This window comes from Strix aluco, chromosome 1, assembly GCF_031877795.1.
Source record: "Strix aluco isolate bStrAlu1 chromosome 1, bStrAlu1.hap1, whole genome shotgun sequence".
Classification (NCBI taxonomy): Eukaryota; Metazoa; Chordata; class Aves; order Strigiformes; family Strigidae; genus Strix; species Strix aluco.
In genome coordinates, this window is record NC_133931.1 from 139,411,218 (window position 1) to 139,482,333 (window position 71,116).

The 71,116-nt window shown below is 40.9% G+C and overlaps 2 protein-coding genes across 2 annotated transcripts; both read left to right on the plus strand.

The window, feature by feature from the left end:
- Nucleotides 1–3,805: 3,805 nt before the first annotated feature.
- Nucleotides 3,806–13,921, plus strand: FAM221A (family with sequence similarity 221 member A). Its single transcript, XM_074849384.1, has 7 exons — nt 3,806–3,948; nt 5,716–5,889; nt 6,361–6,551; nt 8,687–8,893; nt 9,720–9,830; nt 10,492–10,580; nt 12,244–13,921. The coding sequence occupies exons 1-7, from the start codon at nt 3,893–3,895 to the stop codon at nt 12,304–12,306; spliced, it is 891 nt and encodes a 296-aa protein (XP_074705485.1). The 5' UTR covers nt 3,806–3,892; the 3' UTR covers nt 12,307–13,921.
- A 2,150-nt stretch (nt 13,922–16,071) lies between these two features.
- Nucleotides 16,072–58,995, plus strand: STK31 (serine/threonine kinase 31). The gene is made up of 24 exons (XM_074815301.1): nt 16,072–16,144; nt 16,918–16,956; nt 17,035–17,087; nt 18,521–18,619; nt 19,613–19,684; nt 20,441–20,599; nt 22,318–22,673; nt 24,558–24,726; nt 26,705–26,820; nt 27,648–27,807; nt 33,662–33,784; nt 40,654–40,833; nt 43,334–43,450; nt 44,531–44,650; nt 45,147–45,278; nt 46,285–46,386; nt 47,365–47,445; nt 47,792–47,917; nt 48,592–48,717; nt 48,953–49,039; nt 49,869–50,018; nt 51,758–51,883; nt 53,859–53,927; nt 58,434–58,995. The coding sequence occupies exons 1-24, from the start codon at nt 16,072–16,074 to the stop codon at nt 58,617–58,619; spliced, it is 3,021 nt and encodes a 1,006-aa protein (XP_074671402.1). The 3' UTR covers nt 58,620–58,995.
- Nucleotides 58,996–71,116: the final 12,121 nt, after the last annotated feature.

The window sequence follows — 71,116 nt, forward strand, 5'->3', positions numbered from 1 at the left end:
TCTAAATTCTAATTGAAAATATTTGCTATATGCAGAGGTTTTGAAACTGCATTATGTCTGTCATGTCTAAGTTGCCTAAGTGACCAAGTGCCTCCTGTGCAGGTACGTATTCTGGGGGTAATCGCTGCTGTTGCGGCCTTTGTTTGTGGGAATGCAGAAGCAGAGTAGTTGGGAACCTCTACAAGAAGTTTATTTAGAAAAATGACTACATAAAATTTAAGTTCCCAGTTTATTATGTTTTCTTAGAAGCCTTTTGGAAAATACTTCCTGAAAATACTCTAAGGAATGAACTAAATCTCTGAAACATTTTTACTTAATTGTGGTTTTTTTAAATGTCATGTAGAGTGTCTATTGAAATTCTTAACAATTAATCCAAATATAACCTCCTTACCTGAGATTGTGTCCTTTTGTTAGTTTGTGCTTCACAAAACAACGCTGTCTGCTATCTGTGGGGTTTGATTAAATGTATTAGTATGTAAAATACTTTTTCAAAGGCAAGAGTGAAATGGAGACTTTTTATAGCAGCTAAGAAGGTGAATTAGACTTCTGCCATGTTTCTCATGTGGAATAGACTGTTACTGAATTGATATTTCACTGAATCTCAGTTTGTTTGGGGTGATGCACATGTGTATTTGTCTCTATTTAAAAATAGCATTTAGGCTATTAAAATGAGGCCCAAGAAAACTCCCCATTACATACACATATGAAATCACATCACTTAATCACCAGTGGCATCACATGCTACTGAATTATCTTATCTGTAAGTGATCTTAATTACTACAAATTTCCCAACTGTGTTTGTCAGTACCTCCAGCAAAAAACCTTTCATTATTAATTGACCCTTGCTTGCATACGAGCTTGCATATTCCCTGCGGCGTTCATGAACTTACTCTGTTCAGTAGATGTCTAATCATGTTCTCTGATAGCAAAACTGAAGAGAAACATGTTGACATTTTTAAATGCCTGTAAACTAGGTTTAGTAATACGCAAACTAATTTTTTATTGTAACATAACGTATAGCCATGGTTAGAAGTTTGTAAGTGAGTACTGCTTGGGTTTGCTTTTAAGTGTATGAGAATATTGATAACAAATGTGGAGAGAGGAAACAATTTAATGGAAACTGTTTCCGTTATTCTTTATGCTACTTCAATTCTTTTTGGTTTTGGAATAGCTAATTAGAGATAGTCATTGACCAAATGCGTAGAAATAGAATGACTAACTACTACTTCAAAATGATGACTTGAGGTTTAAAATATTAAACCTGTTTTTTCTAAATTATTTATTCTTGCATTCATAAAGTGGCTATCTTAAATTTACATAGGTATTTCACTGAGATGAATTTTAAAGCACTTGTCAAGCTTGTAAGGATTTTAAGAAATGTAAAGGGTCACACATTTTATTGTTAACAGAGGGTGTTGAGAGAGACTGTCAACACCCTACGCAGCATTAAGCTGTTGCCTTTGATGTGTAGGCAGCACCTTAGGTCTCTCAGAGCTGTACTGTGAGTGAGTGTCCATATGTTCAACCCACTTTGATGTGTTCAGAGATCTTGGGCCAGCAGCGTCCGTATGCTACATCACAGCCATAGAAGGTAAAACATGCCATCTGGATTTCTGTTCCTTTTACCTACCTTGCGGCATGGCCTCTTTACAGTAGCAGAAAGCTTTTTTTTTTTTTCCTTGCTATTCAAAATTATTCGATAGTTTATCATGGAAAATCTGGTTTGACTCAGTCTTTAATGAATTTCATTTCAGATGTCCATTAACAATCTCTTAGAAGGGATGGGAGACAGGAGAGGGTTTTCTGAAACCAAAATATATTCCACTGCTAATACCCACAGTAAAACAGTGGGTGCTTGAAATATCTTTATTAGCTAAGAACTCAATTTCTTAATTACGAACTATTTCACTTTTTATAACTGTTCCCAAGTAAGTCTATGAGCACAGATTTGGATCTAAGCAGATGCTGGGGTGCTAGTAAGCTGAGCACTGTCTATTGCAGAGAACACTTGCTGTGATCAAATCTGGGAATAAATCCTCAATTTTTAAGATGGGAGGTAGTTCATAGGACAGATGCCCCACAAAAAATTACTTTTGATTTCCTACTCCCAATGCCTTCACACTGATGGTTTCACAGGTAATCTGACACTAAAGTACAATACAGACTAACATTTGTGGCTCTCACCAAAAGCTGCCTAATTCAGAAACCTGGCTCTGCTCTCCAAACCCAAACTATATTTCAGAGCACTGTTTTTAACAGAGATCATGCACAGATGAGGTACATCAACTCATGACATAGGAGCTCTGCTCATTCTGTGTGAAGGAGGCTTGCCAGAGCTCTCCCCCGATTTTATTGGCAGTGCTGGGATCCCTGGCACCAGTGAAATGTGCATACAGATAAGGTATCTCAAATGGCTTCAGTTTTGTGCAGCTCCTGCGCAGCAGTGTGTTCCTCAGTACGTTTGAGTACATTCCTCAGTATGTTGGCCCTGTATACAGATCTTCTTGTCCTGCTTTCAAGGTCCCTTTTCCCATCTGTTTCTTTTTTGAAGTTCTGGTCACAGGAGGAATTTTGTTTTCCCTGAGGAAACAATCTGGACTTCTTTGTATGGTTTTATTTTCCTCTGCTAGCTTACTTGAAGGTGTATTGACTGCAGTGATGACTTGCTCCCATATATTTACTGCCTCTAAGAGGGACCTGTTTGTGTTCAGATCTCAGTGTGACAGAACATGCGTGTTGTACTGCAGTGCTGGCTGCTCTGCTGAAATTCCTTATACATGTGGCATAGCCACAGGACAAACGCCCAGACCATCTGCCCTATCACCTTATTTAGATACTGCTGGAAACTTGAGAGTCTCCCTGTTGTTTCATCTCTCTCTGGGGGATGTTTTGGCAAAACACTACCTTGGTCCTTGTGACATGTCTCTTCACCTTCTGCTTCATTGCTGGTGGCTTGCCCAGTGCAGAACAATCTGGAGATTTCCTTGAATTGCTGTACATTTTTTTGACAGACATCTGTCATTCTATTGTATGGAAAAAGCCTACCCTCTGGGGTCTCATTTTGACAGTCTGAGGGCTTGTAGCTTATGCAGAGCACAATTTAAATATCACTTTCCTAAAGCTCGGTTAAGAAAAACATACTGCATCTTTTGCTCATGTATTCAGTCACGATGTGACCACGATGTTTTTATCAAGAGGAAGCAGTCAATTTACACAGCTAGTGCAGCATCAGAAACAGCAGCCTGTGGTCTATTGACTACAGCTTTCAAACACATCAGAAGAGTTGTTTCAACATGGTGGCATTGTTTGGGGCACGGGGAGAGGAATTGGGGATTGCTGGTTGCCAGTCGAAGAACCATCTTCCGTTAGGAGCGTTTGCCAAAGTTGGCCTCCTTTTGTCTTGAACTATGAACAAAACATGTATTTAATAAGCGAAGAGTGCCAGGGAATCAGTGACCAACCGAAACTACCCCTCACCTACCTGCCAGAAACGTCGTGGTCTGAGGTGAAAGCCTAAGTAGCAGAAGCAGCTGAGGACGGTGTGCCAGGAGGGCTCGGGGTGGGCATTTGTTGTGCGATCGGTTGTACCGGTGACTGCGTCGGTCCCTTCCCTGAGGCACCGCACCGGTGTGTCGGTGTCCGTGCCCCGGCCCTGCCTTCAGCGAAGGTGCATTCTCCGAGAGGGGCGGCCAACGCCCCCGCGAGGGGTGTGTGAGCACCCCCGCGTGTGCTCTGGCGTGGGGCGGGCCGTCCTCGCGTACCTCGTCCCCACAGACCTGGCGGTTACACGCCCGTTTCCCGCCCGCCCGCCTGCGGTACCGGTGCGGTACGTCCTGCTGTGGACGCGCAGCCGCCCCCCCCCGCGGGCGGCCCAACGGCGGCGGGGCCGAGCATGGAGCGGCTGCAGGTGGAGGCGGCGGCCCTGCAGGAGTACGCGGAGTACCGGCGGTGAGGGGAGGGCCGCGCCGCCGTCGCTGGGGAGCAGAGAGGGGCGGCGCGGTGGGGTAGGGGCCGCCGGGTGCCTTTCAGCCTCAGCCCGGCCGTGGGGGCCAGCGGCGGTTGGGGACCGGCGGCGGTCGGGGACCTGCTCCGCCCGGCGCTGCCGCCGGGCCCGGGCCGCCTTCCCTTCCCCTGCTCCCCGCCCGCGGCCCGGCGTTTCCCCTGAGGAGATTCCCGCGGCCCGGCCGCCGCGCCGCTCGCCTCCCGCTGTCCGGAAGCCCCGCTCCGGGGTCTGCGGCGGCTTCATTGTGTCACATCACCGCACACCCCCCGCTCCGCCGCCATTTATGGGCGAAATCGGAGGTGCCCGGTCAGGCCCCGTGGAGTGGGTCTCGGCGGGCAGGACTCTCCCCTCCGGCCCGAGGCAGCGGCGGTGCACTGGCAGCCTCGGGGGCGCCGGCCCCCCGCGCCTCGCCGGCGCGAAGGCATGTTGTAAATGGTGGTTTGTGTGAGGCAACGCGTCGTTTCTCACTTGCAGGCCTGCGTGTCCGCCTGCCTGGCAGTGTGTCTGTCTGTCTGAGGCGGTGTGAGAGGGTGAGCTGCCAGCGGTACTACTCCTTGAGGAAACACAGCCTTCCATGCGCCTTGAATTAAGTTTTGGAGTGTATAAACGTGTGCCCTTACACTCCTACGTGTCTTTGCCGATCTCGTCATAGCTCCTCTTGAAGAGTTGGTCTTGAGCAAAAATAAACACGAGCTCAGTCATTGTACTGAAATGTGGTCTGAATTTAGCTTAGGAAAACCTTGAGTAAAGCTTCAGAGGTAGTAGGCACAGTGGTATTTCTTACGTAAGTAGTTGTGCACTGATTCTGTGGGTGTCAGCTGGATTGACAGGCAAATGACAGTGATGTGTTGACACGTTATTCTGGTGCTGTACAGTACTGGCAATGTACAAATGCACAGAACATTTGACAAAGGATCACTCAGTATGTTTTAGCATACTCAACAAATAACTGAAATATTTATAGACAGTAATAAACTAACCTTCAGCATAGTTAAGTGCTGCAATTAAGTCTGAATTGTGTTTTACCGATTTTACTTACTGTCTTCAATTGTCACCATAAGTGTAGAATTTGGATGCAGCTCCAGAGTTCCAGCTGTTATGTGACTTTGAATTTGAACACAGTGATAGCTTAAACAAAGGGGTCTGTCTGAGGTGCGGGATACTGCTACTATTAACTTCATGTACAGAAGCTAGCATAGTCTTCTTGCACATTAGAAGACAGCTTGGATGTTTTGTTACTCTGATAGCAGTGTGGTTACCTACTTGCAGTTGAATAATCTTACTCGGACTAGACTAAGATTAGATAACCTGACACAAGTCTGCAGTACAGTTAGGTGTAGATGGGTGAAGTGACTTGCCAGAGGTCATTCAAGAAGTCTGAGGCAGAGCTGGCTGGTTACACTGATGCTCATTGCTTTTTCTGCTGTGTGAAAAGGAGCTTGGTAGTTTGCTTTATTAATTTTTTCCTCTCTTATAACACTGGTTTTCAGTCCATCAGAGCGTATTTTTTAAAAGAGCATTCATAAAATTTCTCTAAAGATCAGCTATGGTTCTGTTAAATGTGCATCGCTAGAACACTATTATGAAAGATAAGATTTTTTTTTTTTGCATTTACAGCAAAAGTATTGGTATATATTATTTGAAAAAATATCTTGAGAAAGCTACTTTTATTGTCTTCATTTTCTTACTTTTTTTTTATGACATGCTTACAGAATTGTAGGTGATGATGATGGAGGAAAGCTTTTTACCCCGGAGGAATATGAGGAGTACAAAAGAAAAGTATTACCAATTCGGTTACAGAACAGGTTGTACGTGAGCTGGAGATCACCAACTGGCATGGACTGTAAGCTTGTGGGACCAGAGACGTTGTGCTTTTGTACTCACCGGTAGGTATCTTTTCTTTTTTTGCACTGTTGTATTTTTCAAAATCAGGAAAACGTAAAATGTTTCTAGGTACGTTAAAGTACCGTGTAGGCAAGTTAATTTAAGGTCTAAGGGTTGAGAAAATTAGTTTTTACATCATAAGAACCCTTCTTAAATCTAAATCTCAGTACATTTTTTTTGAGACCAAAATGATTCTGCAGTCTTCAATAAATTCAGCTTTAAGGCACGAGTTATTGTAGATCAGATTGATTCTGACAGTGCTGTCAGAATGAAACATAAGGATCTGTGTTATTTATGTAACAAGCAGATGTAAAAGCTCCTGATACTGTGCATTTAATTGAAAATTAACAACAGTAATTAATGTAATTAAAGATACCTCAAAACAGAACTTGTAAGATAATTACAAGCCTTTCAGTTAGTTTCCTGATAAATACTAACAAAGTTATAAAAGTTATTGGTTTTGCTTCTTGTAGGTATAAACAACACAAAACAGACCATGAAGTGATTCCCAAAGACCGTCCAATTTGTGTGCCTTGTAGAGTGAGCCGTTGTCCGTGCCAGTCCTATCACTACATCCCTCTAAATGGCACACAGCCAGTCCGTTGCAGATGTAAACACTTTGCTGATCAGCACAGTGCAGCACCTGGATTTTCATGTAACTCTTGTAAGTTACTGATGGGCTTGCAGCATTCTTTGCTGGGAAACTTAACAGGAGCAGCATGTTAGGGATCTGCATTCTGCCCAGAGTATTAGGTATGTGCTGCAGTTGTCAGCAATGTGTACTTTGGTCCTTGCAGAAGGATGGAAAATGGGAAGGAAGACGTCGCCTTTTGCACACGAGGGTTTAGAACAACATCCTTAGCTTCCCCAGTCCTCTGAAGGAGCGTAAGTGTCTGAATGATTCGGTTAGGTACATATGGAGACAGCCGCCTAAAGTCAGGTGGCATGAAAGTGCCCCATTTGCAGTTTGTCACTTCCACTGCTGCATGTATGTGACTCTCCTACTTGAACTTGGTAGTTTGAGAGAGGGAAGTGTTGATCTCCATTCCTCTATTGCCTGGTTGAATATAATGTAATGTATTTTTATATCTTTTCTCAACTCAATAGGAAGTAGCGCTCTGTTCCAAAATAGTACTATTGTTAGCACTCTTAACAAAGCAGTTCCTGAGCATACAGATTGTGGGTCCAGAAATGCAAATGAGAATGGAGTTTCAAGCAGAAGGTTTGAGAAAGCATTAAGAGGAAGCTTTTTGCTTCAGTTGTTCGAGGTTATTGTAATGAAACAACAGTAATTATTAACCACAGACAATAAATAATGCATAAAGATATTTTAGTTGGAAACCTCAAATTATGTAAGCTGAAGATTTTTTTGCTAGAGTTCCATACTGTTAGTAAATGTCTTTCATGAAGTCTGTCTGATTTGTACAGGAGGAATCATAAACAGCTTTTGCTGGATGAGAATCATATCCCACAGAATAAATCATACAATATTTATATGACAGCCTTTCAAGAATTTTCTCTAAGTAATATGAAAGTCTTAAATGTGCAACGGGATGATTCAGACTGAATCCTTAGAACACAGTGTTTTTCATAATCATTTACATTATGCACTTTTTCTAGCATTTCTCGGAAATACCTGACACTTCTGAGGGCTTTACAGATTACACAGAAAAGTGCCAAGACTTGCTGCTATTTTGGACTTGTGTTGTTTTAATGTACTGGTATTAGTCTAACCCAGTGTTGTATAAATCTACTGTGATAAATCATAACTGAAAAATACTGCTGTTGCATATCGTATATTGTATATGCATTATTCTGTACCCAAACATGGAGTAAGAGCTCCATTACTGAGGAGTGCCCAAAATTATATGAAAAAGCCTTTAACATTTCCAAGAATGTGATCCTTGAACATGCTACACAAGACTTAAAAAATCTTTCTTGGTGCTCTGCAACATGAACTGTAGCTGGGAGTTGGAAGCAGAGTAGTTTGTATAATGAAACATTTACAAAATCAGTTCCTCAGTTTCTTGTTCACATCATTGCTCCAGCACAGGGCTCTGATGACAGTCTTAGCTGTAGCTAGGGCACACTTCGCTCTGTGTTTCTGAATGACACATGCCATTTGTATAACTATTCCAGTTATATTCTGTGGCTATGTAAGCTTAAAAACCCCCTGAGAATCAGTCTAATGGTACTCTTAGTAAAACCTATTTTGCTGTTACCAGAGCCTCTGTTTACTAGATAACTTCGCTAGTTGTAAAAGACATTTACATTGTGATATCATAAGTTGTAATTTGAAGTTTTCTGGCCATGCAGCATTGACACGTGCTGTACACCTTTGGAGAGAATACTGCCAAAATGCTGTCAGGTTGTCTTCTTTACCCAGTGACAGATTTTTTTTTTGGATTTTTTGTTGGGGGAGGTATAGAGAAGGGTGTTGCTAATGGCAATGGACACAAGTTGCAACATAGGAAATCCAATCAGAGATTAAGAAAAGAAACATCTGCTCCAAGGGAACACCAGGGTTGGTCCAGGCTGCTCAGAGAGGTACAATCTTTATCCTCGGCAGGACTCAAAACTTGACTGAGTGAGACCCTGAGACTGGATGACCCCTATGATCTAATCCCCACATTCATCCTTTCCCTTGTTTTCTAAAGCATTTTCATATAGCTGGATGCTTTTGCAGTGAAGAAACTCTAGTTTTTGAGAAGATCAGTTTAGGGAAACATTGTTTTGTCTACAATAAAGTATAAATTCCATTATAATCTCGCTCATTGCACTTATTTATTTGTTAATTAGGTTCCAAGTGTTCGGGCTTTCATAGTTGCTTTACCTGTGCATGTGGTCAGCCAACATACGCTCATGAAACTGTTGTGGAAACTAAAGAAGAGCGCTTAGCCCAAGGAAAGCCTGTGGGGCAGGATGTGCCTTATGCTGCTATGGGAGGACTGACTGGTTTTAGTTCTCTAGCAGAAGGCTACATGAGACTCGATAACAGTGGAAGAGGTAAGTGCAGCTGACCTGACATGAAATTTTAATTCTCCAACTAAGTAGTTTTGAAAAGTAGTAATTCAGCATAGCCTTTCAAACTTCGAAGGCAAACTAGGTCAATAGGAGTAGGACTTAAGACAGGTTGTTTTTATTTTTTCCAGCAGTCCTTAGGTATGAAGAGACCACTATGACCATCTTGTACAACTTTCTATAGTGAATTGATAAAAAAACCTCTTTATCAATGATTCTGGTGTTCAGTCCAGTAGCTTCCAGCTGAAGTGGAGCATATCTTTTAGAAATAACTCTGTAACTTCTGTTTTTCTGTTCATACTTCCATGTTATATTTACGTTAATCCTTTAGCCTAATGCTATTCAGGTATTTCTTGGTTACACAGTTACAGCATTTCTTTTTTCAAACTCAAAGGTTAATAGCTGTTTGGCATTAAAAAAAGGGGTAATTTGTAGAAGTTTATTTTTGATAGGCATGTTAGTTGGCCTTGATACCTCTGCTGCTCTGTGATTTTGTGTCATTTAGTAATGGACACATTTTGTCTTGAAATACTGTTGTATTTATTATTGCCATGTACTCATTGTTTCTTTTTTAAATTCTGATCTGGTTTCCTGGATTTGTCTGAGATTGAGAAACTATAGCATACTGGTAGTAATTAAACACAGCTTTTGATTTCTTTTGAAGCCTTTTTTGCTTTTGTAAACTCGAGTTTATGGGGTCTGCACTGAGTGTGGAGATATTAATCTGTAGCCTTGTTTTGACCTCATCACGCATGTTCTTAATATATCTGGTGAAGTTAATTTTTGTTTTCATTCAACTATTTTCTAACAGGGGCTCCTTCTGCTGAACTTTTAGAATCCCCGGTTACCAGCACGGACCATCCATTTCTAAAAGCATTTCAGGGACCTTCTAGTTCTGCTCAAACCACGTCACAGATAGCAGGTGCTATATTAGTAGGATAATACTGTTTTACAGGAAGTAGTTAATATAAAATGAATTGGTTTTATTTATGAGTTGAAAGATGCTTAAGGCTAAAATCAAAGGTGAAAATGAAAGCGGGTCTTGAAACCTTGTTATGTGAAAAGTTAGTACAACATTCATGTGCTTAGAATAACTGTTTTGTTACTGCTTGTTATTTTTGGTCATGATGGGCTTTTTAACTTTAATGATCTTTTCCTAGCATTTGGTATCCTCCGCATTGATGGTGTCACTTACTTATTGGAGCTTTTTTTAAATTTTTAATTCTTATTAGAAGCTCATCACATCTGAATGGATTGTACATATTCAGCACAATCCTGTGAAACTGCCTTCTGCCAGAAAGTCTTTTCTGCATGGATTTATGGATTGGTTATGCTTATTTTATGTCCCTTATTTAGTATAAGAATTCAACAATTAATGTAACTATTGAAATCCTCCAAGACTGTTTATAATAGCTGCTAGCCTAGACTAAAGAGGTTACTCTTTGGTCCCACTTGCCAGGGATTGTTACTTGCTTATAAAGGCGAGTTCTCATTTTAAAGGTTTTGCCAAATGCAAAACATGACTAACGGAATAGCAAGTATCATTAACGAAAAAAGTTTTTGGTTTTGTTTTTTTTTTTCAGGTGGTTCTAGTGCCACAAGGCAAGTTTCTCATGGAAAGCATTCAGAAGATGAAGACATGGCTTATTTTGAAAACTGTTATCAAGAACGGGCAAGTTGCTACATTTATTGCTTAATTCAAATACATTTTCACAAGAGGATGTCTAAAAAAGAGAAATGTAGGATTTAAGTGGCATACAAATGCATTATATCATTTGTCCTCTTCCTGAGAAAATATTAGCTTCTTAAAATAGTTTTAAATGCAGTTATGAGCTATTGCAGTATTTCAGAGGTCAGTCATGTCTGGGATGGTATTTACCTTAACTGGGCAGATTTTTATTGAGGTAAGTCCATTACAGAAAACCAAAATATTTTACTGTGTGACAAAAAGAAAAAACAAAGCAGACTCACAGAAAGTCACCTGTGACATTTAGGAATGTGTGTTTGCTACCTCATTTATAAAACTTTATGATGTTCTTTTCCTTACGAATGTCTGTGTAGTTGGGCTAAATCTGGTGCGTCTGTCTTAGATGATCTGAATCAACCCCTCAGAGGTGCCTCCTCCACCCCACTGACTGTATTTAAATGCCCTGTGGTGTAGGTTACCTAGATGCTTAAGTACCCATTCTTTCCCCTTACCTCCGCCATCTCAGTTGGAAGTATGTCTTGACTGTTTATGAATCCTTTTGTGAGGCAATGTTGCATAATTAACTTTTAAAATCTTAACTGCTGTTATGCTTGCTGCTTGCAACAAAGTGTTGTTAATGAGAAACCTGTTCTAGCTTTGTGAAATTTTAAGTCATTTTCTTTATTTTGGAGACCATCACAATATATGGTAAGATGTTACAAATATAGTATCAGTTTATAGGAGAAAAGATGTTACTCTCAAATCCAAATTGCTATGTTTCTTTTTCCCCCTAAGATTTTTTTTTTCTTTGCAAAAGGTAGTAGGAACTTCAGATACAAACTTTAAGCCTCCAAATATGGAAAAATGTTTTAAAATGAGTTCCTAGATAGACCAACAACAGGATTGCTTAGCAGGGAGTTCGTTTGTAGACATCCAAATCAGGACTGGGGCCTTGCTTTCTTTTGACAGTAGTTTATGGGGAAAGCATCCCTTTTATATAACGGCTCTAAATAGAATTTTGTTCACAAATGTAACAATACTTGAGAACAACTGTTGCTTCTAAAACCAACAGATATATTTGTTTGGATTAATAGTCTTACTACAGAATGGCAGAGTTAAATGTATGTGTGTTGGTAAATCATACCATGCTATAAGACCCTACCATGTAGAAAAATCTTAATAGCGTAAGACATGACCTTGTGGGTCAGTGAGGAGACACAGATGGAGGTTTAGCATCTACCTCAGCTACAAATGTCCTGTGTGATTTTGTGTGTGCTGGTTAGTCTAAATGTGTCTGTTACACGTCTGTTATAAAACTTTTTTACCTTCCATTGACATAAAGATAAAACTGTGAACATTTGTGAGGGACTTTGGCCTTGAGGGATACATAAATACCTAGATTGCCATCATCAGAGATAAAGGCAGCCCTGGTTTGAGTAGGGGAGGAGCTGCAGAGATAATGTAAGTGCTCCTTTGTCCTATGATGCAAAAGTAAGCAATGCTAGGTTGGGCTAATAACGATCCGTAGCTCTCTCCATTGCATATATCACTGGTAAATTTATGACTGGATATAGAGGTTTAATGTTGCATTGCTAGTCAACTTGCAAATTAATGCTTAAACCACTGCTGGTGTCTGTCTTTGTTACAGCTGAAAAAGGAGAAGGCTGCTAAACAGAAAGTGAAAAGTCCAGTGCCATCAAAGAAGCCATGAGATTAATAAAGAAATACTTGTTATATGGCACAGTGTTAATCGTTGTATGGAAGAGTATTTTTTGCTGCATCTACCTGCCTGCTTGTTTTTCTTCATTTCTTTATTCTGCTGTTTCAGTCTATTGCTGAAATTAATTTTTAATTATCTTGTTGTAATAAAATTCGTACTTTAATCAATGTGTTTCTAATCTCCAGAATTGATACGTAGACATTCCTTTGAGAATGGAAAATCATATTTAGAGATTTACAGAATTGTTGCTTAAGATCTGAGAGAATAACCATGCATTTAAGTATTACATTGTAGGAGGGCAAGGAAAATACATATCCTATTCTTAGACTTTTATGACGCACTTTCTTTATCTGTAGAGTCCTTAGAACTCATCTTGTTCATGGATTTTTACTTGGTGGGATTTATTTTGTTAATGTTGCCATTTTAATCTTGTCTTTGAATCCTTTTTCTTTCTGTTGGTTTCATCACCTTTACATAAAATTCAAGCATACCATTATTCTCTCACACTTCTCTAGGCTCTGTTCTTGCCAACGTATGTATGTTTTTTGCATGTGAAGTTCTGTACACTTGTAAAACCATTTCCACACATACTTACTAGCTACTTGAAGGGATCCTGCTTGTATACTGTATCCCAGATTTCTCTAGTGGTACCATTCTCCCCTGATTCTGTTTGTCTGATACTGTCCCTAACAATGATTCTATTACACTAAACTGAAAACATCAAGTGGAAATGGATAGATATGCTATTTATTGCATGTAAACAAATAATTACATAGTGTCTGATATAAACTTACTCATCCAACAGTTTCTCTTTCACCATGTCTAATCCAACACAGACCGAGCCCCTCAAGAAGGGAGGTGTGCTTTTGTTTTCTTTGTCCATATTCACAGTTGTGGCAGCATATGTTGTAGTAAAGGTAGTGGACAGGAAAATTTAAAATTTAGTAACTTTGGGTGGTGGTTTAAATCTGCAAAGCAGCACAGGAAGAACTTGGTACAGAGGCTGCAGTTTAGGAGGCAAAAGCAGAGCCTGAGCTAACTTTGTTAGTCCCCTTTGAAAACAGAGAGGTGTAAGTCAGTTTGTCCTTAAAAATACTTGAAGATGTCTCTTGGACTGAAGACTTTTCAGGTGGTGTGTGTGTACGGAGATTTCACAGCAAGAGTTGGGAGGAGCTTACATGTGCCCATCGGAGGGAGTGCCTGATGCCTCTACGGGCCTGATGGGCAGAGGAAAAGAGGTGATGTGAGGTTGAAGACATCTGGTGCAGAGCAACTTGCTTTTTTGTTCAGCGGTCAGCTGTGGGAGAGAAGGACGGTTCTTAGGAGTGTATGCAGGTCGTACAGTGACTGATGGAGACGGCTGGAATACGAGTGAGAAGAGAATGGAAGGCTCAATTGCCTAAATTCAAAGATTAAAAAAGGCCATTTACCTTAATACTGACCTATACTGCTGTTGCTACAGATGCCAATCAGAGAGGTTAATGTTACTTTAATTTAAATGCATACTATATCAAAGTGTCTAATGAATGTTTTAAAAGTACCTTTACCTTTAAATTCTACACTGTTAGATATTGCTTTAACTTAATAAATAAAAGTATTAATTTGAGCTCCCTCTTCTGGTCCTAATAAGCAATCACTTCTACATATCCTCTTAGTCTCATAAGTAAATGGGGATTTCACAACAGAATTACAAGAAACAAGTGTAAATAACATTGGTAAAAAAAATAGAAAAAATATTTTTATTTCAGTCTTCGGAGAGATTATTACAAGCTTAATAGCAGAAGTTTATTCTACTTTCACATTTATCTCCACGGCTATATGCATTAGGAATGCAGTTCCAGAAGTGTATGTATTTCAGAGATGAGGTTTCTTGCAGTAAAATATTCTTATAGACAGAGGTTTTAATAGTTACAAAAGCTTGTATTTTATGTTTCTTTTTATATTGATAACTTTTTACTTTTAGGAAGTAATGTATTGTGCTTTTATTGACATTTTGAGTTAAAAATACTTGTCACTTTTAAATGTTTGCTCTGCCAAATTCAGTCTTACTAAACTGTCCTTTGATCATGAACTGGTTTTACCAAAGCAATTTTTAAAGAATTTATTCTGTGCTTAAACTTATTTAACATTTCCACTTAAATGATATGAAAAAGCTATTACATTCATTTAATGATATTTCTTTTTAGTTGGAAAACAGGTGGGATCATAAAAATATCAATGGCATTAAACACTGCTTAGGAGTTCTGATCACTTTTCACCCATGTTGATGACATCCAAGTAAAAGAAGCTCACTTTCCTTACTAGAAGGAATACTTCTGACTTCTTGGTATTCATGTAGTACGTTTTTGCAGAATTTTTATTCATATCTATACATGAAAAAACAGGTACAATATATCTCATGATGTTGCTAGGTGTGAAAACTGGACACTGGTATCATGTCTGAAGTGCAATTTGCACTTAACTGGAATTATTTTTATCCTAAAAAAAATCATTTTGTAGGATCAAAATTGCAACCTCCAATTATGTTGAAAAATCCCTTTATACTTCTATTAAAAAAGAAAATTTTTGTAAAGATGAAGGCAGAGACCAAATGCTAGTATGTTTGCCATTAACAGTGGTCATTAAAGTGCTCAGTTTAACATGTGCTTGTTGATGGTTTGTTTTCCTGAGAGCAGTCATGAACTTTGAACATAATATCATGGGACAGATAAGTTATCAGTTCATCCGTATGATTTATTTGTCGGCATATAGCTGTCGTTCAGCTGGACACATTAACTGTTTTTGACTCTAATCCAAAGAATCTGCCACGGGGGAAATCATTTGTTGTCATACACATGAGTGCTGTTAAAGCCTAAATGCGTAGGTCTTAGGCAATGCTTAAGCACTTCTCATGTTTTAAATAGCTGGCTTTCAGATCAGTATTTTGCCATTATTGTAACACTGCTAGAGTGTAGAACAGCATTTTTTCACTATTTTTAGTCATCCTATGAAAAGGGTTAGATGTACCTTGGCTGTGTAGAGACTGGTCTGTGATCCTTAGTGGTGGGCAAGAGGCTTCTTCCCATTCTGTGCTTCTCTGATACTAAATATAAAATGCGTCTGCCTGTCTCAGGTTTGGGAGGAAGGGGAACGTGATGTGTGAATTCACAGCCAGTAACGGCATCCGTGCAGAATTACTTTGTCAAGTTGTCAGTGTCTTCACAGCATGTTGTGCATATTAAACAGTCTGCAGGTCTCGTGTCTGTAGTCCCTGGAGCCTCTAGTGGTGGTTTTGTTGTAGCCATGTGGCCTACGAAAAGAGACAACTTTGCAGGTAGTGATAGTATTTTTTCTTAGCACAAATATAATTGGAAACAACAACAAAGGTTTTCCAGTGTAAAAGACCTTGCACAGGTGTATCTGCTAGGGGTTTTCCTCCTAACAAAAGACACTACTTTTGTCTAAAAGCCTACTCTGTCTAGAAGCCAACTCTTGCTTTGAAGCCCTTAGCACCTGTCTTCTGGTAGAATAAATCGTTATTTGCTTTACACTGGTTTTAGCTCTAATTTTACGGTCACTGTGTGTGTACCAGTTGGTCCTGGCCGGGCACTAAGCCCATGTGCTCCTTCAGTCACCTCCCTAGGGAAAGTCCTTGACTCAACCGAACGTTAACATGTCACCTGTGTAGCACTGGCATCTGTACCTCGCTAATGGCTTCATCTGTTTTCATACTCCTGTTAAGACAGGACAATTGCAAACATGCTATGAAACCAAAAGATGAGCGCTGACGTGTTGCACAAGGGGAATTGGATGAGCCTGTTCAAGGTGTACATCGAGGCCAGCAGAGAGGGTATCGTCAACACAGCAGCCTCCCTGCTGCTGCTTTGTTCACGCTTCAAAACCAGGCTCAGCGGCACCCATCGCCACCCCTCCGTGTGGTGAAGGCCGCGCCTGGGCACGCGGTCATGGTGGGCAGGAACAGCCCGGCACCTGCAAGCTTTAAGAGCACCGCCCCTGGCCCGGCTGGGGTCAGGGGTTGCCCGCAGGCGGGAACGGCGGCCCCTCCTCTGCCAGGGCACCGAGAGGGTGTTGCTCCCACGTGCTGCTGCCGCCGCCGCCGCCTCACGGGTGCCGCTGAGGGAGGGGAGGCACAGCCCGGGTGGGCAGCCGCGGGCCGGGGCTGGGGCGCGGGCGCGTACGGCTGTGGTGGGGCCAGTCGCCCCGAGCCGCTTCAGGTAGCGCCGAGGCCGCTCCGCTCGGGGGGAGGCGGCGGCCGGGCCTCGCTCCGTCCGGGGGACCCCAGGGGCGCGGGGCTGCGCGGTCAGGAGGGGGCCCCGCGCTGCTGGCGGGAAGTCGTGGCCGGGCCGGCTTTAGGGCGCTTCCTTGCGCAAACCCGCGTTTCTCACTGAAGAAAGGGCCGCCTGCCCGCTGGCAGGGGCCGGGCGGAGGGGAAACGTGGGGTGAGGCGAGAGGAGCCCGCGGAGCAGTGAGCCCGTGGCGCGTTCAGGGCAGGGACAAGTGGCGTGGGCCCGCCACGCGGGTGGGTGCAGCTGCCTGCTCCACGGGCCTCTGGAAGAACGCCTGAATTTTTCTTTTAACTATAGATATCTTGTAATATTTCAGAATCTGTTGTCATGGATGGAATCACAGAGCATGGCAAAGGTAATGTGAAGCGGTTTTTAAAACAAATAAACGTGATCTTACACTTGAGAATAATTCTTTTTTTTCTTCCCCCTCAAGCTGAAGATGTTGTGGGCAGCCACGTTGAAGATGCTGTAACGTTTTGGGCACAGGTGAATTCAGAGAACTTTTATTTTAACTGAGGTGTTTAATTTTATCACTCTGCCAACCCCCAGCAAGTTTCTGTGGAAGTGAGAATAAATGTTAGCATTTGATGTTGGGGAAAAATAAAAGTTAATTTAGATCTCAGAATTGCAAGGATTATTGTTCCCTTTTAAACTAAAATCAGTTATTACTTTCTGAAATGTCAAGAAGAGTTGTCATCCATCTATTTGAATTGTAGTTGGGTTTTTTTGAATACTTGGTAGGCCAAAAAAATTATTAGATGGAGGGTTAAAATATTTGCTGTTGAGTGCAGAACACTGTAGGGAAGCAGTCAGAGTCCTGCTGGGGATGAATCCCCTGCTCTAGGTGAGTGTTTGGAGCAGTTTCAGTGAAGCTTGACATGGTTCAAATATGCTAGGTCCTTTCAAGTTTTGTGTAGATGGGCAGGAGGATGTTGGATGGAAGAGTGAGGAAAAAGTAAAACCTAGAACAATGAGTAGTTTTCATGAATGTGGGGGATGCAGCAGGGAGAGGAAAAAATCCAGGAGTAGCAGTTTGCCTTTTGTATTTGGTCTGCTGGCTGCTTGGTGTGGGCATACTAATCAACACCTGTGTAACTTTGAGCCAGTTGGAGGAGGTAATGCTGCTTGTCATCTCCCTAATTCGAATTTGGGGAGGGGGACCAAACTTACTCTTTATGGAATAGCTTCTTCTAATAAAGGGATTTTTGGATGTAATAGTAATAGGTAATTCTCCTTTAGGTTCTTACCCTGGCATTCTGTGACTCAGTCACAGTGTTTTACTTAATATTGTAAGGTACAAAAGATAGGAGTGTACTTCTAAGGTTAACTAAATGTTTAGTTGTACTAGTGTTTTCTTTACTGCTCTGAGCTCTGGATCTTTTCCTTTGAGTTACGAAGTACAAAGTTGTCTGATACAATGCCATGTTAGTGGAATTGACCCACTTTTACAGTGGTTCAGATACCAGGTTGTAACTGGAAAGACAATGCTTCTCTCAGCCAAACGAAAACCCAGGTCTTGCATGTGAAAAGAGCGAGGGCTGTGCCAGAGCTGTTGCCTCCTTGTATTAAGGAGAGAAAGAAAAAGAACACCAAATACACACTAAAATTTGTGAGGAAGGATTGATAAGAAAGATCTGCATACTGCTCACAGAAGCTGGTAGTTAAACTGTTAAAAGCGTTTGTTGCAAACTATTTCTCTGGGGTACATTACCTGCCCCATATCCGTTTCATGAATTTTTGGAAGAAAATGAGAGCAGGTTTACAAATGCAGTCAAAATCATGAAGATTCAAAGCTTAAGGTGGGGTGTTACTTGCCTCAACAGCAGTGCAACTGTTTTGGTTTAATTTTTGGATGTTACAAACCATCAAGCAAGTATTAAAAGTGACAATAACTTGTACCTTCTCTCCACGCTTCTTAGAATGTCAGTAGATCTGAGGACCTCTTGAAAATAAGTCGTGTGCTGGCAGAAGCTTGTCCTCGGGCTAATGCAGTTTCTAGCAGACCTGATCTTAGTAAGGTAAGTAGGTTGTGTGTAAATGGAGTTTGTTTTTACCTGGATGTAAAAGCCTTAATCCTATGTAACCATTTTCCTACGTATTTTCTTGATGTTTGATTATGCTGTGGGTTATATTCTCTTAAGATCTCTTTTAAAAACTGCTGGCTTTCCTAAAACGGTTATTTTGTGTGAGCAAGTTTAAATCTTTCTGCACTTTAGACTTCAGTTAAATTATGCAGCCATAGGGGTTTTTTTTTAACACTCGGAAATACTACAAGAAGATAATATACAGAACGCTGAATTCTCTTTCGTTGTCCAGTGTACATTATGAGTTATCTTTAACAAGAGAGCACTGCTTTTTTGAGAAGTGATTCTTTGTTCCATCTCAGGAAGTGCAGAAGATCTTAACAGAAACCTGTACTGTTAAATGCACTGGACAAAACACTCTTAAGAAGATAACAAGGGCATATTTAATGGCAGTTCTATGACAGGCATACAAAGAGTGATGGCAACTTTTGGTTTTGTGTGTGAACTACTGATGGCTTATTGCAAAGTAGGGTTTACATAAAATGATTGTCTGAACCGTTTGGGTGTGCAGGTAAATGACCTTCTACATTCTGCTTGAAAAAGAAGAAAACGCACCAACAGCAAACCCAGTCTGTTTGTGGTGTGACTGGCTTGTTCCTTTGTCAGGCTTAATAAGCCATCAGTGTCAATAAAATGTTGTGGCAACACATTAACTGAAAAGCCATGGAAGAAGCAGTGTAAAATGTTGGTGGTGTTCTACTTGCAAAATTTTCTTTGAGCTATTGTTTTTGGAGTAGAGGATTATGTTTCTGAGGCATTAGCATATATTGTTATGAGATAGTATATCAAATGCATTATTTTTATACTGCTGTTGGGATAGTTATAGGCGAGTGTGAAAATAAGATTTGTAATGTATTACAAACACCATTTTGAGGTATGCTTATATTTTCAAAACGCTATTTTTGATCTCTTTTTCCTGATTTCCAGATTTATGGTGGCTGTTTTTCTGAAGATGGATGTTGGTACAGATGTGTGGTACAGCAAGTGATCAAGGAAAAGGCAGGAACCATTTTTTAAAGTCTTTAATTGTATATCAGTTCTATATGCAGGATGATAGGAAAAAATGCAGCTCCTCTTTTTGAAACTTGCTGTGTGTGAATGCATTTAAAAACAGTGAATATACATGTGGGACACAAATTCAAGTGACCTATAATTTTGAAATAGCTGATGAAAAGACTGGCAAAACATGACATACTTGCAAAATGCTGTTTGTATCTCTTTATCAAGAGATTCATGAGTGAGTGGTAGTTAATGTTGTTAAGTAGTGTAATTTAATTTCAAAACTTCTGAGTGGTGAAAGTAGCAGCCTTTGTGTGACATGTTAGCACTGATGCAGATGACCTGAAAGAGTTGTTGCATTAGGTGACTGATACAGAAGGCTAGTAGTTCCTACTTAAAATGGTAATTTCTAGACAGGCTGGTTGGCATGGAAACATTAGATTACATATCTGTTCATTACAGCAAGTCTTCTATATTGCTTCTTAATTGTAGCCCTTGGAAAAAGAAAAAATTGCCAGCAAAGATCTGTTTTGTTACTTAAAGTTTTGTCGCTAATCTTTCAGACAGGTGCCAACACAAGAGATTTCTCTAACTGGGTTCCTCCCTTTGAAGGGTGTCTAGGCTTAGTACAGAAGACTCTGATCTCTGCAACATACCTGTGTGTTAAAATGCTTATATTCTAGTAGTTGTCAGTGCATATTTCTGTACGAGGTTTGTGTAACCTCTGCTGATTTGTATTTTGCGTTATTGTTGCAGTGTCAGGTATTGTACATTGACTATGGAAATTCTGAGATTCTGAATACATCAGACATAGTTGAAATTCCATCAAATTTGCGATGTCCAAGTGTTGCCAAGAAGTACAGACTCTGGGGACTGCAGATACCAAACAATCAGGACTTAAACATGTTTGAAGAGGTGAGTAACAGATTTTTGAAACATTTAGAAGATGGGATCTGATGCTGCCAAATAGCAGCAGTTTCACCAGGAGGAGCCTTCTAAGAGCTGGATGTTTCGCTGTGAAGGCAGGGCATGCTGGGAAGAACTGTCTGACCTGTTGTCCTGAACATACTCTAGAAACTCAAATGGTTTTAACAAAAATGGTTCAGGTCGTGCAGGGGGTTGATTTTTAGAGCAGGCTTTTGTCATCTTCAGAGCCTATCGTCTATTTTTGACTGACCTGAGCTCTTCCTGGTGCTGAGGAAACGAAGTACCTCTGTTTCTTTCCCTTCAGAGTGAAAAATACCTCCCTTGGTCACAGAACCTGCGATAAATTCACAGCTTGAATGCTAGTTGAATGAGCAGCTTGAATGCCGTGTGCCTGGGTACTGTACAAACTTTTGGTTAGGAGAGAGAATATCAGGTGAATGTGAGTGGCATTAGGAACTTCATTGTCCCTGGCCAGCAGCTAACGTGAAAGGCTCAGGAGCTGATGCCAACAGGACTGGTAAAAGCTTTGAGCCCTTCTGAGGCACTGGTGACCCTTGGTCGAGTTTTACTAGTGGCGGTCTCCCTTTCCAGGACACCATTTACAGCCGTAATGGCATGCTTCTGCAGGGCTTGCCACTGGCACTGCCCATCCTTCACCAGCCGGTGGCTTGGGAGCAGCAGTTGCCGGAGGAGGCAGGAGGCATCTGTCCTGTCTGCCTTGTGTATCCCTCTGCCGTTTGGAGGAGATCCTGAGACCCCTTGTGTATGGTCTCATCCCTGTGGTCCTATTGACACTGCTTAATGTGAGCACTTGAGACAGGTGAAAATCTCTGTTCTCAATTCCCTGGGGTTTGTTTTGTTTGTGTGGTGGTGGTGTGTCTTTTGGTTTTTGTTGGTGTTTTTTTCTTCTTTTTTTTTTTTAAACAGTTCTTGTTGCTTGAGCTAAAGCTTTATTTGCTAGCTCTGTGTTGCTTTCCTGCCTCCACCCCTTCCCTTCTTAATTTTCAGCAAAACCAGCTTGTTTTCAGAAGTGATGGGGCAAAAAGAAAAACAACCTTGTTAATAAAAGATAAGTTTCTCCCAGATGAATATATTGTGAAGGTCTGGAGTGTATTCCCCAGTCTTTCAAAGCTGTTTTTGTTTGATACTACTGATGAAGCTGATTGCTGCCAATTCTGGTATTTTCCAAGTTCTAAGTGAGTAGTTTCAGTAAGGTAGATACATGTAAGAATTCATCTGTTGCTATGTGCTATTTCAACTTCTAGACCACATATTGAAAGGCTGTTGAACAATGTAATAATTAAAATATTTTTTCATATTATTTTGTATAATACTGTTAAGCAGTTGGTCTAGTATCCTCTAAAAGAATTCTATAACCTGGTTGCCACCTTCCATTGAGAGTTGATGGGACTTTGGACTTCCATCACTTATAAATGATACTGAATTCTTCAAAGCTGAACGTTGAGGGAGAGCTATTGGTGTTGAAGCCCAGTCTGGCATTGACAGTGATTAGATCAGGTACAGCTGTAGTTGTACAGATACAGCATTGTTTCAGAATAAATGTGTTAAACATAAGCTTTACCTGTGCAGCTCTCTGGGTTTTGGTCTTGAACATGTCCGCTCTTTCTTAGAAGAAAGATGTCTGATTTCAGCTAAAAGTGTTCAGAATATCCTGTACACAACTTCACTGTACTTTTATTTTACAGGGGAAGAAGTTCTTGAGCAGCCTAGTTTTTGAAAAAGAAATAAAAATACATCACAAAGCCAAGGACAAAGATGGTACCATTATTGCCCAGGCAGAACATGAAAAAATAGATATTGGACAAGAGGTGGCCAGGGCAGGGTTTGCTGAAAAACGCACATCTGCTGGGAACACTAGTGATGCAGAAGAGAAAAAAGTATATGTCACGCAACACCGACATCAGGAGACAAAAGTTTCAGTTCCACTGTGGATAAACAGATCTGATCGGATGCTGAACAGCACCCCAAGAGGGCGCGTTGACCAAGCAGCTGCCGGCGCAAGGAGTCGGAATTTTACTGGAAACCGTATGTTTGCACCGAAGTAAGGCAGTGGGATGTCACAGAAAACTTTGTATGAGTGATCTGATTAGTTCAGTTGCTGGGATGTGTGCATATGAGAAGATGGAGGGGGAAGTGGGCACCTAAATTACAACTTCCAGCACCAAGTAATACTGGTACTCCATGGAAGGGAAGTCTGTGTGAGTCTGTGTGTGTGCGCATGCTGTGGTGGTGGGAATTAGGGCATTAATCTGTAAAAAGCTGTTCATCGGTGTTGTTGCTGGTTGGATAGCTTCCTCATTTGATTTGCAGAGACAGGCTGTTCTTATTTATCAGTGCAAGATTTTGAAAAAGAAGGAAGGAGTAGCAGCTAGTAAGAAGAGGAGAAGATTCTGGAAAGCTTAGTTGAAAGTGAAGGTTGCAGGACATCGGGCCTCTAGCACATTTTGCAGTGATCAGCAATGCAGTGAATGATACTTATTTTAGCATCTGTGTAATTTCTATAAGTTTGTCCTTGAGACTTTTGGTATCTATCTCCTATTTATTTACCTCTAATAAAAACTCACTGGACACAAATGTGAAATGTGAAAGTACGCTTACCTAGCAGGACAAATGTGTTTTGGTGATTTATTTGTGTAGGAATGTAACAATGTGTGCTTCTAAGAAATAAAGCCAGCAATCACAGTTTGAAGCAAGCTTTTAGGGGATAACCATGTCTCTGCAACTTGTAATTACATTGACAAGAGGTGGTGGTAAGTTGGCAGTTACAGTTGTTGTCAGAAATCTTTTTAAAGAGACTTATCCTACAGTTGCTGGGATTGCCATGGTAACAGGCTGCTGAGACAAATGTTTGTGGGTGGGAAAGATGGTACTTGGCATTTAGAAAGTTGAGATAGTGTAAGAAGTAATGTTCTTCAAAAGAACTTGTTTAGAATTTGCTAATGTTCCATAATTTAAGTTTCTAGAAAGTTTTAATGAGTCACCTGAGGTCACGCCCTTCCACATACCAGCAAAGTATCCAAATCTTTTTTACAATTAGATCATTTAGGCAAGTCTGTGCTGTTAACAAACACTAATATGAAATGAGGTGCTCTTCAGAAAGTCTAAATGTATAGTGAAGTGCCTCATCCTGAATTATTTTGATTGATCTACCCTGTTTTCTGAGTAACGGATATGCTCTGAATCTGACTTTAAAAAAGAAATAGCTTTTTTTTTTTTTTTGGCATGTAGTGTTGAGATGGCCTTGTAGACAGAAGTATCCTGACTGACCTGAGCAGCTGGCAGCCAGCAGGTTCTCTATTCCATTTCTGTATGTTCTGGTGTCCTTTAAGTTTTTGCACATCGCAGGCATTTTTGGGATGGCATGCCTGCGAAGGAAATTGAGAAAGAAAGAAGCTAGGATGTAACCAAAGCCGTGCAGGTGAGGATGAAGTTGATGTGGGGACTAGTAGAGCTTTGGTGCTTTGTCACAGTACTCTGAGACAGATGGCTTCACATCACTCTTCTTCGTTATAAAAATAACTTTTAGGGTATAGATCCAAACCACTAACCTTAAAGTACTTTGGCTTCCTTAGTAGACAGAAGATTTGAATTAAAATGGACCTTGACTTTTCTGGATATGCAGCGTGGTATTGTATGGTGTTTTTTGGATGGGAAAGACTTTTGAGTTAGTGACTGTGTAAACATATGAAGGGTTGTCTTCAAATGATGTATTTTTTTCTGTGATGGTGCGTAACAGTCTTTGTAAGGACTGGTGTGGAGAGGAATAGAAATTCTGAAGAAGTAAAGCACAATTGTGCAGGTGCTTCTGTAGTCTTTTTGATGTGGCGTTCTGTAGTCATTATTGAAATTAACAATAGCATGAAAGAATGCACTTTGTGTTTTGTTTTTTTTTTCCTTTTAAGTCCTCTTAATTCATTTTTAAAAGGGAAAAAATGCCAGCTTTTACCTCAGCATCAGACACCAGCTTGGCACAAATAAGACTAGATCAGAAGCTGTCCGAAGAGAAAGAAGTTCTCAGAAGGGAGAATGTAAATCTCTTGCAGAGGCAGAAGGAACTAGAACTGACGGTTCAACAGCTGAAATGTGAACTTCAGGTATGTGGAAATGCAAAGAGGATGTTTCTCTCCTTGCTGCGAGTGTTTCTGGCAATGCTTCGGTCTTACGGTTTCATTGTACTGCGGTTCAGCCACGCGCTGATGTTTGGAATACAGAAGGAATAAACTGTTTGAGTGAAGACTTGTCTTGCCCTGGTACAGGGAGATGCTGTCACTGTGTGTTAGCGTGGGTTCTGCGGTCCAGGTTGGACTCTGGCTGCCCTTAGTGTATGTACTGCCTTGCCACTGCGCTTGGTGCAGCTGCTGGTTTGGGTGTAGGTGTTCAGTTTGAATGTGGAGTTCTGCACTTTGTGATTAAAAACATGCTTTGAGTATAGGGATGTAATCCTTGACTTTTTTTCACTCGGAGGGGAAAAACAGCTTTTTGTGTGTTGGGCTGAAAATTCCGAAGCATCACAGATCACAGCACCTGTGGAATTTTAGAAATGGATAAAAATTATTTCCTTAATTGCTGCTTAATAGAAAAGATGCTTATATTTCTTTCAAGGGGAAGCTTCCAGCACTATCTGAGAAGCACAGTACTTAGTAATAGTTACTGATAGGCTTAAAAATGCTGTGAATGGTTTTAAGTGTGATAAACAGCAGTAGTAGGAAGAGATTGCATGTAAGGATGCTATGTTCGCATAAATTCAGAAAATGCTGTGCAAACTCTTATCTCAACAGATAGGAAAGGAAAATCTGCCATTGTGTAAATCCCCTTGACACCCCCCAACCTGAACTTGCACACAGCTGTTTCCTTTTTCTTCTTTGTGGAATAGAACTACTCATAACCAGCTTTGCTACTTGGTTACTTCTACCTAGAACACCTGTGTTTCTACATATACTAACCCATCATTGCACAGATTCTCCATTCGCTTATGCACTCTGTGCAGACTAAATTAACAAGCAACAGAATCCATGTCTTCAGCCAAGAAAAAATACTTGAATGCAAGGACTTCTTAGAAACATTTCTTATATATAGTCTGATTTTTTTTTTTTTTTTTTTAAAACCCCTTGTTTTCTGCAAATTTTTATTACTATTTTGTGTTGAGTGGAAGGAAACTGTTTTAAAAGAAAACACTGTGGATAGTTCTTCTAAGTAAGAAAATACTTGCTCCCTGCTAAAAACACTATGGTAGGCAGTGATTTGTTTTAGAAGGGTGATTGTGGTGGTGGCTTTGAGGGGTACTTAAAAAACCACCCCGCAGTCATGAGACTTTGGATGCTCATCTGCAAATACAAAACTATATAAATCCTTCTATGTTTGCTTTTTTTGTTTGTTAGTGATTTTGGGTTTTTTTTAATATAATATGTAGTGAGTCTGAAAGACTCTGTTTCATTACCTCAAGTGGAGTTTATAAAAGCATCTCTGTGATATGAGAGCAAGAACTTTTACATTTGGGTTGCCCCTTGAATATAGCCTGATGTGGTGTGTGGACTGTTTTTGGGTCAAGAATATTCCTTATTTTGTCTTAATAATATTCCTTGTAGGAAGGTCAGGATGGCTGTACATACAGCAGAAGTTCTTTTTTTGCTGCACCGATCTGAGGTGTGGTAGTGATGGGAGTAAGGAGTTTAATGAGGTCCTGGACTTGATTTCCCTGAACTAATGGGTGGGGATTTTTCAGCAAGGGAAGAAAAAATGCCATGTTGTCTGAAGACTTGCTAGCAAATGGGGAGTAATTGAAGAAATACACTTGAACACATCACTGCTGAAATGAGAGGAAGGAAATGAACCATTAACCTTTAAGAAGCTATTAAAGAAAATAAAATTACTCTCATTGGTGTGTATGTCTTTCTAGGCATTTTGTAAGTGTTTTGCAGAGGGACAGTTCTGTGTGTATGTGTGTGTTGATCTTGTTTTCAAAAGCCTGAATTGTGATCTGCATGTTAGTAATCCTGACTGACTGACGTGACTGTTGATCTATCTTTACCTGTCTTTGTTAAAACACTGCTCCGAAAATGATAAATAATTCAGAGAGAGAAGGAAGCATCCAGGAAGTCTTCTGAAAGTTTTGAGGAAACCGTATGTACACAATTTGAGATGATAGTGAGAAGTTTGGCTGCTGAGGTGAAGACATTGAAAGAAATTAGGTATGTGGTTTTTTTTCTGAAACAGTATTATTTATCATTGCCCTGCTTGTCTCTGGAAGTCATGCATGCTTTTTTGTTTCCCAGAAGTTTTGTTAACTTTCTAAGAAAAAATTGTTGCATATGGAGGGGAATATTTCCCAAAAGCAAGACTGAAACATGAGCTTTTTGGAATCTCACATTGGAATTTGTGTTGCTTGCTTCTGTGTGTGTCAGATAACTTTTGTTCACTTCTGCTCCTTTACCATAGCTGTTGCAAGAAGAGCTTTCAATTCCATCTTCAAAGAAAATGCTGATTAGTAAATGCAGCTAATTGTTAAAAGTACCTGGGTAGTCAGAGTTCCTTGGGTATCTGTATTGCTATGAGAAGTGTGTCTTTGGGTAGCCCAGATTACCCTTCTGGTTTTAAAAGAAGGGACAAAACTGCAGTGAGAAGACTTCAAATAGAAATGACCATCAGCTCTTTTAAGAAGGTGTGTGTATATATATGTTGGTGTATGTGTTCGAGGAAGATGAGTGGAAAAAAAAAAACAACCAAGAGAGGAAATGGGGCAAAAGGGAAATTAAGAGCAGGAGAGAATTTCCATGTACAGCCTTATCAATGCTGAGGTATAATGAATGTCTTCTTGGTCCTTCCTCAGAAAAAGATTAACAGCTGAATGAGATTGCTGCTGCTACCTTTTGAAAGAAACTAGGTTATTAACATGGCAGGTGCTATCTCAAAATTCATATGTTCAAGAGGTCTGAATAGCATTGATTTTTTTTTTAAACGGCTTGAGTTCTGGAAGAAAAAAGTCCTGGTAAAATCTTGTTTCCTCCTTACAACTTAGGCACACAACTAAGAACAGTTGTTTTGCGGATCAGCTCTCACAAGCCATAGAAGTTGTTACAGAAGGATGTCTCACTGTTCCGTGTTCCTTGGAAAAATTGCAGAAGATCTGGACAGAGTATGACTTGGCTCAAGAGAGGATTCAGTTATGCAGAAACATGGTAGGTTGGAATTATTTTTTTCTCAAGAGCTATAATTTAACAACTATTGACAGAGTATTTTAGTCTTGTAAGTGTAGCTGGATAGAATGAGCACAGCATGGAAACGTCTGTCCTTTGCTAGATAACGTTGGGGGCTTTGCTACCTTTGCACAACTAATGTATTTGTGGAATGGTTTTTTTGGTGTTAAACCTAGACTTTTTGACACCCTTGATTTCTGTAAAGAAATATAAGGAAATCAGAACATGGCAGCTAAAAGGTTTCTGTTCTGCAGTGGTTAGAAACCTCTTCATCTGTGAGCTGCAGTGTCTGTCTCCAAAACCTTTTGTTAAAGCAGCACGGCGCTACCCAGTATATGCTTCCCTCCTGCGGGGAGAGCGCTATGCAAATACGGGTGTATAGGAAGATGGACTTGCATAGGGGAAAGCTGCCATCTAGTGCAACTTCTCTGCAACCACAGGTCTGTCAGGAGCCTGCCTGGGTCTGCGGGCACGGCTGTGCTGCTCGGGATGCTCCTGGGCTGCGTCTGGCGTGCGGCGGTGCCGCTCTTGGGAGCGGGAGGGTTCCCCGGTCTGGGGATGGCGGGGAGGGGGTGGCGGTTGTGCGCCTGGGAGAATGACAGCGAATGTGATGTGACTGTCTTCAAGTAGAACCTAAAACATGTTTGCTTAAGAAGTGTTGCTGTATTACACTGAATTTAATGGCTTGTGAAATGGACTACAAAATAATGAGCCATGAGGAGAACCCAAGTAAGTTCTGTTTTTGCCGCTTGTGCTGGGAAGAGTATTAAAACATCTATAGCATGGCATACATTTAATTGTTTTTAGTAAACAAAATAATTTCTTTTCACCCATAGCAAAGGCAAATGTTTAAATTTGACAACACTAAGATAAATGTTAATAAGCAGATGACTTTTTAGTGTTGCATCTTGTATAGGGGAGTAATATGTAGAAAAACAGCTAGGTTGTGAGGTACCCAGGAGCCAGGGCTGCTTAGGGATTCACTTGCACAAGCTTTCCCTGGGTGAATTCCTGATCCCCTGTGAAATAGTAGCAGTTACAGTTTTCTGGAGATTACATGGGATGGTTGACCTCAAGTGTATTGGTAAACCTTCTTGAGCAACAGCAGACAAGTAAAGCAAAGGTGTCTTAGAACTTGTTTTTGCCCTGTTGTCTAGTTTTGCTTTGTCTTGGTTGGGCTGGGGATAGGGTGAAAGAAAACTTAACGTGGACAAGAGTTAGGACAGGTGCAGGTGCAGACTCTGGGGAGTCTCAAAGTGTTTAATCAATAGAGGAGATGGTTCCTCTGGTGCTATTCAGGTGGCAGTGTGTGTGAGGTTTTTTGGCTGTTTTTTTTTCTTTTTGAGTTGCTAACCCCAGCAAGCAGTATTCTTCCATGAGAAACATCATGTAAAGGGGTTTCATTCTTAAAGAGTGCTTGAGGTTTTTCTGATGGGCTGATTTGTTGGAATATGTTAGACAATCTGGACATTGTCACCCGTTCCAGTTGTGAATAGCTAACAATGAAGTCATGTCTGCATGATGCAGTGTAGTGTGTTACACTGCCAAAATAGTTGAAATGCTGCTGAAATAAGCTTAGAGCACTGCTTCTGGTAGCTCCACCAGAAAGGTGTGTGTGTGTGTAACCCTCTTTTGTGTTGGCAAGGTGTGGCCTCACATATGGCTTGAAAACTCCTTTTGTTCAGAAATCAACAACACTGCCCTAGTGTGTGTGCGTGTATGTGTGTGTGTGTGTGTGTGTCCCTGCCCTTTCCGACGTTGTTCCTGGTTGCCTAACCTAGGGTATAAATGAAAAGTGGCATGAAATCTTGTGACTTTCAAGAGCACGCAGTTGTAAAAATAACCCTGCTATCTGAAGAAAGGAAGTTGTCTTAGTAGCATCACAAATACTTGAAATGGGGGAAAAATGAAGAAGACGGGAATTCTGTGAGATGCTGGGTATCCCCTAGAGTGCCTGGGTGCTGCAAAGGGTATGCGTGTGGAAATGTGTGTGGAAGTGTACAGCTCCCTGAAGAATTAATTTAGTTTTCAAGATGAACTGGTAGCAGCGGGAAACAGGACTGGCAAAGCTCTTGTGGAATTTGTCTTAAGTATCTTGAAGACTTCGGTAGGTGAAGGGTACAGAACAAGAGTTTTGGTGGCATCATGCTAGAGCTATGGTACTGCAAAGGTTGTCCTGTTTTAATGTGCGGTGTAGTGACTTAACTTTTTTTCCCTGATAATCATTTTGATTTTTGAAGATCTATTTTATGTGCTGTAACATGCCACAGAATCTTGGCTACTTGTTTGCAAATATAAGAAGTGTCCAGGATGCACACAGTAGATGGGCGTGCTTGTTATTCTGCCTGTTACCCTTACTAAAATTATACTGACTGTAGATGGGCTAGCAAGTGTTTTTGATAGTGCAACCGAGTATGTTAATGTCACTAACTTTGTTTCCTGTTCGGTTAAAATGAGGTACATGTCAATGCAGTGTACAGGAAGCCCAGTGAACCCAAACGGATGAAATAGCTGGCTATTATACTATAGCAGACTGTTTAACTCTGGTTAAGCTGTCAGCCTAGCTGCCAAGATTGGTTTTGCTGAGTTAATTGTTGCTGTTTGGTTGCCCAAGCAATGTGCTCTTCCTTTAACCTCCCTGGAGTGCTGATGCCCACTTTCACTGTTACAAGCCTCATTTGTTTGTAAGCTCTTGGGAGTGAACATCTCATCTTGCTTTGGGGGAAACCTAATGCATCTTAAATATCACAGGTGTGAGTAAATCCAGTGAAGTTTGAGTAAATGGCATTATTTCAGTCTTCATTGTCTGTGCTTTCTTAATTGGTTTATGCTGGTTTAACTGGATCTCTCCTGGATAGTGTCCCAAAAATGAAGATGGGTGACTGGAGCATTTCTTCTTAATAAGGTATTTATGTTCCACATGTCTTGGAAACATAAGAAGATAATCAGTGAACTGATGTAGTGCTGGGGCATGGTGTGCATGAAAATAACAAAGATGGTTCTTCTGGAGTGGAAATGCTTAAAAATATATTCAAAACTAATCATAGAATTTCATGTAAATTGTGTCCAAATAGGAAGGTAGTGGTGTTGGTCACTTAACCAGCTCTCTGATGAAATGTTACTGAGAGGATGCCGGCTTTACAGATGAAAAAAACAGGGACAGGTAGAAGTTCCTATGATTGCAATGTAGAGAGATACTCATAGTAATACAATGACTTTTGTGTCAGTAATAAAGTGTAATACGACTGACACTGTAGATAGTGTTTTATAGATGTGTTGTTTAATTTATGATTTTGATTTAGAAACTTATTCAAGATTTACTTTATTGGAGACTGTAGTGTACATACTCAGCATTTTTTTGTGCAAAGGATGAAAAAAAAATCATGCTGATGTTTAAAAAAGGGGAACTATTCAGTTGCTCATTTAAAAAAAAAAAGTGGGGGAGGGTGGGATAGAAAGAGTTGTTTAATGAGGATGTTGATGCTAGAGTTAGTTTTAGCTGTTCTATATGCTGCAAAGTAGTAACTTGCACTAAAGGGACTCAAACTGGGGCCAAAAGTAGAAATAGGCTCTGCAAATAGATTAGAATTTACCCATGGAGGGGGATTAATTTCTTTTTTTCTCTTACTTATGAGGTCATTAAATCACACTTAAACAAGAATGCATTGATGAGGTGATTGCATTAACCTGCTCTGATGGACTTTTATAAGCGTTGCTATAGTTATCAGAAACAAGATGGTAAACTAGCTTGGTGTTTGGTATGACTGAGTCTGGTGGTTGTTTGTGTGGGCTTGTTTGTGGGGTTGTTTGGTGTTTTGGGTTTTTGGTTTTGTTCTTTTTTTTTTTTTTTTTTTTTGAGAGGTATAAGGTAGACCAGACACGAAATAAACTAACTTTTGTAGTTTGAGAAGCCCGTTTTAATTCTACTGTTTGCTTTTATGATGAGCTTACATCTTTGTAAAGCAGACTGTTAAAATACTGCCTGTGTACTTAATGCTCTCTGAAGTTATTGCTGTTTAACAGGCATTATCTGAGCCATGAACTGCACAGGTACCCAGTTAAATGGCAGATATTGGAAGGAGACTTGTTCTGTGGCTCCCAACTGTCTGAGTTCCTGGATTGTCATTTGGTCACGTGTAGACTGCTAAATTTACTCTAGTGCTTGAACTGGTATTAATTGGAGTTTGGTTCCCTGACTGAATCTTCTACTACATTAAGTCTCTAATGCTCTAGTTTTTGAAGTAATATTCTGCAGAAATCTCATCTTGAAAAGTGTTCTTTATGACAAGGTGTCCTTACTCCTTTTTATGCAGTGCATTACAGTGTTCTTTTACAAACTAGCTCCTGTCTTATGCAGGAAAACCAGCAGGAAGTCTGTAAAAATAGTGCGTGCTTTTGGTCACCAGAGGTACCCAAAATTGCAGAAGTACCTATTAAATCTTTTTTTGTTGCTATTGTTTCATGTTTTTCAGTGCTGAAGCATCATGTTGTGTTCAGCTTCTATAGTAGAACTTAATCCACTAATTTTTATTATCCAGCCCACTAATGTCTGGCTGAATTACAACATCTGTTCAATTGCTAATCGAAGTTTTAAAGCACTGTATGCTGCAACTTTGGGTTTTATTTTTAGGTGGCGTTTGTCCATCTCTTTCTGCTGTCTGTTACAGGCAAAAGGGTTTCTATTCTGTCTTCTGTGGATACTTACACTCTCCTGATTAAGTCAACTTCTAAGCTTTCAGTGGATAAACTAAATTTAAATACTCTGAGAACCTGTGTTTGTGTATACATATTAGTTATATTTATATTATATATTGCTTGTTAGTAGGAAGTGTTCATTTGACTTAATGTGAAACTGGTATTATTGCCATGTTGTTTTCTGTTTCTTTACTAATTGCCTTCCATGCTAGACTTTCCAAGATTTTTTTTTTTTTTTTTTTTCCCAGGTTGGGGAAGGGAATGCATGTCAAGACAGTATGTTATAGCTACTTGAGTCATTTTACTTACGGTTTTATTTTTGGAGATGGATGTAGGAGGGAATAGCAAATCTTTACAGCAGGTCTGTAAAGCTGTAGCATGGTCTTCCATGTTCATATACATTTTCATATTTTTGTGGGCATGTTGAGTTAAATCACTGCAAACATGCTTCTGAGTAGCTTGCTTCATCCATTTCAAAACGTTTGGTTTTGGCGAGTCTGTTAGGTACCTTGTGTGAAATGAATGTGGGGTTCCTCTCTTGCTAGCAGAAATAATCCTGCCAGTCATCCAAGGGAAACTGTTCTCGTTTCTAGAAAATTATCTTTAGTTTAATGATCTTATCACCGATGATCAGCAGGGAGTTTACAGGTTGCTTCTCCTTGTTGCTAGAAGGCAAGGAAAAAATTGGTAAAAGGATTTTTTTGATTCTAAAGTATTCTTTTCCAGCAAGAAATCTGTTGCAGTCTGATTCTGTGGATGTGATTTGGCATGTATATGGGAGTATGGATAATCCAAATTCTAATTTCTGTCATACAGTCAAAAACTGCAGAACAATCCTGATATTTTAAATTTACAGTGGCGATTAGGACTCTTACCGTTATCAACAGTCATGCAGTAAGTGTTTCTTTAGTTGTCTGATAACGTGGGCATATTTTTATACTGTAAACGGTGCTGTATTTGTGCACGGTGGTCATGTCATAGGAGTAGAGGTTAAAAACAATTTGCTTTTTCACTCGTTCCTAGTCAGGCATGTATTATGCTATTCATACTTTGCAGGGATTAACACTTTTTTGTATCATTTTCCACATTGTGTATGTGGTGTTTGGGTGTGAGCTGCTGACTTGCTTTTCTTTCTGCATAGGATGAAAGAGATGAATTGATTATCAAGAGAGATGAGGTGCAGCAGAACTTGTATTCAGCAGCCAAAGAATTTGTTTTGGAAGTGGATCAACTGCCCCTCTCTGAGCGCTCAAGGATGTTACAAGTAAGGAGGTTGCTTTTATTAGTTTTGATTCTAAAACACTGGGAACTTGTGGAGGGTGTTTCTTAAATATTAAATGTTTTATAGTTGGAGACCTCGACAGCAGCAGGTGGTGCTTTAGATGATGCTTCTGAGTTAAGTTGTACATCTGACACCTGTAGTTGTGATCTTGGTCTCTTAGATGTTTTGTTTCTAGAAGCAAATTATTGTCTAGATCCTGGATTTGAGCAGCAGCTTTTTTCTTATGGTACTGTCTTTGGTGACTAACAAGACTTCACAAAGCACAGAATATTTAGTAGAAGACAGGTGTTAATGAGAGAACCTACAATTAGAAAATCAATGCAGTTACATAAATTCCGGCAGTGGGTTTTGTGGTTGGATTATATGCTTTCTGAGCCCTTTCTGTTAAGGTGGCTATGTAGTTTGGACTAGTGTAGCAAAGTGTAAAATGTTTAAAACATTATTTTTTTTTTTTTTTGAGGTGAGAGTTAAACACTACAGAAGCATGTGTTTATCCCAAGTGTGTCTTTCCCTCACAGCCAACCCAGTAACAGGAAGTAGGGAAGTAGATGGGGAAATAGGCTCTGTAGAGGCAGTAAGAACTTTTGAAGAGGACTTTACCAATAGAAACACCAAGTTGGTGTTTCTGGCCTTTGCTATTAGAAATATTTTCTTTTCATCTTTTTAACTTTAGAAATATTACTTGCTTTTATTTTGTCTGTGCAAGTGTGTGTGGAGAGGGGAAGAAGGTTGGCAATAGTTTGACAGCTTGTCTGTGGAAATTCCAGAGATGTATTTGTCCACAAGTGTATGAGATTGGATTTGTAGGAAAAATCACCACGATTACAGGCTGCACTTATGTTTGTATCAGATTGGAGCAACATTAATAAATGAAAGTATTCAGATTTTTATGGAATTACTTCATTTCTAATGGAATTATTTTTCAATGTCATTCAAAAAAATGTTTTGATACAGTTATTTTTTGATTCTAGTCTGATATGCAGATTGGTGTCTAATTGGAAAAGATACTGGATGGGTAGCATTTCATGGCTTTCTATCACTGGAGGGCCTGTGTGGATCCTGTTCCTTCAGACCGAGGAAAGTTGTACTGTATCGTATGGGGTTTTTCTGTTTTGTCGTTGTGGGTTTTTTTGGTGTGTGTTTAAAGGTTATGCTGTGCTAATCCACTAGGTGGTAGGCATTAAGCATCTTCTAGATAATCATACTGCAATGATATTTTAATAGTTTTTTGAAAATACTTGAAGGAGTACTGAAATACTCCTAGGTGTGTTGAGTGAATGTTGTGCTTTAGCTTAACTGTGTTGATGATTCTCTCGTGGATTAGCAGCTAGAAGATCAAAATAGTTTTCCCAAGTAGGGAAACAAACAAGTTTTCATCAAGTATCAGTGAGAACCTTGATTGCAGTTTCATAGAGTTGAAGAGATCATACTTGCTGCCCTAGAGAAACAAGAGTTTTTTCCAATATCTCTCAGAAGAACAGGAGCTTGGAAGCTAATGACCCTCTCACTGAGGCTATGTGTTGCAACCTCTCTTCTGCATCACACATCTCTTCTGACTTATGTCTTACACCTTCCAGTGAGAACTGTTGTTGACCTGAGCTACAAATTCCAACAGCTTCAGCTGCGGCTGTTTCAACTGGTTAGGACCAAAATAAACAGTTGGTGAACTCCATGCTTTCCAAGTGATAATACTGCATTGGTCAAGAGGAAGGCTGAGAGTGTGGGCGTCCACATAAGTTACTCTGAAGCAAGCTAGGGTGGGAGCTGAGCAGTTGTCAGCGGTTCTGTGTTAGCTGTCTGTGAGCATGTACCCTCTGCCCCATGGGTAGTGTGTAGTAGCTTGTTCTGCTCCTTTTGACTTACTGCACTTACAAATAGCATCTGGGACAAGTGCATGTGGGCCACTGAGCTGTCTTCAGATGGTAACTTGTTATCCTTCTGGAGCCGATTTCTGTATCCATATGCTGGTGAAGTTGCTAATGCTTTAGGGAAGTGTGTTTATAGTATGAAAAATAAATGGGAAGAAATAGGATGTAACTTACAGGATTCTTTCCTTGAGGACAGCCTGATGGAATGCATGCAGATACTCTTCTGGTGTAACTAGTACTATTATATCCAGCATCACACCTCGTTTACAAAAATGAAACTGCTACTGAGCACTTTTCTCAGTTCTGTTACCCACTTTTGGCTGCTGTTTAATTGGCTGATTGTTGTTTTTTTTCCTCCCGCCTTCAGACTGTTGTTTTGAACCTGGCTTCTCCCTTACTGTGCCGTTTTCTATCCATGTGTATTAAAATCCAGCTGTTCAGAAAAGAATGTGAGAAAAATCTGTTGTGCACTTGAATGATTTAAATAGCCTCCATAAATTTAGCACAAACCTCCTTCTTGTATTAGCTTATAGACAAGCGTATTTGTGCAAAGCTCGTGTCGCCTGGTGCAGTTGGAAATTGATGTTTTAAATGATTGATTGTACTGAATATACTGTTCATTGTAGTAGCTATTGCTTTGAAAGTGGTCTTATAATTTTTCTAAAGTACTGTTTGGCAGTATTTGGTTTTCTGGGTTTTTTTTGTCACTGTATTTAGTTAGTTACAATGTCAGGAAATTTTTATGCTTTTGGCCCCAATCTGAACTTTTGCTGTGCTGTATCTGTAGAGCTGGGGCCTGGCTGTGGCATCATCATGTGTAGTTCTATAAAACTGGTCAAGCTCGCTTCCTCACCTCTGCAGTATCTGCAGTCCTCAGCAAGGGGAGGGCATTGCTGCTACGTTCTGGCCTGTGGTGGTAGCGTCAGCCTGTTCTACTTCAAGTTATATTTGGTTGCTCATACGACCTCTGTGTTTCAAGTGCCTGAAAGGCTCCTGACAGGTGACTTTAAGTTCTGTCATACTGCTTTTTCCATAGCATTGGCTGTTGAGTCTGAACAGATGCAAAGATGAAAACCTCTCTTGAGAGGAGAGAGGTGTTCTGGTGTTGTACTTCATTTTCATGACCTAGGTGTTTTTTGGAAAGGTCTGTGATATTTAACTCATATTTTGGGATCTGAGGAAAAAAAAAAAAAGTGAAACGCTGTATATAAGCAACTATCAGCAGCCTTTCTCAGGGTTTCTTCAGTCACCTTGTTGGGAATGATGTGGGTAAGTAACATGATGGATTTTTGAAAGCTCAAGTATGCTATTTATTACAAAAGCACAGGTTCCTACTGTCAAATGAAGGGCAAAAATGATACCAACAGGATTGCAGTACGTAAGCCAGAGGTTGGCATGTGTTGCCTGGGGGTGGCAATCCTAATGAGAACATTTACACTGCTCCTGGGAGCGTATCTGAAATGCTTGTACACCAGTATACACAGTACGAGAGGCAAACAGGATGAACTGGAAGTGTTGGTAGCCCCCAGAGCTATGGTATCATTGGTATTAGTGAGACTTGGTAGAATGAGTTCCATGCTGGGAGTGCTGGAATGGAGGGCTACAGGCTGTTCAGGGGGGTTAGACCAGGCAGGCGGGGTGGAGGTGTCACACTATACGTAAGGGAGAGGTTTGATTGCACAGTGCTTACGGTTTGTGGTGATGTGGTTGAGAGCTTGTGGGTAAGGGTTGGGGGGATGGAAAACAAAGGAGGTGTTGGAGTGGGTGTCTACTACCGATCACCTAGCCAGGATGTAAGCACTGATGAGTTATTCTATAGGCAATTAGGAGAAATTTCTGGATCGGTAGCCCTTGTCCTTATGGGAGATTTCAACTTCCCAGACATCAACTGGGAATATACTGCTGTGATGAGCAGGTCTTGGAAATTATTGAAGTTTGTAGGTGATAACATCTTGTCACAGGTACTCAGTGAGCCAGCTAGGAAAGATGCCCTCTTAGACTTGCTGTTTGTGAATAGAGAAGGACTTGGGGGGGATGTGATGGTAGGTGGCTGTCCTGGCCACAGTGATCATGAAATGGTTGTGTTTAAAATTTTCAGTGTAATGAGAAGAAAGGACAGCAGAGTTGCTACCCTGGACTTCAGGAGAGCAAACTTTAAGCTATTCAGGGAGCTAATCAGCAGCGTACCCTGGGAATCTGCTATTGAGGGCTTAGTCCATGAGTGTTAGTCAGTTTTTAAGAAAAACCTTTTAGAAGCACAGGAGCAGGCGATTCCACTGCGTCCTAGGTTGAGCAAGCAGGGCAGAAGACCAGCTTGGCTGAACAGGGAACTCTTCCTGGAGCTCAGGAAGAAAAAGAAACTTTTTTATGATCTCTGGAAGCAAGGTCAGGCTTCACAAAGAAGAGTACAGAGCTGTGGTTCATTTATGCAGGGAGAACACAAAAGGCCAAAGCTCACTTAGAGTTGGAACTGGTCAGGGTTGTTTCAGACTTTCCATTTGTGGACACTGAAACTGTAAGGGACCAGCTGTATCAGCTGAATGTTCCCAAGTCCGTGGGACCTGATGGGATTCATCCCAGAGCGCTGGAGGAGGTAGCGGATGTTATGGCAGGACCCTTCTTGATCATCTGCCAAAGGTCTTGTGAGTGTGGGGAGGTCCTTGCTGACTGGAAGCTGGCCAGTGTTACTCCAATCTATAAAAAGGGTGTGAGGGAACTACAGTGTAACTACAGCCCTGTTAGTCTAACTTCAGTTCCTGGAAAAATTATGGAGATTATACTGGGTACCATTGAAAGGCATTTAAAGAATAATGCAATCAGGCACAGTCAACATGGATTCACAAAAGGAAGGTCATGTTTAATTTGATATCCTTCTATAATAGGGTCATCTACCTAGTGGATGAAAGGAAGGTGGTGGATGTAATTTTTCTGAATTCTAGCAAGGCTTTTGATACTGTCCCTCACAATATCCTTCTGGACGAGTCCAGCTGTTGGATGAGCAGGTTGATGGTGTACTGGGTGAAGAACTGGCTGAAGGGCAGAGCTCAAAGGGTTGTTGCAAATGGCTGGCAGCAGCAGTGCTCCACAGGGTTTAATTCTAGAGCCAGTTCTGTTCAGTATATTTCTTAATGATCTGGAATGCAGGAGTTTGGTGCACCCATTAGCAAGTTTGCTGTTGACTCTTGAGGAACAGAAGGCCTTGCAGAGGGATCTAGATTGGTGCATTGGGCTATGATTAATGGGAGGAAATTTATCAAGTCAGAATGCTGGATTCTGCACCTAGGATGGAGTAACACCAGGCAGAGGTATAGATTGGGAGAGCAGTGGCTGTAGAGCAGCTCTTCAGAAGGGGACCCGGGGTGCTGGCTGTCAGCAGGCTCAACATGAGTCAGCAGTGCCCTGGCAGCCAGGAGGGCAAACCCCATCCTGGGGTGCATCAAGCAGCATAACCAGCCAGTCAAAAGAGGTGATTATCCCACTCTATTCAGTGTTGGTGTGGCCTCACCATGAGTACTGTGTGCAGTTCTGGGGCCCACAATTTTAAGAAGGATGTGAAGGTCCTTGAATGTGTCCGGAGGATGGCAACAAAGCTGGTGACAGGGCTGGAAGGAGTGTCCTATGAGGAGTGGCTGAGGACTCTGGGTTTGTCTAGTTTGGAGTAAAGGAGGCTGAGGGGCGACCTCACTGCTCTCTACAGCTTCCTGAGGAGGGGAAGTGGAGAGGGAGGTGCTGAGCTCTTCTCCCTGGAATCCAGTGATCAGATGCATGGGAATGGTTCAAAGCTGCACCAGGGAAGGTTTAGACTGGCCATCAGGAAGCATTTCTGTACTGAGAGGGTGGTTGAACACTGGAACAGGCTTCCTAGAGGGTCAGTTGATGCCCCAGGCCTTTCAGAGTTTGAGGCATTTGGACAATGCCCTTAATAACATGTTTTAACTTTTGGTGAGCTCTGAACTGGTCAGGCAGTTGGGCTCATATGATCGTTGTAGGTCCCTTTCAACTGAAATAGTCTAGCCTATTCTAAATCCCACTGTTTAGGGAGAATTTTCTCTTTCAAACTACAGCAAATTGCCTGCAAAGACCAATGTAGTGCTCAAGTATGTTTCAGCATGTGACTTTCCACCCAGGTGCAAGGAAGGCAGCTTTCTGTCAGGACATTGTCTCCACTGGTAACTGATAGATTCTTCCCTGGCCCTGCTTGTTTCTCAGGTCATTTGACAGACTGCCCTTTGTTTAAAAGTGATTTCTGTTTGCCCTGAGCTTTAGCCTCAATGCCTTTCCCTTACGTGTAGTGTTTAAGTTTTTTCTCCAAAACAAGTCAAAAGGAGGTGGACCCTTTGCTTCATATACTTGTGGAATAATTGGCTTTTAGATGAAAATACAAGTTTGCAGGCTGTAAAACTTGTTTGAAAGGGCCTTCAGGTGTCAGACACATAGGTAGTTGTTGTTTCATCTAGGAATCAGCGTGATGACAAAGGTGCATCACAAGAGATTTGACTTCTGAAGGGAGGGATCAGTCCAGAAGCATTTCTTGTGTGTCTGGCTGCTCACCTTGTTTCTTAGTACAAGTTCACTTTGTTTTCTGAATTTGAGCAGTTCTATGAGGAGCATTATAAATTGAACCCCATTTCGTTCTTTGTCCTGATGAATATGACTTTAAAGTCCAATCCTAGGGAACAAGAAACTAGAATACAAATGACTTCTTATCAGCTGTTAAGCTTTTTGTGGTGTCTCTTCTTTCCATGTTTTCTGATTTCTGTGTGAGATCCTTTTCTGCATTGTGTTTTCTGGTAGCCATACTGCAACTAGATCTGAGAGGAAAGTGGAATATAAAATATACTTCACTGGATATAGAAGGAGACTTTTGTAGTAGAAATAATTTTATGCTAACAGGTAGTGCTAACTTCCGTGTTAAATGTTTTTTATAGCTAGTATACTGTCACAAATTTATTCTGGTTTTTGTTTGATTCACTTGATGCACAGGAACTGTCTGCTTCTCTGGAGACTCTGTATGGTCAAGTTTCTGAAGCAGATGACTCCAAGGAGGCATTTCAACAGTTCTTTAACTGCAAGAGTGCTAAAATGAAGAAATTGATTAGTGTCAGAAATGATACGGAGACAGCTCTGCAAATTCTCGCTGACTGGTTCAACGGTATCTTAAAGGTAAGGCAAACAGTCTTTTTCTGTTGGTGTAAAAGATGAAATATGACACTGTCTAACTGAGCTTGTGAGGAGTAGGCATTAGTAGGGACAACTACCTATGGCAGCAGGGAGATTGTACCTATGAGCAGTGGCACTAAATGACAGTGGCTCAATACAGAGGGAGAGGTAATGTGTTGCAGAACAGAGTGTGATTTACCTTTATTCTTAGTGTACCTTTGCAGTGAGCTAGGGCTTACGCTTTCTGATGAAAGGGCATCTTCTGTATAAAGATCAGTACTTACGCAAGTATAACTTTTGTATGCGTGTGCCCTATCTGTTCATTGTGTGACTGAAATGCTTTAATTCTTTCAAGTGGCCTTTGGATAGAAAGACTTCAGATTTTAAAATGTTCTAGTTCATAAATGCTGCTGAAAGGGGTGATCAAAGATCACTGCAAAGAAGCTGCCAATCTGACTTCACGTGATCTAGGTACAGGTTGCAGACAAATACATAATAGATTTTCTTTTTCCTCATTGAAATACTGAGTGTGAAGAATTTATGCGAATAAGTTGTCCCCTTCTATTTGCATGTCCTGCAGTATTTCTTGGAATACTGCTCTGATGCTGTGTCTCTTCAGTCGTGAGTTGAGTGCATGTTACTTGTCTTAAAAGGAGATGGATGGTGGAAGTGGCTTACCATCCATTGAGCTCTGCTTGTAAAGAAAGTGTAAAGTAGGGAGGTAACTTAGTGGCTTTCCTGTCTCTGTGCTTAACATCTATGTTCTCTCTCAGTCTGGGACTCTTAATCTTCCTGGGAAGACTGCGAGCTGCTCTCCATTCATTCCTGCAGGCACAGCTTCCTCGATCTCTTTGTTGCACTTGGGTATAAGTGTTCTCAGTTTGTCTCAGCGTAACCTTCCTGCCCATGTGAATTGTACATAATCCACAAGGGTCGTGCCCTTTCATAGTGAATAGTTTTTCTGCCCTTGCATTTCATTGTACCCAGCACATTTACTGTGTCCAGACACTGTTATGAGTAACTGTTCCTTGACCTGATGATAAATGCTGTTCAGCAGCAGTGTAGGCTTGTGCATGTCATGTGCAGTGTAATGTTAATGAATATAATTACTTGCAGATGTTTATAATCATGTCAGTTATTAGAGAGAGTGAACAAACCTGCAGGTGGGTTTCTGTGATTGCTGGGTGCAATACAGGTGTGAAAGTAAGTAAAGGTTGTTAGTGTGATGATGAACTTGGGTTTACCTGTTTCAAATCTGAACTTTTCCACAAACAGCTCAGAGACACAGGAAATGTACAGACTTTTGGCATGGGTTGGTAAAGCACTGGTAGGTAGACCAAGGAAGGAATTTTCATTTACCTATCTTAATAATTTCAGCTTTTGATATTCAATTATTCTGTTGCAGTTTAACTTCTAGCTCCTTTTCCAAAAAAGTGTGAACAGTTGTGTAGAGGAAATGCTTCTTTGAAGTGTTTCCCCTCCCTGTATTTTAAATAGATACTCCTCTTCCTCTTTCTGAATCCAAATTAATCTCATGTAGCATCGGTCAGAATCTACAATATGAAATGGGTCAATGACAGACAAGGAAGTTTTCGGAGACTGGATGGCTCCTTTCCAGTCTGCAACTCCAGGCTTTGGGGAGCAACATACTGTTTGAACTTGCACTGTTGAAGTTTTTATTTTTATTTCCTTTAAGGTTAAGGCAATAAAATATTTTCACAATTTTTAGTGGAATACACGTGCTTGATAGGTAAATGAACAAGGTGGAGTTTGCAGGTTTCTATTATGACTGTGTATCTTGCATGTTAAATACAGGACCATATTTTCATTTTAGTTCTGGCTGCCAGTGTAATATCTCTTCTGGAGATATGAGTAACAAAACTGCTGAAAACAACATTCAGTGTAATTATAATATCATCTTACTGATTTTTCTATGGCACCTTCTGTATCTTGTATCTTGAAGCTAAAGTTATTTCTGACTTCTATGAAAACACATAGGGTTTCCTGGTGAAATCTTTAACCTTATTTCACACTTGATAAACTGTGAAATAGATCCCAAGATGTGTCTTTATCTCAGGTAGTACTATATAGGAATGGAAAGCCCGCTTGATAGTGAAACTGCCATCTTGTGTATCACTGTATGGACAGCACGCATGTTGATTTTTGACATGAAACTCAATAGGAGAAGGATTGAGATTCTTCTACTGTTTCATTTTTGGCAAAAATCAAAATGAGACTAGGACAATAAAACCTGCTCAAGGCAAGAATTGACTTTCTTTGTGCCTGGTAGACTAACTCTGTTGGTTCTAGAAGTCATTATATCACTCAAGTGTGAGGCAGTTAAAAGTGAGATCTGACACAAATCCTGACTAGGTTTCCAGTAGTGCTAACTCTTTGTATTTCTTGCTTGTTTTTCATGTCTGCTTGCTAACTTCTTACTTTCAATTTCAAGGCTGGTTTTTTTGTTTGTTGGTTTTTTTTTTTTTTTTAAATCTCTTTGAAGTGTTTTGACCTGATGTCAGAAGCATCTTCAAATGTGGCGGAAGTGGTTGGCAGTGCGGATGAAATTCTCAAAAAGGTTAAGTTGGCTATTTGTGAAGAACTGAATACTGACTTAAATGTAAGTTCTAATCATGCCTGCTGTGTCATGACTTCTGTATATTTTATACATCTTTGATTTCAGTTTAAAGCTTTTCTTAATGTATCGGATGAGTTTATTTGCTACAAGGCAGCATCTTTTTTTGTGGCAATGTGATAGAAACTCACTCAGGCTGCTCCCCAGAGAGAAGAGAATGTGGCAGCAAACAGCTTTGGGTTACAGGAACTTAGCCACACATACAGCTTAGTTAATTCATGCATACAGCTTAGCTAAGAAACTGGGGAAACTCATTCTTCCCTTTTTATGTGTAGAGAAGCTTTCTTTGAACTGTACTGAGTTTTGGTATTTGTATTGAAAACACACGTGATGAAAAGTAAGTTTCTGTTTAAAATAATGGGATTACTTCTCTGGGTGAATGTGTATGGATAAATATTATATTTTTTTTCCAGTCCTATGAGATGAATGGTTTTTAACTGCTTTCATTTTGCATGGGACAAGTGTTCTTGCCTTACTGATAATAATTTTCTATGCTTCTGTTAGTCTTCTTCCTAGTTACTTACCTTTTCTGGTAAGCATTTCCTCTGTTTTCTTTTGCTAACTTTGAGATACTTCCATTGTCTCTGCAATGAGAGTCCCTACTGGGCCAGAGAATAGCCACGTCAGCAAAAGCTGAACTTGTCCTTTGACGTAGCATCATACTAACAGCAAACCATTAGTTTAGTCTGCTTGTGACTGCTTTCTGTGATAGGACCAGTGACTCTCACTTAGAAGAATGGTTGCATGCTTTAATATTTCATATCTGTTTAACTGTGCTATCCTAAAAAAAACTTCTGTCACAGCATGTGGAGTAAGAAATGGGACTTCTGCATGGAAGTGCCAATCAGTTTTAGTCTATTGAAACTATTGGATGAACTCTTAGACTTGCTAACTTCCCTTTTAGAATCTCTTTCAGAAGAGAGAGAAAAATCTGGTAACTGATTTTTTTTTTTTTTTCCATTAACAATGGAATTTCTCAGTAAAGGTTTTACATCTTAAATGTTGGTGTGTGTGAATGAAGAACGACTCTCATTCTTTAATTTCCCTCTGTGTAATTAAATCCAGGAGCATGATGAAGCAGAGAAGGGAATAATTATGAGCGCTTACAATCAAGTTATATATAAAGTTCATCAGGAGCAAAATATGATCACTGTCATACAGAACAGATACTTGGCCAGCGTTGAGGTGAGTTTATGCCTTATTTCTGTCATACTAATCTATACTAGTAACCATTTCTGACATAATTTATTTTTGAAAGATGTCCTCTTATCTCTTTATAAGGAAATTCTAGAAGTATGTTGGTGATGAGAGATTGGTTGGGTTAAACCTTAACAATTGCAATTGTGCATTACCTCAGCCAATGCTTCATTTCATTTAAATACAAAGAGTTTTTTAAAAAATAAAGCAGTGGAAGCTGGAATCTCTGGATTCATTACAAATCAGTACAATGTAATTTAAGGGGATTGAGCTTTAAGTAGAATTTTGGTTTTCCAGAAGGTTGTTAATGTAATTAAAATGAAACACAATAAAAACCGTCTTCTGCAGGGAAGGGCCCTGAAAAGCTGAATTCAGGTAGACTTCAGGCAGTTTCTCTAATGCATTGGACTAAAGCGTATTAAATAGAATGCTTGAACACTTTCTGATTTTTTTTTTTTAATTTTTTTTTAAATTTTCCTCCTAGTTCAAAAAACTTGCTGAGGAATGGCTGAATAGAAAACCCGATATTAAAAACTTATTATCAATTAAGGAAACTGTGAAGAGCTTAAAGTCCCAGTTAAGGCGGAAGCTGTTTGAAAAGAACAACTTTGAGGAAGTATGAAAATGTTACAGTGTTGGTGGCTTTGTCTGTTTTTTTTTAAATTGGTTTGGAAACTTTAATTTTGTCTATTCCATGTAAGTGGTAATTATATAGAACAGTTTGTGTTTTCTGGCCTGAATTTTGCCTTTAACTGTGGAAGTTTTACAGGCCCCTGAGACGAAGCCTGAATGGCTTAAAAAGGGGGTAAAAAAAAAAAAGGTCAGTACATAGCCACTTTTCAGTCCCCAGCCATGGCACTGTGCTTTTAACTAAGTCCCTGTGGTGACGGTTGAATAGTTTTGTCCATCTCTCTTTACTGTGCTGGTTGTATGATTACTTCTAAGTTTTTACTTTGTTGACAATGCGTGTACCTCCACTTTGATGACAGAAGTCAGTGTCTGTTCTAGTTTTCAGGGTTCTCCACTACCCTTCAGAGAAGTCCAAAGAATGTAAATATTACCCCTGCTTCAGTGCTGTTTGTTTGATTGCACATTAATTATTCTGGTCATGCTTAAGGGAAAAAAAGAACCTGCATCTGTCTCTCTGTAAGCATTGTAAAGGGGCAGTAAGCTTCCAGGAGGGATTTAAAATGAGACATGCTAATGAAACCCATTGAGAAAAGGATTCTTGAATAATGAGGTGACATGAGGAAAATGCCTGCTTATGGGAGAAAAAAGTGAATGAATTATGGAACCTGGCATTGCTGGCAGATGAATGATGTTGCTGTTATTATATGTGATCAGGTAATTAAAAAAAAAAAAGAGCTCTTTGACTTAAGAAACAAGTAGGCAGATGACTAGAATATTTGGTGTGTCACATAAATAAAGAGAACAACTTTCTCAGAGATTAGGTTTTAAGAGAATGTCTTGGGTTTCCAGGAAGGAGGCTGAGTAAAATACGCATCTGAGAATATGTTCAACTCCAGAACTGTGATATGGAAGCTGTTTTTTAATCCTGATATAGTTACTGTATGGTATGGTAGCAGAATGAGAATTATACACTAACTTTGTTATTCCTAAAGCAGTCTGATTGCAGTGAGTTTGAAATGAAAAGAATAAAAGAGGAAATTGCTGATCTGCAAAATAGGGTTCTTCAGGAAATATCCAACGAACAAGAAGAATATGTAAGTATTAAACTACTTAGGCAACTAAAACAAACCTGTATGAAGCACATCAGCATTTCAATTGCTTTAATGTGCGCTCTGGGTAAAACAAAAAATGTGATCTTTATGTTGTTGAATGTTAATATGGCTCTTTTTTTGGTGAAACCTATGGGAGAAGGCATGGAGGCTGATCACTTTTATCTCTGTTTGAACATAGTTTCTTAAACCTTTCCCCCCTTCCCTACTACATAAGGGGGTGAGGTGAGAAAAAAATGAGCTGTAGTTCTCAACCCAGAAGAGCTACAGGTAAAATTGTAAGCTCAGTTGCTGAAGAAAGACTGTATTTCTTGCAAGAAGGGGACCATTTCCTTATGACTAGGTTAAAACAGGCTTTTAACCTGAAGTGAAGGAGATCACCCTTTCTCTAAGTCCTTTATACGGAGGGAAGAATTGGAAACCATTGCCTTGTGAGCGAGTAGAAGGGCACCAGAATTTGTGGTGGTGATATATCTATCTCTGCAGATATAACATTTGTGTGTAATAGTTACCTTGCAGCATTACAGCTGTGTGAGGTCTGGAGATGCATGAGATGCTGGCCTGGTCTGTGTTACTACTTGATTTCTGCCTTTCCCCACTTACCCGTAATGAAGCTGTTTTCCTTTGCTTAGGCCTAGTAAAGTCTCTTCTGGAAAAGATGAAATGTTTTTGTGATAGTGCATGAGCTGTTTGGGGCCTTAAGACTACCCACCTTCAAGAGATTTCAAAAATCTGTCTGTATTGTACTGCTGTATTTTTGTTGTGTGTTGGGTTTTTTCTTTTTTTTTTTTTTTTTTTTAAAAAGCAAATGGCAGTGTTACTTCGAATAATGTTGTTGAAGGAGGTACAGTCATGGTCAATGTACATTTGAATGTCCTGGGTATACATTGCATATGTCAGTGGATGTTTATATATGTCAGAAACTAGTGACCTGAAGCTGTGGGCCTTGTTTCCTTCATTTAGGAGAAGCTTACGTATTTGGTACAGAAATGGTTGCCTGAGTTACCACTTCTTTATCCAGAATTAGGAATTCTAAACTATATGGTAAGCAGAGATTGTTTGAATGCACTGTCAGTTATTATTTTGGACACTATCAAGGCTCTGCACCAGCAATGTTCTGCACAGTCTCTGTTCATTTGGGGGACATACACCCTGAACATTGTTGTGGTCTTCCTCCTCCCCTTCTTCTGGGAGATGTTCAAGGAATGCATTTCATTAGCTGCCTCATCATGGCCAGCCTCTTGGTAATAGATGCTTTTTAATATGTCCCAGCTGGTTTTGTGCTTTGCTAAGTTGATTGAGGAAGAGGAGAGGTAGTCAAAGCCTCTGAATCTTACCTGCTGTTAAATGCCACGTGCTTACCCTGGTTCTGTGTGTGCATGTGCTTCAGAGTTCCGGTGGACTTCTGACATGCAGCCTGGAGCGAGACCTCTTGGATGCTGAGCCTATGAAGGAACTGAGCATGAAGCGACCTTTAGCGTGTTTAGAAATTCAGGGCCAGAAGGTTCTTTTAAAGGTAACGTTGGTGCTGGCTTTCACTTAGCACTGCAGGTGAGGCCTTGGCTTATTAGCATGCTGGTTCTGAATGAACTCTGCTGTTCCTTTCATATCCCTGTATTTAACAGCCCTTTTCTGATGGGAGAGTTTTTTGTCAGGGCCTGTAGAACATGAAGCATTGTTTTCCTTCTGAATTGCTTCCAGATTTTTTTTTTAACTTCTTTTGAGGACTGTTGTAGTGAACAGTGCTTCCCCTCTACTGTCTGTTCTTTCTGGTACCTGATGGATGTTTTATGCTGTTCCTTACTCCTGTCTCTTTGGAGAGGCTGGTTTGTCTTCCTGATGATTTCACTGAGATATTTCAGGAACTGCTGCTTTTTGCTTGCTCTGCTTTTCTACCAGTCTGCAATTGGGCGGCCAGGGGATTTAGTATTACGGGAGGCATAGTTGTAAATACTCTTCTTGCTTTTGACTTGTTTCATTTAAATCTCAGATTAGAGACATGCTCCCTGTTTTGTTGGTACAGACTTTCTAAGAGTTAATAAGAAAAGATGGGAACAGTCTGTGACCATTAGAATTAAGAGAAAGTTATTTGATGGCACCTAACAATATGCATTTCTTTAAAAACAAAACAAGTTCAGTAAGGTTACAGGCATTAGGAGTAATGGCTGGGGTCTCTATTTTGTTTTTAAGGGCTACTCTGTATGTGTAAGCTCAGAAGCCAGAGTGATAGAAGGAGTTACCAAGTATCACAGAGCTTGGAATCAACAGAAGGAGAAATCTGGACTGTTGCAAGTGTTGTTCCTTCTTTTCTCCAAGGCAAGATTCAAATTGATGATCTTGATTTCTGGTTTAAGCTGAAAGACTTACAGTTGGACCTTAAAGCTTTAACATATTTCAAGTTGGAGCATTGAATCGGAAAAATATTTCCTTTCTGAGTAAAACTTAGTAAACATAATTGATTTATTGCACTAGTGCATGTTAAACTTCCCAGTATTCCTGATATTTGAAACAATTATCCTTTTTTTTGTTTTGTTTTTTGTTGTTGTTGAAGTCTGATCCTTTGGTATATATAATGGTCCCATACTACCCAGGAGCAAGTCTGGGAGCTTTACACGCTGATGCACCTTTAACTTTAGAAGTAAGTATAACAACTTAGACTATCAACATTTTATTTTGTATGTTTGTGAACTGAACTCTTACTGTTTTGCTGTATCTTTTGGTGCTGATGCTGTTCCACCAGTGTATTTCCTTTGGTGGCTGACAGTGACTGACAAAGTTGCACAGGATAGCTTGACTGGCATTCTTAGCATCTGGTCAGGGAGTAGTTTATAACTTCCTAAAAGAGATTTTGCTTGGATACACTTTTTTTTAATTGAAATTAATGCCTCAGCTGTATTTCTAGTACATCTTTAAAAGTACTGGAGTTGAACATGTAGATGTTCAGAGGCAGGCATTCTGTATTGAAGTTTTAGAGCATGCTGTGTGTGTAAATTTCTGCCCCCCCCCCCCCCCCCCCCCCCTCCCCTTCATCCCCCTCCTTTTCCTTTCCCTCTTCCCCACACAGTGTAGGCAGTTTGGGTAGTCATCCCTTCTCAAAGAAGCAGTAGCTGGAAGTCTTTTCTCTAGTTCTGTTTGCTGACTTGGACCTACTTGTAAAAGTCCAAGTTGCATGTGGAGTGGTTTTGTGGTGGTGTGGGTTTTTTTTTTTTGTTTTCCCCCCATATTTTTTCATGTTAGTGATATGTTAATCAGTGACCGCATTTTTTTTTTTCCTGCCTGGCTGTGCAAGTCATAATAATCTTACTGGGAATTAATCCATACTTCATAAAACAGAATTGGCATGAACTTTTAATGTGTACAAACCTTAAAAAAAAAAAAAGTTTTAGTTCTGGATAGAAACTTACTTGATACTGTGCTTTGTTTTTTCCATGTCAATCTTTAAATAAACATACAAATTAAATCATTAGGAGGCATTAAAAGTGATGAAAGGAGTGGCGCAAGGTCTACAAACGTTGCATGGAGCTAATATAGTGCATGGATCTTTGCATGAAAACAATGTTTTTGCTGTGAATCGAAAACGAGGAGTCCTCGGAGACTTTGATTTCACAAAATCAGAGGTAAAAAAACCATCCTTTAGTGACCTTTTTAGTCAGAATTACGTATCAAAACAGACAACTGTGCGATTTAAAAGGTTTATTGATAAACATTGTGCTTTGCAGTGAGACTCCTGTTTCATATTTTGGATAGGGTTGGGCAGTTTGAGTCTTGTTGAAGTTCTTCTAAACTTAATCTAATCTTGGAGGGGAAAAAAAGAATTACTGAGTGTGGGCTCTGGTTAAGCAAACCAGTGGAACAAAAAAGAGAAGCTGCAGTAGTTGTTTGTTGGCTGTCTGTCTTGTGTATTTAATGGTAATCAGCATCATCAGAGGCGAGAGTCAGAACTCATGTTTGAAGAAGGGCTGGTCAAGCTCATATGAAGTCTTTGCCTTTCTGTTTCATAGGTAATGAGGTTTCTAGTTTGTGTTTTAATCTGTTGTGGTATTTGGAAAATTAACAGGATTTTACATGTTGCCTACATACACCTGTATTTATACGTACTTCTGATCTAGTCCTCAGTTTCTGTAGTAAAGACTTTCATAGTTGTTCCTGGGGAAAATCTAATATTCTTTAAGAACACAAGCTATTTTCTTGCTATTCACTGTTTACATAGCAAAGTCTCCAATAATGGTATCTTCTGTAGTCACCTTTTTGATTTTCTAAACTCAAGTTGTTTGAGCTAAACCATTTTTGTGCTAGAGGTCTGCTTCATGCTTATTTAATTTTTAAAATATTAATATATAATATGTCATATTAATATAATAAGCCTAATAGACATTAATTTTCATTGAGAACCCTTATTTCTGCTTTGAAAATGCATTATCTGTTAATCTCATGAAGAGTGTCAAATGTTTGGACAGCAAAGTGTGCTTCCCTTGAAATAAATTTCAGTTTTTCAACAGAGAGATGCTTTAAAAGTTTTTGACAGCTGAATTTTCTGAAAGGTGATATTCAGTACAGGTGGTGTCATTGTGAAAATTGCAAGAGCTGAGGAAGACTGTCTCTCTGTTTATTCCTCCCTGCAGGTATGGGCTGTGCTGAAATGGGCAGCTCATGTGTGATAGAGCAGGAAAGTTCCACCAGTGGTTCACAGCCTGGATCCAGTTTGTGCCTTTGCTATAGGGGTATCAGTACTGCTCAGAGCTTGTACTTTCTGCATGATCACAAATGCATGAGTAGAGCTGGTAACTGATGTGTTACCAAGTACTCTTGGCAGTCTGGAGACTAGTCTTCTTCAGTCTGGCTATAGCTGGCGCTGGCTGCTGTCATGGAAGAGGATAGAAACTCGGGGTCTAGCTTTTATTTTGACAGTAGACAGTCCTAAAATATGCTGGAAACCAGGAGGGAGGAAGCAGCTAGTTTCAGGTAAAGACCAGAAAGGCAGAGAAGAAAAAATAGGAAAGCTGACAGAACTGAACTTAAGAGCTCAAGTTCTTTAAAATAGTGCTAAATGTCTTTTAATATTTATAATTTTTTTTTCTATTTTGAGAAGTTTTTCAATTTGTATTCTGTACCACCTTATGAGCTTAAATAGTTCTACCATGGAATAGAACCTGCCATCCCTATTCTTCTGTTACTGTTACAGATGATAGATGTGTGACGTTATCTCTTTTTTTCCTTTACGCACCACTTTTTTGTGATCAGTAAAGGAGGATTTTGCATTTCAGTCTGGGTTAGCACAGAACTCTATGGTAAAGTTGTCTGACGCATGTGCTGTTGGTCTTGCTTGAAATCATGGGTACAGTTTTTCTCCCCATAGAAAGAACGTGCTGCTGCAAACACTATGGTTGTCGGTACCCTGAGCTTAGTGCCTCCTGAACTGAAAATGGGACAGCCAGCTTCTCCAGCCTCTGACATGTTTGCTTACGGCTGCCTTCTGTTTTGGGTATGTTATGGCTTGTGGGAGAGTTTCTAGTAATACTATGGAACTGTAGCAGGTTTATAAAGAGCAATAAATGTTATCTCCAACTTCTGCTTTGAACTATTTTGGCTAAATAAGTGTTCATATTTTCAACTGAGAGGTAAGTCTGGAACGAATGGGAGTTACCATTATGGGCAAGAAGACAGTGCATTTTTTTCTGTAAAATATACAATGTAATTTGTATTGTAATGTGATCAAAAATTATGCTTTTGTTCTTCATGCTGTGGATTGTCAGTTCTTACAGCACTTCCTATTCATTCCTTGTGAGCTTTTTTTCTTCTTTTTTTGTGACCTTGCCCCTGAGGAATTAGCCAAATCAAGAGAGGGAAGATGAAGGCAAGGATGGGACTGTCATATGTTTTGTTGCTGGCAGCAGTGCTTAGATGGGTGTTTTGTTTCTTAGTGTGTGTTATGCTGGGGAGGGGAAAGCAATCTCCTTTCCTGTGTTTGGTGGTATGTTGCACAGTGTCTCTCCCATCTTTTTATCTTCTGGCACTGTATTGCTGCCTCCACAAATCAGGGTGTCAGTGCCGTGTGTTCTGAATGGGAAAACTTGAAATCTCCCAGACATGAAAAGCCACAGGCTGCCCAGCAAGTGCTGATGTTCCCAGGCAGTGATTTCGCATGAGCGCTTGATATATGGGAACTGGTTCACTGAGTACCGGTTGGAGCTCCAGGTACATGGGGGTCTTCCTGGGAAACACTGGCAGTTCCATCAGCTGCACAGTGATGGCTTCAGTAATCCCTTCTGTGCTGTAGCATCTTAGAAACGCTTCTTAACAGAGATGTAAACTGCAAGTTGATAGGTAGCTGCTGACAGTTACCGGTGCTTAGAAGATGAATCTAGTTCATATAAAAGTCATTCTTCATTATGTTTTATTCCCAATTTAGGAAGCAGTTGCTTCAAATCAAGTAATTTTTCTACTGAAATAGATGAACTAAAGTGTAGCTTAATATCATACATCCTTATAGTTTATTAATGTGGTGTGGTTCAGTTAGAACACTTCCAGTACCACTGTCCAGATCTTCATCTGTTCTAGAAAAAAGGTTTTTACAAGCAGAAGTGAGTGTAAAACAAAAAAACAAACAAACAAAAGCCCAAAAAGCAAAGGCAGTTTTACTAACGGCTGGCTTTTCTTGAAGAGAATATCTGGGATGCAACAAGATCGGCATTCTTCTGAAACTTCATCCAAGTTTGCCAGCTGAATTTCAGATTAATCCGTGTGTAACTAATCTCCATCTTGGACTTGGTGTTGTAGTGATCATTTGATGGAAAATTTTAGCTCAAGTGTTAGTATTGTGTTCAACAGTTGCCAGTTTCATGTTGGGCAGCTGAAATCGTGTTCTTCCTCATTAAACAACAGTGCCACTTCTAAAATTGAGACAGTGGTTTTCCAAGTTCTCTGCTGCTCTGTGTCACAAGAACCCAGCATTGACTAAACACGTTTCCTTTTGCTGTCTCTGTTCATAGAGGCATTTTCAGATGAACCTGCAGGCAGGGTTTTGAAAAATGCTGTACTTGGGCATGGTTCTAGGCGATAGTAAAAACTGGAGAAATTTTACTTTTTACGGGTACAGGGTTCACATTTGTCTGTTAAGAGTGCACTTGCCCCTCAGCATTTCTTAAAGAGGATTATGTAATTAAAGGTACAGCTTGGGCATGGACCTTGAGTCATATTTTTAAAAGTCTATTTCTTTTGACCTCAAAGTTTCTTCTGATACTAACTTTTTTCCCATTGCTTCTGTGTAAGGGGAACTTGAGCCCCTTGCATGTTTTACCCTACTGTGAAATTGGGGAAAAAAGCATTTCCCTGCCATTTTCCTATAACAATCCATTTTCACTTGAAACCTGGAATTTCCTTGACTGATGTTTGGCTTTGTTAAACTAAAGGGAAAAAAACCCACCAGTGTTATGCATTATGTATGTTTTCATTTACAGCTTTGTGTTCAAAACCAGGAGTTTGGCATAAAAGAAGATGGAACACCTGAGGTCGATGTGGTTGTCATGGTATGTTAATTGTCAGATGGGGAAGATTAGAGTGCTCTTGTTTAGAGGTGTTTATTTATTTTTTTAAAAAGTCAAACATTGCATTGTAAGCGCTGGGTTGATAAAATGATCTTAATTGACTGTTTAGATAATTCTGAATAGCATGCACAAAGAAAATGATGTTTGAGAAGGTAGAAAAAACCCCGAGTTTTAATATTTAACTCTAGTCTTAGGAGGAGCAACTTCTTCACAGATAATCATTAATTGAATGACACCCAAGTTATAGACTTGGGGAATAAGTCGTTGAGATTCAGCCTCAAAGGAGGTATTTGAATTAGGAACCTGTCTCTTCTGAAGTCAGGGAAGTTGACTTTGTTCATATGTCTTCCTACATAATCATTGTATGGTGCTTGAGTGTTAATAAAACAGCCACATTCCATTTTAATCTCTTAAATGCAGTTGTAAAAGTGTATTTGTACCCTTTATTCTTTGGTTTGGGTTTTTTGGGTGTGAGATGTAAACTTTCTTATGCCTCTGAAACAAATACACAGATATAAGTGGACCCTCCATGATAGGAGTTTGTATTGCTGCTTTCATTGTTTCTCCTCGCAACTGTTGTTCTCTGTGTGCTGTATGTCAGCAACTGTTGTCACCTTGAACTCTATTTTCAGTCCCTTTTTTTGAAGCTTATCCTTTCCCAGTGTCTCAGTGACTCCTTAAGAATAAGTAGACCTGTGTGCCTTCCTGTTTCCCAACTAAAGTCTCCAGCTTTGAAGTCAATCCTTTGCTAACTTATGTATCTCTTGGATGTTAATCATAAGCAGATAATTTTATGGCCGCCTCTCTATATGCCTTAGTCACCTGAGTGTTTGTCTTTCCTTGGGTTTATTTTCTTGTGTAACTCTTTCCCATAAGCCTTCAGCCTTTTGGCCAGGAGTTAAGTCCTTTCTTTGTGCCTGCTTTCAACCTCTTCTAACTTTGCTACAGGTGATTCCTTTTTCTCCTTATAAAAGTTGGAATAAGACATGCCACCATATATAGTTTAAAGAAATTCACTGGGAGGTTTATGGACCTTTTTCAAATCCTTAGGTTTCCCAGGCTACTTTCTACTTCATACTTTTTGCTGTACTTCTGCCTGTCTAGTTACTACTGACTGCTGTATTCTTGTCCTGTGTCCCTCCCATCTCCCTTGAGTGGATTGCCCTTGTATTTTTTAATCTGTATGGACTACTTCTCATATCAGGTTTATTCTGTTGATCTTACTTTAAGTGAGAGCTTACTGCTTTATCTAGATTTGAGAAGGCCATGAAACTCCTTAAGTCAAGCCCTATACTGTTATTAAAAAAACTGCAAGCAGGTGACTCTCTTTAACTTTTAAGCAGTCTTAGGTTATGGGTAGAATTTTCAAAGGAATATATGGAAGAGTTAGAGGTCCTGTACTTTCCAAAAAAGTAGAAAAATACATTAAATAGAAAAGTAGAAAACAAAGCAGTGGAGTTACTGTTGGTCAGATGAATTTGGTTTGTTTTGTCAAGGGAAAAAGAAACCTGAAGAATAAATCCCTCTTTATTGGTTATACGTGTGTATTAATGATTTGCCTGCTTAGCAGAAATAACTGTTAAAGCATGGGGCTAAATTACTAGAGTTATATTTATTATGAGCTTAGTGTATCCTGTTTACTGTACTTAGGTTAAGAAACTCTTGATACAGTACTAGACTAACACAGCTGTAGTGGTTCCGGTGTCCAGCCAGGGTAGCTTGTGGGTCACTGCATGACACAGCACTGTAAATAATCTTGTTTTATTAGATGACTTATCCTCTACAGTATGTCTTTTAATAACTGTATTTCAGCAGTGTTGTCCAGTGATGAAAGCATTAGTGATAAAGCACAGGACTGTCTACCAAATCCCTCTGCAAAATTATTTCCCGTGTGACCCTACCATGGAAAATAAAAAAAAATAAAACATGCAGCATTTGAGCAGGGAGGTGATCCTGTAAATAGTGTTTCTTCTCATCATTATAGCTGCTTGGCTTCTTACAAAAAATTAAATGAATCTCATGAAACAAACAGCATTATAGGAAAGAAGATCCAGTACTTCATGATTCACCATTAGGGCTAACTGGGGGGTTTTAAATGTGTTCCACAAAACTTGTACAGAAGAGTCTGCCCAGTGCGTCATTCAAGATTATGCATAATAATCTTGAGATACTGAAAAACCCAAGTTTTCTCTCATGCATAAGGGAAACTTAATTGTTCAAGGAATTAGAAAAGATTTCTTGGGGCATTAAAAATTAGAGTTGGTTCACTTCTGTTTTACATAAAATTTCTGCTGTGATAATGCTTTACAAATAAGGTCTGATGTATGCAAGTCAAAGTTTAAATGGCCAGTTTCAGGGTATTGTACTTTTGTGTTCTTCTGTGGCAGATATCTTTTGAAGTGCAAACAGCTACCTTTATTTCAAGGACAATTAATGAATTTAGCCATTATTGTTCCTAGCAGGGATTCATTAATTTTACAGCTTTTAATAAGAGCAAAAATGTAATAATTTTTCCCTGATGAAAAGAACCAGCATTTGATTTTTGACCTTGTCAGGTGACACAATGCTAATCAATATATCATTCTTGGCAGTTTTCAAAGATTCATTCTGGATGCATGTGCGTGCACATGCACCAGCCACCAAAATCTTCTGGAAAGCAATCTGTGCTGCCTGCAGTGCACAGGAACACACATGAGGGTTTTACTAAGAAATGTAATATTAAAAAAAATTCTTTCAGCTGTTTCTTGGGGAATCTTTTAGACCTCTGGCTGTTAATCCTTGTCCCAGTTCTTGAGGAAAATCTATTTTGCTTTTAAGTGCTTTATCTATAATCAGCTTACTCAGAATTAATCTCCATGCCCATCTGCAGGCTCTTGACTGGCTGGTAATTTCCCTTCCATCTCAGTCTCATGCCCAAAGGAATTGCATACTTGCAACTAGTAAAATTTTTGTTGTCTTCGGCAAATGTAAAATTGCCACAGAAAAATAACGTTAAGCTTTAAAATGGGGATATTAATGTTGGGTATCTGTTGAGGAAAAGCAAAGTTTAGAGACAAGCTCTTGAAGCCATTCATTTTGCCATGCCAGGCTTCAGTGTGTTTCAGCATCCAGTTTTACATATTTACTTTTTTTAAAAAATAAAAATAAGAGCAAGCACAGTGGAATGGAGTAGACACGATGAAATGTTGTCCTACAGCAGTATTCCTTGTGAAATCAATTTTCAGTTTCTTTAGTGCAAAAAGCTGGTGAGAAGGTGATATTTGTTGATGACATACATTTGATAATATCATGAAATGCAAATACACAAGTACAAAGCTTATCAAGCTCTTTAAATGCTCAGACTTTCTTCACTTTTTGCAGAGGAAGTGTGTAGTCATGTTTCACTCCTGTATTTCATTGCACATGTTTGGATCTTCTTAACTAGAGATTTTCCTTTAAGCATTTTAAATGTTTTATAAACATTTAACAATCTCTTATGCCTGTAAGAGCAACAGTTTTCAGATCTCATCTTTTCACCTAGATTTCAGATTGGGGAGTGGCTAATTCTCCAGAGTCACTCTGATAATTAGTGGAAGACTTGGAAATTGTCTGCTTGTTTCTGTCTTCCAGTTTTTGACTACTTGTGTGCATTTCTTTGCATCACAGTGATTCTTCAGTCTGGGTGAAATGGGGATAGGTGAGAGGTGTAGAGATATCTTGTGCTTTGCTGTTTTATTGACCCTGGTCAGACGTGTTGCTGTGTCGGGAGACTGTGAACAAGCCAGACTCCTTATGGAAGGATTTTGGTCCCGTTGAGTTTTGGTAATCTGCATCTTGAGGTCAGTCTTTGAGATTGTCTTTCTTGCAGTCCCCTTGTCCAAATCCACTGTGTGCTGTTCCTCCCTCAACAGGTGATGTTTATGCATAAGCGTAGCAGCTGTGGTTTTATGTTTTGTGTATGGAGTCTAGCACTGTTAATGTGCTAAGTATTTAGGTATGTAATCCCTTCTGATAAATCCAAAGAGCCTAAGCATAAGTGACGGGTTAATAGCAAAATAGCTGCTGTTGATTTAGGGCCCATTACTTTTAGTTTGTTTTCTTTTCATGTGCTCTTGTAGAGAGATAAAGCAATATGATAGAACTTAAAAGATGAAGTTGTAGAAGGTGAATGGCACCTGGTCTTTCTACTGAGAAGGAACAGAACAGCTTCAGTATTTCTATAACTTATGGTAGTTCAGTGAATTGATATTTTAAAATATAACAACTCATGCTCTTCTGTGAACTCTGCTGGCGCCAGCTTGACAGACCTGGTGCTGAGCACTTGCCTTTATTTTGTTGTTAATGAGCAAAGTGTCAACTGTTGCTGACTGTTGGGAATGCTGTGGTACAACCTTTTGTGAGGGCTTTGGGCCCTAAGCACTTACAAGATGTGTTCATCAAATGCTTAGTTGTTATTTGTAATTGAGCTTTGATTACTTACTGATGAAATCTTTCTCCCTCTGTTTGTAGGATGATAAAGTTAAATCTCTTCTCCTGAATTTGTTCTGCTGTAACAGACTGACGGCTGAGCAGGTGCTGAGGGATGATTGCTTCCTTGAGGTTGATACAATTCCAGTTTCACCACAACCAGGTGAAGAACCTGAGCCATGTGAAGAACATGATTCTGAGAAGACAGATGGGGAAAAAAGTGATTAACTGAGGAGAATGCAGCAAACCCTACTCAACAGATGTGAAACTTTTTCATCAGTTGTTTGATGATCTTCTATTTTTCGTTTGGTTTTGAAATCATTGTCCTGAAATCTGAAGTCTCAAAATATAAAAGGTTTGGGAGGTGCAGTCATCTTTTGTGATGACACAATACTCACTGCATTTTCTTTTAAATACATTCTATTCTAAATAAGTGTTCAGGGGTATAAGTGATGTGTTACTGATTGTGTTCTTAGTTTAACAGACAAAGAGAAAGGCTGACATATAGGCTTTAAATTTACAGATAAGTCTTGTTAGATGCTAGAGATTCATAAAGGTTCATACCTTTAGTGACTTGTTTTTGTATCCAGTTTTCTACCCTTCATGCTGTAATTCCAGATATGTTCTCTTAAAGATGCTCTAGGGTATTACCTTTTTGCTGGAGTATTTTTGTTATTGCATAGTCAAGATGTTCCTACAGCAACTGCCTTCAAGAGTTAAGGAAAAAAAAATAGTACTGCTTTGACAACTGGTAAAAGAAAGGGTGGGCAGCCTGCCTTTCCTCTGTCTTTCTGCATTTGAAAAATGCAGTTGGCTTTATAGAGAGCAGACATCCTTCTAGTTGCTCCTTTGCAGTGCTGCTGCCAACCAAAATACTATATACACACATTTGTAAAAATGCTTATTTGCTTTACATAAGTGTGTATACATATCATCTGTTCTTAAACATTGTTCACAATAGCTATAAAGGTGTGATTTTCATGAGCGTGCTTGCCTGAAACACTTTCATAGAATCACAGAATTGTCTAGGTTGGAAAAGACCTTGAAGATCATCCAGTCCAACCATTAACCCAACATTGACAGTTCCCAACTACACCATATCCCTCAGCGCTATGTCAACCTGACTCTTAAACACCTCCAGGGATGGGGACTCCACCACCTCCCTGGGCAGCCCCTTCCAACGCCTAACAACCCGTTCTGTAAAGAAATACTTCCTAATATCCAGTCTAAACCTGCCCTGGCGCAACTTGAGGCCATTACCTCTTGTCCTATCACTTGTTACTTGGTTAAAGAGACTCATCCCCAGCTCTCTGCAACCTCCATTCAGGTAGTTGTAGAGGGCGATGAGGTCTCCCCTCAGCCTCCTCTTCTCCAGACTAAACACCCCCAGTTCCCTCAGCCGCTCCTCGTACAACATGTGTTCCAGACCCTGCACCAGCTTCGTTGCCCTTCTCTGGACACGCTTGAGTAATTCAATGTCCTTTTTGTAGTGAGGGGCCCAAAACTGAACACAGTAATCGAGGCGTGGCCTCACCAGTGCTGAGTACAGGGGTAAGATCACTTCCCTGTCCCTGCTGGCCACGCTATTTCTGATGCAAGCCAGGATGCTATTGGCCTTCTTGGCCACCTGGGCACACTGCTGGCTCATGTTCAGCCGACTGTCAATCAACACCCCCAGGTCCCTCTCTGACTGGCAGCTCTCCAGCCACTCCTCCCCAAGCCTGTGGCACTGCTGGGGGTTGTTGTGGCCAAAGTGCAGCACCCGGCATTTGGCCTTATTGAAACTCCTACAGTTGGCCTTAGCCCATCGCTCCAGCCTGTCCAGGTCTCTCTGCAGAGCCTCCCTACCCTCGAGCAGATCAACACTCCCACCCAACTTGGTGTCGTCTGCAAACTTACTGAGGGTGCACTCGATCCCCTCATCTAGATCATCAGTAAAGATGTTAAACAGGAGTGGCCCCAAAACCGAGCCCTGGGGGACACCACTCGTGACTGGCCGCCAACTGGATTTACCTCCGTTCATCACAACTCTTTGGGCCCGGCCATCTAGCCAGTTTTTTACCCAGCGAAGCGTGTGCCCATCCCAAGCAGCCAGTTTTGTCGGGAGAATGCTGTGGGAAACGGTGTCAAAGGCTTTACTAAAGTCAAGGTAAACAACATCCACAGCCTTTCCCTCATCCAATAAGCAGGTTGCCGTGTCATAGAAGGAGATCAAGTTTGTCAGGCAGGACCTGCCTTTCATAAACCCCTGCTGACTGGGCCTGATCCCCTGGTTGTCCATTATATGCCTTTTAATGGCACTCGAGATGACCTGCTCCATGACCTTCCCTGGCACTGAGGTCAGACTGACAGGTCTGTAGTTTCCTGGATCCTCCTTTATGCTTTTCTTGTAGATGGGTGTCACATTTGCCACCCTCCAGTCCAATGGGACTTCCCCAGTTAGCCATGATTTCAGGTAAATCACGGAAAGCAGCTTGGCGAGCACATCTGCCAACTCTTTCAGCACCCTTGGGTGTAATCCATCCAGTCCCACAGACTTGTGTGCATCCAAGTGGTGTAGCAGGTCTCTGACCACCTCCTCTTCAACTGTGCTGACCTCATTCTGCTTCCCCTCTGCATCTCCCAGCTCATGAGGCTGGGTGTCCAGGGAACAGCCAGTTCCACTGCTAAAGACTGAGGCAAAGTAGGCGTTGAGCACCTCAGCCTTTCCCTCATCCTTAGTTATCATGTTTCCCTCTGCATCCAGTAAAGGAGGGAGATTTTCCCTAATCCTCCTTTTGCTGTTAACGAATTTATAGAAACATTTTTATTATCCTTAACAGCTATAGCCACGTTGAGCTCTAGCTGTGCTTTGGCTCTCCTGATCTTCTCCCTGCATAACTTCACTACATCTTTATAGTCTTCATGAGAGACCTGGCCCCTCTTCCAAAGGTCATAGATTCTCCTTTTGTTCTTGAGATCCAGCCAAAGGTCCCTGTTTAGCCAGGCCGGTCTTCTTCCCCACCTGCTTGTTTTTTGGCAATGGGAACAGCCTGCTCCTGTGCCTTCAAGACTTCTCTCTTGAAGTATGTTCAGCCTTCCTGGACTCCCATATCCTTCAAGGCAGCCTCCCAAGGGATTTTGTCAATCAGTCTTTTGAACAGGTCAAAGTTTGCCCTCTGGAGGTCTAAGGTGGCAGTTTTACTAACCCCTCTCTTTGTTACTCCAAGGATCAAAAAATCATCTCATGATCACTGCACCCTCAGATGACCTCCAACCTTTACTTCCCCCACAAGCTCTTCCCTGTTCACAAGAAGCAGGTCCAGGAGGGCACCTTCCCTGGTTGGCTCACTCACCAGCTGTGTGAGCAAGTTATCCTCCACACATTCCAGGAACCTCCTGGATTGCTCTCTCTCTGCTGTGTTGTATTCCCAGCAGATACCCAGGAGGTTAAAGTCTCCCACAAGAACAACGGCAAGTGACCACGAGATTTCCCCTAACTGTTTATAGAAAGCTTCATCCACCTCACTGCTTTGGTTGGGGGGTCTATAGCAGACTCCCACATCAAGATCTGCTTTATTGGCCCTTAACCTAATCCAAACACTCTCAACCCCGTTATCACTATACTTGATTTCTGAGCTGTCATAGCATTCTGTAACATACAGGGCCACTCCACCGCCTCTCCTTCCCTGTCTATCCCTCCTGAAGAGCTTGTAGCCATCAATTTCAGCACTCCAGTCGTGAGGCGTCCCACCACATTTCTGTGATAGCTACTAAGTCATAGTTCTCGTGTTGCATCATGGCTTCAAGCTCCCCCTGTTTGTTGCTTGTACTGCGTGCATTGGTATAGATGCACTTGAGATGAGCTAATGAATCCAACACCTTTTTGTGAGTGCAGGCCCCATTTCCTATCAGACCTTTCTCAGGTGCTTCCACAGTCCCTAAACATCTTTCCCTTCTCTCAAATGAAGTGGCAGAGGGAGAGCCCTCACCAGTCCACCATCCTTCAAGCTTTGGCATGCTTCCCTTGAGCTTGTTCCTAACAGGCCCAGTCATCTCCCTATCCCCCCTCATATCTAGTTTAAAGCCCTGTCAATAAGCCCTGCTAACTCCTGCCCCAGAATCCTTTTCCCCCTTTGGGACAGCTGCATCCCACCTGTCTCATTTGTCACCAGCAGACCAGGTGCCTTATAAACTTCACCATGATCAAAGAACCCAAAATTCCGATGGCGGTGCCAGTCTCTGAGCCACATGTTAATCAGATGTGTTTTCCACCCTCCTTCAGTGGTTTTCCCTTCCACTTGAGGGATTGATGAAAACACAACCTGAGCTCCCGAGCCTTCAGTTAGGCACCCCAGCGCCTTGAAGTCCTTTTTGAGTGACTTAAGACTTCTCTCTACCACCTCATCGTTACCTGCCTGGATAACCAACAAGGGATAGTGATCAGAGGGCCACACCAGAGCAGTGACCTTCCTTTTAATATCTCTAACCCAAGCCTCAGGGAGGCAGCAGATCTCTCTATAGTATAGGTCTGGTCGACATATGGGCCCCTCCGTACCCCTCAGAACAGAGTCACTCACTACAATTAACCCTCCTTTCCTTCTTACTTGAAGAAGTCACAAGTTGTGGGGCTGAGGGACAAGCTATGGATGACTGACCAGATGTGTCTTCATTTACCATCTTCATTTGGCTGGCTGTCTAGTTCCAAAGCCTCATACCTAATGACAACTGGGAAGGTGAGTGGGGCCGAGAAGGTTTTCGCTTGCCTTTCCGAGGAAGGACCTGACTCCATTCCCCCCTGTCCCCCACAAACCCTCCTTCTGCCTGGTGAGAGAAGTCATGTATTTCTTGTGGAGCCTCTACCTGCTGCCTTTGTCTCAGAGTGTGGCTCCATCAGTCAATCATTTTCACACTATTTGATCATTCTCAACCTTCCTACCTGCTCCCTCAGTTCAACCCCTGCCTGAGCAGATCGTTTACTTGATCACACTGCACACAAACAGTGTCTCTGACTCCCTCCGGTTCAAGTGCCGGGCTCAGGCACTCTCGGCAGGCAGAGACCTGCACAGCTGCCTGTTCGTGCAGGACCTCTGTCTGGGTTCCCACATTCCTCATCACTCTGCCTCTCGGCCATGTTGTGACCATGCTCTTCTCTCTGGCCGGGAGGGAACCAACCCCTGGGTGCTGTTCCCCACACGCTGTGCTCTCACGTCCCTGCAGTGCCGTTCCTTCCCTCCCCTCTCTCCGGCACTGGTCAATAGCTTGCAGGGATCGAACGTACCCTGTCCAGTGGCAGAGGCTCAGCCCTGCCCTACAAGCTGCCTCGGGGCACTCACAGTCAAGTACTGTCTGATCACCCTGAGCTCCCACAGGGTTCTTATCACCTGATCAGCGGTGGGTGGTGCTGGTTCCGCCCACACTAACCCGGGAGGGCCCACCCCGCTCGTTACTGAGGGCGGGTGTGAGCTGGTCTCCTCGGCAGTGACCGCCGGGGCGGTTACAGCTCGTTCAGAACAGGCGCCGCCGGCCCTTGGCTCCGCCCGCCGCCTCAGCTGCCCGCCCAGCGGCCTCCCAGCCTCCTCAGAGCCGGCTAGCCGCCGCCTTGGCTACAAAAGATTCAAAAGCCCCCTCCAAAAAGCTCCTTGCAGGTCCCTTTTGCCGCGATTCCCCCCCAGTGCGGACTTACCTACACTGGAGCTGGTCTCCTCGGCGAGTGACCGTATTGTTACCATTGAAAGAGTTTTGTTAGCTCTTTATTTTTACAGGAAACTGTTGCTTATCTTCATGAAGGTTTTCCTTTCTTAGAAAGAAACAGGTCAAAATGTGCAGAGTTGATGTAGCAGTATATTTAGCCTCTGGGTGTTGCTCTTGGACAGCGCTGTTGGCAGACTAGTATTTTGTAGAGGAATTATTGAAGCTGCGTGCTGTTGGATGAAGAATGCAGAAATGTAGTATGGAATGGGCAAGAAGCAGCACCAGGGGAATTGGGGAGCCCCTGGGTACAATAATACAGTCCACCGGGGATGAAGACACCACCTTGGCAGGTCCACCTCTGATTACTTGGTTTTCCATCCTTAAACCAAGTAGTCTTTTTTTTTTTTTTTTTTTTTTTTTTAAATAACATGTAAGATGCTTTGTTCTTTTTTTCATTAAATGATAATGATTTTTTAAATTTCTCTAATGTGTATGTAACCAATGATAGCAAAACCTTTGTTAAAAATATTTTTTGATGTAGAATTCTTGGTCAGTGTGATAAATATTTTCATTATCGAAATCACAGAAGAAGAATGCCTTGTTTTTTGTCAGTGAAAATAGTTTAACAATTTTGTGGCATGCTTTCCAAATATTGATTGCAGTCTTTCACTGTTAATAAAAGGCTAACTTTAATTTTAATGTTAAACACTGAAAATAGAGGTTGGAAGAGTAACCTGATGGTTTGTGTTGTGCTGTGTCATGTATATTAGAATAAATTTTTGCCCAGTTCTTCTGCTTCAGAGTCCATGCAACCTAACGTGTACTTCTTAAATCCCCAAATTGCTAACTTCCTTGGTTTTCTGAAACCAGAAGTCTCTATGTATGCTTGATTTAAAACACTGCAGTCTCTTCAAAATCTCTTAACCAGCTGTAAGTAATATGATTTTTTTTTTACATATGGAACCTACCACCTCAGATGGATTTTCTGCAATAAAACTTCTGAAACCTTTTGGTATATATGAGTGTCAAGGGTACGAGACAGCCTGTTGATTGCTTTGATTACAGTCTTAGGGTCACCAGTTGTGTTTGTTTCTACTTCAACCTTTTCTAAGGTAATTTTGTAGCTGTGGTTTCCTCTTCATTTCTTACTTGCCGGAGGCCTTAACAAATTAGGTTGGTTCAGAGTTGTGTTGCTTGGCTATCCTGCTAAAGCTGAATACTAGACCATGGTAACGGACTATGTGCTCTTTCGTTTGAGACGCGCCTTTTTCAACTGCACCTCTTCTGGCTAGAAGATGGGTGCTCAGAGGATAAGGAAAGGAGGTTGAAATGATCCCGTAGGAACGGTCTGCCTCCTTACTCACTTGCTGTTTCTTCTAAGAAGCCCAGATGAAACTTAGCTCACTCTTGGTAGCAACATTATGCAGTTTTGAGCAGTGTCCTTCCACAGAGCAGGTCAGGGGGGACCTTCATGGGCTTGAGTATTGCTTTGCTGGGAAGTAAGAGGTTCAGTTTCTGTCATGGGCCCAAGACATTCGGTCTTCCTATGGCCTCTAACAGTAAGCCTGCAGTTTTGGGTCTTGGTGCTGACAGCTTCCTTTTGTGAGGACTGTTACCTTTTGTTAGTTGCTCGCATTAGTGTGTTCTCTGCTCTCCTCACCTTGGTGTCTGCCAGTCTTGTGTTGGTATCAGTCTTGGCTTTTGCTCAGAACATTGTACCCAAGTCAGCTACTACAGTCACCTTCTAGGCTGTGGATCTGGAAAGTCATGTAAGAATAAATGCTTTATTCGGGCACCTGAAAACAGCCACTTCCTCTACCTAACCTAGCCTGCACGCCTGGGATAGGGCTGGTTTTATTTGGGAAGAGGAGTACTTTCAGCAGATTGGAGAACATCAGCATTTCTTATCTCCATGGTTTGGGTGGAGCTGTGGGAACTACTCCTCCTTTTTGAATGCTGGGCCTCCAGTCACTTCTGGAGACTTGCTGTTCTGTTCACTGCCTCTTAATCTTCACACCCACCCTAACTTCCATAGTAACATTACTACATCTTTCCACATAGTTTGCTGCTCACTCCATTAGTATTTAACACTTCTGCCTGTGTAGTTTATGCTCCATGCCACACTTCACTTGCAGCTCCTGCAGCAGTCTGAAAACATGCGTTTTTCACTGCAGGAACACTGAGGCTAGATAGACTGAAAACAATTGTCAATTTGGCCTGTCCTTTAGAATTGTGGACGGATCTGCTGTTACGATATGGAATTCTGTTCTGTTAGTGCCAACCTGCACTGTGGTGGGGGCACATGGGCTCAGGTGTTGGAATTGGGTTTTGGCAGCTTTAGATTCAGGGGCTGAAAAACATCAAGATCGCACCACATAGAAGCATCTTCGTAAGTTAAAACCATTTGAATTGGATTTTTTTAAAAACATGTTTTACTATCCATTTTGTCTGACATCTGTGTGTTATAGCTGCAAGGTATGTTACCAATAGGTGGGGAGAAACAAGATTTGCCCTGCTGTGTGAAGGTGCGGTGTTGGTTTGTATTTGTTACCCTGCTGCATTGTCAGTAGTGGATTAGCTGCCTGAGGCCTGTGGCTGGGACCCGCTTCCACTTGCTGTACAGCAGAGCTGGGAGAGCTTTCCAGAACTCCTTGATGTGCATTTCTTCACTTGGGAACTTCCAGCTATTCAACTTTCCTGCAATCTTTACCACTGGTAGCATGGTCAAGCAAACTGGATCTGTTCTGTCTCATCTCAGCAGTCCCAGTGTGGACCACAAGTTTTTGGGATCCTGACTATGGTATTATGAGTTTAATCCGTCAATTTAGCAACCATCTGGCTTTTCAACAGTATGGCCTGGTGGTTCAGCAGAGCCAAGAGCTGTACCGCCTGGCATCAGTGTACTGGATATTGCCAGACTTGACAGCTTTGGAAGAAGAGTCCTTGTTTGAAGTGGAAGAAGATGGTGCATGTGTTCCTTGGGGCTTAGAGATGCAAGATACTATTCATTTAGATGATTCCACAGCAGGTTTTGTCCTTACCAGGTGTGTCTTGAATTTTCTGTTCTCCCAGGTGTGGCCTAGGATGCCTGTGCTGTTAAAATGCATGTTACAGCCTTGCAATCAGTACACAGTTGCATGTAGTTGGTTTCGATGGAAATATAATGTCCTCTCCATCACTTACCAAGTCCTCCATGCATTGCTGCAGCTTCTCTTTCTAACCAGCTTCTTGAGAAATTTCTTCTGTTCCCTGTCCTCATTCTAGTTAGTAATAAGGCTTCTCTGTTGCTCTCAGAGATGGTCTGTTGTGGTGTTACTGGAGCCTGAAAAATGTGTGAAGTGCACGTTCTTAATAGTGTTGCCTTAGGTACCCTGTGGTGGGTTAAGTTATTGGCTGCTCCCCCTCCTTGCCCTGTCAAGGCAGGAGAAGAGTAGACACAGGGGCAAGTCTTGCAAGAGAATGTAAGAGCTATGTACCCACTAGACAGTCTTTCGAGTGTCTTGAGGTTCAGTAGAAGGATTTTAAGTGGTAATTAGCACACTTCAAATTTTTATGCTAAGTTTGCATGAACTGTGGTAAATTGCAAGCCATACAAGTCCCACCACATGAAAACCTGAACAAACATGCAAGAAGCCTTATGCAGTGTGAAAGTCACATACAGCATAACTGTGTATAGTCAGCAAGACTCAGAGGATTTCTTCATGTACAGGTATCTCACTTTCAGTTAACAGAATTGATTCAGTCTCCCTCAGGAGAGAAACCAGGAGAATTTGTTTGGAGCAAATAGATTGAAGATGCTTTGGTCCAGCTACTGTGATGAAAGCTGGATAAATACTCCAAAATAAAAGCCTGCTGACATTGATATCAGGAGATGCAGGTGGAGGCTGCTGGAATTGGAAGTGGTTTTATTTGAAAAAAGTATTTTTTTTCCCCCTCGTAGGACTTTGTTTAAAGTTGAAGTCTGCTGTTGGGGAATGCAGATCTGTTCCACAGCAATTTTTCTTCCTTCTCCTATTTAACTGTCAAAATGATGATTCCACAAAAGCAATGCCAACCTCTTCCTGAAGGCTGGTTGTTGCCACTGTTCATGATGCAGGTGTGCAGTTCTTGTAAACTCATCAATCTGCCTCTAACTTTTATCCTTCCCAGCAAGAGATGGAGCTGTTGTTCATTTGTTCTTCCAGCTGTCACCTTTCCTCTGTAGAGTTGTTTTCTTCTTTCCTTCAGACCTAGTTGGAACCTTTAGTTTGTCTGTTTTTAACTTCTCCATTGGCCCAAGAATCGGCTACTGTGCCTACCTCTTTTCTCTGCACCTTTGTGTAATTTATTTGGTGAAATGATCAATTCTTGTACTTGCATATTGAATTTGGAAACAGATCCAGATGCTACAAGTTATCACAGAATCATAGAATGGTTTGGATTGGAAGGGGCCTTAAAGATCATCCAGTTCCAGCCCCCCTGCCACGGGCAGGGACACCTTCCACTAGACCAGGTTGCTCAAAGCCCCTTCCAACCTGGCCTTGAACACTGCCAGGGAGGGGGCAGCCACAGCTTCTCTGGGCAACCTGTTCCAATGCGTCTCACCACTCTCACAGGAAAGAATTTCTTCCTTATACCTAATCTAAATCTGCCCTCTTTCTGTTTAAAACCATTACCCCTCGTCCTATCACTACCCTCCCTGATAAAGAGTCCCTTCCCATCTTTCCTGTAGCCCCCTTTAAGTACTGGAAGGCCGCTATAATGTCTCCCTGGAGCCTTCTCTTCTCCAGGCTGAACAACCCCAACTCTCTCAGCCTGTCCTCGTAAGCGAGGTGCTCCAGCCCCCTGATCATCTTCATGGCTCTTCTCTGGACCCGCTCCAACAGGTCCATGTTTTTGCTATACTGAGGAGTCCAGAACTGGACACAGTGCTCCAGGTGGGGTCTTATGAGAGCAGAGTAGAGGGGGAGAATCCCCTCCCTCGACCTGCTGGGCACACTTCTTTTGATGCAGCCCAGGATACAGTTGGCTTTCTGCTCTGCGAGTGCACATTGCTGGCTCATGTCCAGTTTTTCATCCACTAGTACTCCATGTACCTGGTCATGTAGGATGCTCAAGGAGCAGGAGAAAATGTGCATATGACTTACAGGCACAGCTAGGGCTGCAGTTTCCAACACATCACATGAAAGAAAGAAACATCTTAAAGTTGTTTTTGGACAACAGTATGTTTACATTAATGGCCTTTTCCTAATACTCTTTTGAAATATTTTGTTAACCAGAGCTTGACTTTGTTGTATTTCAGTGATGTGCCTACAAAGTTGTTAAATTGCTGGGACATCTTTTGCTCTCAGGGACTCACAGTTCAGTCACTATGACTAGACAGGCTTTGTATTTCAGTACTTAATTCCTTACATTGTCTTTACAAACATCACTGTTGTAGAGGGTGAGCACGGTTTGGTATTGGTGTTGGAGACACTGTTACTTCATGGTGCCATTTGCGAGTAACATGATTGCTCATGTGCATAAACTGCAAGACTGATCATTTGGGTATGCTGTAGCGATTTGTCACAGAGCAACCTTTTTTCTTCCGGCTTAATAATAGACTTCCAGCCTTGTCTGAATGTGTACTGCATCTTGCCCCACTGTTTTACTAGGGAAGCAGCTAATCTTTAAAGATAGGATCAAAAATCTTGCTCTTACAGTCATTTGCTCCCACTGCTTGAGACAGAAAATGGTGAGGGGAACTCAGGGAGATACTGGATACCAATGACTTGTTTTTTGAACACCGCTTTTTCCTTCCTGGGTATTTCTGTTTCTGTGAAAGTCTCTCTAAAAAAACCCCAGGTTTTGATAGGAAGCTTAAGAAACGTGCACTGAAACTTGTTCTAAGCAGTAGATCAGAAGAGTACAAGTGTCTATACATACCACCCATATGCTATTTCAAAGGATAGGTGACAGTATTATTTTCTGCTGGTCCTAACTCTACAAGAAGTTACAGTGTTAATCCTTTGCAAGAACACAGTGACAGGAAACAACCTGTTAGTGCTGTTAGATGGGCCAAACTGCTGAACGTTTTTTATTGAAAATGTAGAACACTTTCTAGTCAGAGCATACTGACAGACCAGCATGTTGTGTTAATATCTTAATACTATTCCTCAGGGCATTTATAAAGTTAATCTTTTGACATTTTTATTTGCTTTTTGGCTCAACATCACGATTCATTTTTTATCTTTTAGAAGCTCCATTTATGACTGTCATTTATTGATGGTAACTACAAATTATACTAGTTGTAAAGGAATAAATAAAAGAAATGCAAGTAGTATAATTTGGAACATGGTAATCTTAGTAGCCTGAGTCATGAGTTTTATCATCTGCTGCAGTTAGTATCATTTTATGATTCATAGGTCTATTCGTTTCTTTTTTTAGTGTGTCATCAGATAAATAGCTCAACTGTAAGGTGGCAGAATTGTCTTGTCTCACCCTAGTCGTGGGAGAGAATGCAGGTTTGATGGTTCCTATGTATACATAGTAAATCTGTCCCTCTGACCTCTTAAATCTGTGAAATAACTTCCTGTGCTTCACTGGAGCACTTACTGATTAAGCCATTCGGATTATCAAATGACCGCTTCCTCAACCTAAAATTTATACTTTGTTCAAATTGTTTTGAAATGCATTTGTTCATTTGCTGAAGGTGACCTACCACCATAGATCAGTGCACAGATGATACTTACAGAGTGATCCTGGGCTGACTTAAGCAGGAAGCAATCAGGATTTGCTTAATGTTAAGTCAGTGATACCGCAGAAGTACTGTCAGGCCCCTGAATGGTTGATGTCTCTAATTTTATTAGAGACAATGTAATCTTTTGATTACTCTCTGTGGGTTCATTTTCAGTTTAAAATCTTGAAGTGGTGTGATTTGTTTTGGAACGTCCCCTCTTTTTAGGTGTCATGCCAACAACAGTATCTGCCACCTCCGAGCTTCATTTTGAAATTTGAAAAGCTCTACAGAAAGGATCAGTCTTTATATATATAGGCAGGTAGAGATACATTACTAAATCAGAACTTGTATTATT

What these genes read in the sequence shown, in the direction of transcription:
- STK31 (XM_074815301.1), top strand. Translation starts at nt 16,072, where the DNA reads ATGAGCGCTGACGTGTTGCACAAGGGGAATTGGATGAGCCTGTTCAAG. An exon ending in TAGGAATTCTAAACTATATG is followed by an intron (nt 47,446 to 47,791) that starts GTAAGCAGAGAT and finishes CATGTGCTTCAG; the next exon opens with AGTTCCGGTGGACTTCTGAC. An exon ending in ATGCACCTTTAACTTTAGAA is followed by an intron (nt 49,040 to 49,868) that starts GTAAGTATAACA and finishes TTAAATCATTAG; the next exon opens with GAGGCATTAAAAGTGATGAA.
- FAM221A (XM_074849384.1), top strand. Translation starts at nt 3,893, where the DNA reads ATGGAGCGGCTGCAGGTGGAGGCGGCGGCCCTGCAGGAGTACGCGGAG. An exon ending in GAGTACGCGGAGTACCGGCG is followed by an intron (nt 3,949 to 5,715) that starts GTGAGGGGAGGG and finishes ACATGCTTACAG; the next exon opens with AATTGTAGGTGATGATGATG. An exon ending in ACTCGATAACAGTGGAAGAG is followed by an intron (nt 8,894 to 9,719) that starts GTAAGTGCAGCT and finishes ATTTTCTAACAG; the next exon opens with GGGCTCCTTCTGCTGAACTT.